The sequence below is a fragment of the Raphanus sativus genome, chromosome 7 (genome assembly GCF_000801105.2).
Source record: "Raphanus sativus cultivar WK10039 chromosome 7, ASM80110v3, whole genome shotgun sequence".
Taxonomy (NCBI): domain Eukaryota; kingdom Viridiplantae; phylum Streptophyta; class Magnoliopsida; order Brassicales; family Brassicaceae; genus Raphanus; species Raphanus sativus.
The window spans coordinates 22,191,353-22,263,441 of NC_079517.1; the positions used below are offsets into that span (position 1 = coordinate 22,191,353).

General features: G+C 36.9%; 6 protein-coding genes across 7 annotated transcripts in view; 3 read left to right on the top strand and 3 right to left on the bottom strand.

The window, feature by feature from the left end:
- The first annotated feature begins 14,978 nt into the window (after positions 1-14,978).
- LOC108850577 (uncharacterized) lies at positions 14,979-17,950 on the top strand. The gene is made up of 5 exons (XM_056991443.1): positions 14,979-15,507; positions 15,563-16,008; positions 16,074-16,154; positions 16,235-16,687; positions 17,876-17,950. The coding sequence occupies exons 1-5, from the start codon at positions 14,979-14,981 to the stop codon at positions 17,948-17,950; spliced, it is 1,584 nt and encodes a 527-aa protein (XP_056847423.1).
- A 1,341-nt stretch (positions 17,951-19,291) lies between these two features.
- On the bottom strand, positions 19,292-20,226 carry LOC108850578 (uncharacterized). Its single transcript, XM_018624088.1, has 2 exons — positions 19,437-20,226; positions 19,292-19,326 (listed from the first exon to the last, which is right to left on the bottom strand). Exons 1-2 carry the CDS (start codon positions 20,224-20,226, stop codon positions 19,292-19,294), a joined length of 825 nt encoding a protein of 274 aa, XP_018479590.1.
- A 17,843-nt stretch (positions 20,227-38,069) lies between these two features.
- Positions 38,070-40,331, top strand: LOC108849530 (uncharacterized). The gene is made up of 5 exons (XM_018623089.2): positions 38,070-38,679; positions 38,982-39,018; positions 39,130-39,366; positions 39,452-39,499; positions 39,754-40,331. The coding sequence occupies exons 1-5, from the start codon at positions 38,369-38,371 to the stop codon at positions 40,150-40,152; spliced, it is 1,032 nt and encodes a 343-aa protein (XP_018478591.1). The 5' UTR covers positions 38,070-38,368; the 3' UTR covers positions 40,153-40,331.
- A 5,433-nt stretch (positions 40,332-45,764) lies between these two features.
- LOC108850579 (uncharacterized) lies at positions 45,765-47,357 on the top strand. Its single transcript, XM_018624089.1, has one exon. It carries the CDS (start codon positions 45,765-45,767, stop codon positions 47,355-47,357), a length of 1,593 nt encoding a protein of 530 aa, XP_018479591.1.
- An 11,646-nt stretch (positions 47,358-59,003) lies between these two features.
- On the bottom strand, positions 59,004-61,150 carry LOC108834994 (LEAF RUST 10 DISEASE-RESISTANCE LOCUS RECEPTOR-LIKE PROTEIN KINASE-like 2.3). The gene is made up of 3 exons (XM_056990682.1): positions 60,436-61,150; positions 60,303-60,347; positions 59,004-60,224 (listed from the first exon to the last, which is right to left on the bottom strand). The coding sequence occupies exons 1-3, from the start codon at positions 61,127-61,129 to the stop codon at positions 59,134-59,136; spliced, it is 1,830 nt and encodes a 609-aa protein (XP_056846662.1). The 5' UTR covers positions 61,130-61,150; the 3' UTR covers positions 59,004-59,133.
- Positions 61,151-71,472: 10,322 nt separating this feature from the next.
- Positions 71,473-72,089, bottom strand: part of LOC108831991 (PR5-like receptor kinase) — a 2,237-nt gene continuing 1,620 nt past the window's right edge. For both annotated transcript variants that reach the window (XM_018605485.2, XM_018605484.2), the window contains exon 5: positions 71,473-72,089. This exon is cut by the window's right edge and continues 750 nt beyond it. In XM_018605485.2, coding sequence (XP_018460987.1) covers positions 71,665-72,089 — 425 coding nt within the window. In that variant the 3' untranslated portion in view covers positions 71,473-71,664.

Consider the following 72,089-nt stretch of genomic DNA (forward strand, 5'->3'; position numbering starts at 1 on the left):
ATCTGATCCACGCGTCTTTAAAAGTCTCACTAGGCTTTTGCGCGAAAGTGGCGATTTTGCTTCTTAAGTCTTCAGCGCGTGCCTCATCAAAGAAATTACGCAGGAAGGCGTTTTTGATGTCGGCCCAGGATGTCAGTGATCATGTAGGTAGCTGCTTGAGCCAGTGCGAAGCTTCTCCAATCAGTGAGTACTTGAAGAGCTTGCAGAGTAGGTAGTCCTCGGAGACTCCATCCATACGAATAGCAGCGATAAGATCCTCGAACCTCTCCAGATGGTCCATAGGATGCTCGTGTGATTGCCCAGAATAAGGTATCTGAGACACGAGAGAGTAGTACTGAGGCTTGAGCTCGAAGTTCGGCTTCTGAATCTCTGGAAGTCGAATAGCTGATATGTTGGTGTAGTACTCGTCTGGACGGTTATAGTCTGCCAACGATCGTGTTTTGAGCTTCTCCTGTAGCCTCAGCTTCAGGTTCAGGGATAATGTTTCCCTGTGCATCTAGTTTCTGACCTGTTGCATTACGCAGATGACCATCTTGGTCATACAGGTTTCCATTCTCGCCCTGCGTGAGAATGACAATCGCGACCATGCTTCGCGGAGTAGTGTCGATCGATATACGGTTAGAAGTATCGAACAATGCGGATCGGCGAATGGTATCGGTCGACGGTGCTGTCTGAGTGTCGGTCGACTGTTGGACGTGAGTGTCAGTCGACGGTAATGCGGTTCTGTCGATCGATGCGGAGCGTAGGTCTTTGCGGATTGAGTGTTCCAAGTGTGCAGGATCCTCTGAGAATAATAGTTGATTTCCCCTATTGCTTCTGGTACTGCTGGGCATGTACCTGAAAAGACAAGAAAAATTTAAATAAGAAAGGGTGGGGGGTAAAAGAAAAACCTAAGATTAATAAGATTAAATCTAATGGCGATCAAAGCTCCCCGGCAACGGCGCCAAATTTGATAGTGCTCAAATTACCCAGTAGAGCTTACTCTCTCAAATAAGAGGTACAGCTGTAGTACTTAGGGATCGAATCACGAGGAGCTAGGGACCCAATTAAATAAAATCTACTAATCAATCCTAGGCAAGGTTGGTTTATATGATAGAAATGAAAATAACAATTCCTAAAATGAGCAAGACAGTTACTCTAACTAACAATATGAAGGGTTGTTTAAATGGGATAAAGAGTGCTAGACATAGGGTTTCTATTCAGGAATGGAGATTATAATCTCTATAAATGATTTAACAAGTTGCTTGCATGATACTATAGATCTCAGCCGCTTAACATATGTGAATGAATCACTGGTTAAAATATCTAGATCTCTGGCCACACCTTTCGCATGATGACACAGAAAAAGAGTCGGTCGATATCCTTTTGAGATATCGAGCGATACACCTTTCGCGGCGCCGATCGATTTACCAGTCGGGTTATCGATCGACGGCTTCTAGATCTGCCTAGGCGCGAACCGAATATGACCACAAGGTCTCAAGGAGGAACTGTCATTCTTCTCAACGGGAAACATGCATCGCTCGAATGGATAATTCAAGATAATCTAAGATCCTAGTGATCTATGTTCTACTTAGCTAATCTAAAACAAGCATAGGGTACAATCCATTTGATGAGTATCACAACTTAGCAATTATAGTTTGGGGCTAATCCCACAAACCTATTTAAACCCTAGATCTAACAAGTAGACTACTCAGACATAGCTAGACAATTCATAACAATAGATAGATAAAAGAATTGCATAGATAGAATAAAGTAGAAATACAAAAGGAGATGAGAAATCTCTCCAATCTCTCTCAAACAAATAAAACTCTAGTCTCTCTCTCACACTCTCTGCTTTGGTTGTAATAAGCTTCAAGCTTCAAACGGTTTCAAAAACTTGCCGTAAAAAATACTTAGCAAGAGTATTTAAGCATTTCCATTAGGTTAAAAACTCGTCAGGGGCAATCTCGTAATTTGGTGAAGTCTTGGTGAAGTAGTCGGCTAAACCATTTCGTCCTCGATATCGATCGACAACACTGAATGTGTATCGATCAATTATAATCTTCTAGTACTCGGATCTTCTCGGCTACATCGATCGACAACTCAGGATGAGTATCGATCGATTATAATCGCAATGTTGACTTCCGACTTAGTCTTGAATGGTCAACTCGGGTGTATCATCTCTTGTACTCCAAAATACTCCAAAAACATCACTTTCTCACAAAATGCTCCTGAACCTGAAAACATACCTAACAGGCTAGAAAACGGATTAAATATATAGTAAAATACTAGTATACCATGGTTAAAAACGGGTAAAATCCATGGTATATCACTATATAGCATATTTATAGTTTCAGGAGGAATTGGAAGAAATATGATGATTTTGGAGCATTTTGGAGCACTTTAGAGATTACACCCGAGAGGACCGTATCGACCACCAGAGGTTGACAAGGAGAGACAAGCGTCGATCGATACACATCCTGTTTTATCGATCGATACTTAACCGCAGAAGCCTGGATTTGGTCACAGCCGACTTGAAGCCCAAGACACCATCTATTTACCAAACTGCCCCTGGCGAATTTTAACCCAATTCAATAGTATTTATGTCTCACCAATATGTTTTAGCACATACACGGTTTTTACAAGAGTTTTCTAAAAGTCTTTAGAAATAGTTTCTTTGTTTTTGGTGAGAGAGAGAGAGAGTTATCATTGACAGATATCTTGAACATCATTGTTTTCTATTCTATGAAGCTTTTTATATTTACTATAATTTTGTTTTGCTTGGCTATGTCTGAGTAAACACCTCTATTAGATTTAGGATTTAAATAGTTTATGAGGGATTAGCCCCAAATATGAATACCTGAGCATTTGATATTCATCTTAGGAGATTATGCTTAATGCTTGTGACCTTGTGTAGGACTAGCTAACCTACACATGATAACAACGATAACATCCTTGGATATATCTTCTTTGAGTTGGAATTTGCTAGGCGCAAACGGCATCATGGTCTAGCAAATCTTTGATGATCTGTTATCAGCCACATGCCTAAAGCTTGCTAGTAGCACATCGATCGATAGACGGGGGGCACTGTCGATCGACATCGGCAAGAGCACATCGATCGACGCCCTAATCTATGATTCGCCAAAGGGAGTCTCATCGGTTATAGTAATAGATAGTCATAACGACATTTAGTCTATTGCATCGTTGGGTTCTTTAATATCATGCAAGCATCTCATATAGGCATTCACACCATTATAATCCTGAAAACCTGAATAGTAATCCTAAGTGTAGCTCTTTAATCATACTTGTTAACCCCAAATCAATCAATTGAGTAATTGTCCTTCTCAAACCACTCTTTAATTTACTTGTTATTTACTGCTTTGACATCTCCAACCTAGCTTAGTTATAATAAGATCTAGTGATTCCTCAGCTCCCTATGGATTCGATCCCTAAATACTACAATTTGATCTCTTTTGATGAGAGTAAATTTGCTATAGGATAATTTGAGCAAGCTATCAAATTTGGCGCCGTTGTCGGGGAGTTTTGATCGCCATTATATTTTATTTAAATCTAGGTTTTGTTACTTTAAAAACTTGTTGCTGATAAATTTTTCTTTCTTTTCTTTTCAGATGCATGCCTAGCATTACCAAAAGCAAGGAAAACAACAAGGAATTTTTGTCTACTGATCCAGCTGCTTTGGAACGTTTAGTCCGCAAATAGATTCGTTCCGCGTCGATCGATACACCAGCTTGTGCATTGAACGATTTTCATAACCAACAGTCTACCGAGTTTCAGACACCGCTGAACGATACCAGTTCACCAACATCGACCGATCTCATTCATCTGAAATAGATCGATACTTTTCCATCCACATCGACCGATACTTTTCAGTACCCGTCGACCCACATCTTTTATCCTACATCGACCGATACCGCTACTCGCCTATCGGTTGATATCGAGAACATGGTCGCGACATTGATACTCAGAGAAGACAACGAAGGGAACCTGCGTGATCAAGATGGTCACCTGCGTAATGCAGTAGGTCAAAAGATTAATGATCAGGGGGCTGCAATCCCTGATCTAGAAGCTGAAAACTGCTGTAGCTGCTTCTAAAGCTGCAGAAGAAGCCACCCAAAACAGATCATTGGCAGACTACAACGTTCTAGATCAATACTATACCAACATATCTGCAATCCGTCCTCCAAACATTCAGAGGGCTGATTTTGAGGTGAAGCCTATATACTACACACTTGTAGGACAGACACCCTATAGTGGAGCATCTCACGAGCATCATATGGACCATCTAGAGAGGTACGAGAATCTCATATCTGTTATCAAAGCCAATGGGGTACCAGCTGATTACCTACTTTGCAAGCTCTTCAAGTACTCTCTTACTGGAGAAGCTTTGCAATGGCTTAAGCAACTACCACCAGGATCTCTTACATCCTGGGATGATGTCAAGAATGCTTTCTTGATCAATTTCTTTGATGAGGCACGAGCAGAAGATTTGAGTAGCAAGGTTGCTACATTTATGCAGAAGCCTACATAGCCTTTCGGACGTTGTTGGGTTCGCTTCAAGACCTAACAGAGAGATTGTCCACACCACATATTCAACAAAGTGCAGCTTCTTAGCACTTTTTCAGAGGATTAGATCTGGTCTATCAGACAGCACTAGATACAGCTAGTGAAGGAAACTTCAACACCAGGAATCCAGAAGAGGCTGTGAGACTTATTGAGAACTTGGCAACTAGCAACAGTACCAAGAACACTGATTTTGAGAGAAGAAAAGCGGCTAATGCCCTAGAAAAGGAGCAGTTGGACGACATGCAAGCCAAGTTAGACAGTGTTAACAAGCTACTGAAGAAGCAAGTTAGCTTTGCTGAAGAAGTAAAAGCTGTAGAGACTGATGAAGAGAGATATGAAGAAGAAGATGTGAATTACATAGGAGGATTCCAGAGATATGGGAATCAAAATGGGAATAGGAACTTCTAAGGCAACAGTCAGAGGAGTAAGTTCAATCAGAATTCACAATACGAGAAACCCTTCAGCAACAACAAGAATCTCAACAATTCTTTCTACCAGAATCCACCACCACCTACTCAGGAGAGCAAGATTGGAGCAATGCTTGATTCAGTTCTAGAGGGCCAGCAGAAGCTCACTATGGATTTCAATGGGAAGATAGATGTTGTGTACAATTGTTTGAATGCAAAGTTTGACACCTTGAGCACTCATGTGAAGAAGTTGGAGACACAGGTGGTTCAGACATCAGAAGCTATTATGAGGAAAGAAGCCTTCATCAAAGGGAGAGAGGAAGATCTCATCAGATACCACATCAATGCTATTGTGGTAGATGATTTCTGGCAAGTGGATGAGAATGGGAATCCCCAAAGAGTAGATTTTGAAGCCGACGACTCAATGAATGTCGACAGTGATCGATCTACACCAAAAGATGATGATCGATCGTCATGGGAAGAGGATTATCGCTCGATGTTTGAGATACCGCATCGATCGATAGAGTCCACTAGGTCTACGGCTACAAGCAAACCAGTCCGGATTATGACACATGCAGAGTTTGTAGCGAAACATCCAAACCCACTCCACCCTTTCGCCGATCGATCCGAAGAAGAAGAAATCGATCACCCTACTGCTACCCCCATCGATCGACATCGTCAGTCCGACATCGATCAATGTGAACCTACTAAACCCCGAGTGCAGCTACCAAAGATCGATGTAGCCCTACTCAATGCACTCAGACCCCGACCCAAACCTAAAGAATACCTAACAGACGAGGTTGAGGATACATCAGAGCCTATGGAGATAGAAAAGGAAAGTGAAAAGAGGACCTTAAGAAAAAGGAAAGAGAAGGTTCTCAAGCACTTTAAAAGAGAGCCTCATGCAAAGGAGTTGGAAAACTTCAAGAAGAGAGTTCTAAAGGTCCCAGCAGAGAGACCCTTTGAAGAAGCATACTTTACACATAGGTTGTGGATGTTCTTCAGAGAAACAAGAGTAACAGAAGCTGACATTGAGAAGATGTTCAACCAAATCAGAGATGATTTGAAAAAAATGATCTTATTGAAGAATAAGAGTGATGCTGGAGAGTTCAGTGTCTCATGCCTAATTCAAGGCATTGAATTCTCCCATGCGCTATGTGATACAGGAGCATCAGCCAGCATCCTACCAAAGGTTATGGCAGACCACCTAGGTATGAAGATAAAACCTACCAAGGAATCTTTCTGCTTTGTAGATTGTTCCAGGAGGAGTTCATTGGGAATCATCACATACCTTGAGGTACAGATTGGCAATGTCCTAGTTCCAGTTGACTTCCATATCCTAGACATCAAATTAAATTGGATTTCTTCTTTAGTATTTGGAAGAGCATTCTTAGCCACTGTTGGAGCCGTTTCTGATTTGCAAACAAGCCAGATGTGTTTGACATTGATCGACCCGAAGATTCACTATGATCCAGTCAAAGTTGTCAAGCCACAGACGTCCTGCAACCAGCATCCAGATGAAGTTAAACTCGTAGCAACATGCTACTGTGAAGTCGAGTACGAGACAGAGTATTCAGAATCGATCGACACTCACACAGAGACATCGATCGATACTGTTAATCAACAATTGATCGACCTGTCAGTCATTACATCGATCGATTCAGGCGACAATTTTCACTCCACATCGATTGATAGTACACCATTATATGAAGTTGATCACTTTTTAGGTGACTATTCAGTTGGGAGTTGGGAACCAGATTACTACCAGCCTACATACGCAGTGGTGGCACATGAAGAGGAGTATGATGAGGATTACATAAGGAAAAGAGATATAGAATACTCGTTCCTCCGCAGAGAAGAAGAGTATAACGAGGACTACAACAAAAACATACCATATACTTACACCCATGACGTGTACCACCCTCCAGTGGATACAAGGGATGATGAGTATAATGAAGATTTTTGGGAAGAAAGAGAGATTGAGTACTCTTTCCTTTGCAGAGATGAAGTACCCACCCGATATGTTTCCCACCCATTCATCCCAGCAAGCCCGTATGAAGCAGCCTACCAGGAAGGCACCAGTCACAAACCGATCAACAAATCAAACAAAGGGAAATCGATCGATACCAGCTACTATGCATCGATCGATATGAAAGTTTCTAAGACGCGAGATGATTTGCCAGCACACTGCTATCCTAACTTTCCCCTAGAAGCTACTACACCTTCCCAACATGTGGAAGAACACGAGGAGAACCACAAGAAAGAATCAGCTATAGATCAACAAGGAGTTCTCACTAGAGATGGATCTCCATTACATGGAACCATGCTACAAGAATCGAGCGACGCAACACAGTCAGCGTCGATCGACACCAGTCCAAGGCGAGGACAACATGAAGAAAAATTGATCGACACGCCTACCAACGCATCGATCGATACGAGTTCAGTCGACATCTAGAAATTTGGGAATTTCAAAAATGGAAATTTCAAATTTGGAAAATTGGTTGATGACGGTTACTATAAAGGAAGCCACGAGGTAGAAGCAATTTCACAAACCCTAGAAGCAGACAAGATGCATCAGCCACATTCCAACCCTAAGACATATGGAGAAGCATTCAGTTACAGTCTTCCCCATCAGCTACACCACACAAAATCGATCGACGAGCAATCCTCTGCATCGATCGATACTCAACCCTTACAATCCAATTTTCTTAATACAATCAAGTTAGATCGTGAATATCTAACACCTAATGAATTTGGTATTTTCAGGGAACCAGAAGGCAATGCAAGAGCTATGGATGGCCGCATCCTAAAAGTATCCAAAGAAGACATCGCAGACATTCTTGACATGGCCAACGGACCGAACAACCTATTCAACAAGCAAATCGATGATCCAATATATCAGAAGATGATAGCTGATGCAGATTATGCAATAGATTGCAGGAGAAAACCGGACTTCAAATACATCTATCAACTGGAAGACGCAGAATCGATCGATGGAGACTCCTCTGTATCGATCGATGAGGTTCCTCTCGAGTTCAAAGAAGAGAAAGAAAGTATGGCATATACAGAGACATGTATGGACGTCCATGAAACCTTTAAGGAAAGGTTATTCCAATATCCTCCTTCCACATCAGAGACATCTTTCAAAGAGCTTCACTATGTGAGCCATCTTTCCTATGCCTACCAGAGCATCGAGAGAGGTTCACTAAAGCCACACCTCCAGATCCAGATCTTTACAGAAGAGCAGAGTTGGATGAGAAGCTGAATGAGATCTACACCATTCAGTATGATTCAATGAATGATTTCAAGTGCAAACTTGATAGTGTTTACCATCCGCTCAATGAAAAGATAACCTGGCTAACCAAGATCCTGAAACTGCTTTCAAACAATGTTATCACCATACTGAAGCAGAGGATATGAGGAGTTTCAGAAAACCAACCATGGAGACCTTCGACATCAAACGAGTTTCCTCACCATGCATTGGCCAACGACAGGCGCTTTACCAGATTGGAAGACCAGTTATGCTCTTTTATAGAAAAACTTGGTGATCTCTATCTTCCATTGAGAGACGATATGGACGCACTAGCTACAAATATGGATGCTTTGCACCAAGATATGGAAAAGATTCAGAAGCAACTCGATTTTCACCCGAAGACATCTCCATCGATCGATACCTCTACACCTATATCGATCGATTATCAGCAAGCACCAGCCGAGAACCAACAACCACCGATCGACAGCATCACTGCCACACCGATCGACGACAGCAATCCAGCACTCTACAATGCTTTGAAAGAAGAGCTACTCCATACCATCAAGATAGAAAACCAATGGGAATTATCATCCCTAACAGAGAAACTTGATGTGTTCTACTGCAGCCTCAACAGCAACATCGATTGGGTAACCAAGAGAGGAGAATTAATGCAACAAGAGTTGGATTTGCTACGCAACAAGCAACATAAGCAGTCACAATCGATCGACATCGATGATGATACATCGATCGAGTTGGACACAAGCCAAAACGATGGATGGAATACAGAATTCCATTACAAGCCAAAGTATGGAGCTAGAGCTCATGATACCTACCAGACACAAAAGAGAAGCTGGACAGATACATCAGAGGATGTGGGAACCGAAATTCGCACCGTCAATATTTCGTATATTTTAGGAAAGTAGGAAACCCTAATTTCCCAGAAGGTCCCGGATTTCTGAGAAACCACACGTCAAGCAATCAGATGATCGTGTTTTGTTGAGAACTTTGTTTAATCTGCGGAACTTTTCGCAAGATATTTTATTTTTACGATTTCATTTCGAAAAAATAAAATAAAATAAATTTCCCCGAAGCTTCGTATGAGGCTCGGTCTCTATAGCGACCAAGCTTCGTATGATCCTGCGATTATCAAGTTCCTATTCTCGTGTTTCGACGATTCTTTTGTTATCTTCGATGATCGTGTTTTGTTGAGAACTTTGTTTAATCTGCGGAACTTTTCGCAAGATATTTTATTTTTACGATTTCATTTCGAATAAATAAAATACAATAATTTTTTTTTATCGAATGTTTCGATACTAACTTCGTTACGATGGTTTTTGACCCCAACAGTTAGCCCCCCAGTACGTTAGTATCGTCGAAAGATTCAAACGTATGTTTAGGTGAATCGGACAAGATAGTCGTTTCTTTTGACGAAGTTTGTATTCGTAAACTCGTAAAGGTATACGAATTTTTTTTTGTTTGAACAGTATGCAGCCACAATCTTATAAGTATTGAGTTTTTCTCCTTCATTTCTTTCACACCTCCCTTCTTTTCTTTCTCTCAAACTCTCTCTTAAGATGTCTTCCTCTCAAGATGGCAAGATGAACTCAGATGCTGAAATGGTTGAAGCTCCGCCAGCCCCAGTTGATGGATCTGCACCTGAGCCTACTTCTGTCGCTGGCTTCCATTCGTTCCGCGAGAGGATGGCTCGTCGCAAGGCCGAGAAGGAAATCTCCCAAACCACCGAAGAGAAATCATCCTCTCCTGCCGCGACAGACGCCCCAGCTTCCGGTTCGGGGGTTCCAATTTTTCCCGAGATCGAAGGGCGCTCCGTGATGCCGTCTCTAGAAGTTCCATCCCAGAATCCGGGATCGTCGTCCATTCCGATCATTGTTGGAGACAAGGAGGAGGCCATTGAGCTCGTTCCTGCAGCCAAGAAGGAGATTGTTCTCGGGTTGCGAGCAGCAAGTGCTGTCCCGGTCTCTCGGTCTCGGAAGAGGAAATGCGTGGCACCTGTCGAGGGAGGTCCTCCGCTGCCGGAGGGATTGCGTACTGCACCCGTTCTCCGCGGAAAGGTATGTTGTTCAGATTTTAGCTTATTCTTCCGTTTTGATTTTATGCTTGTTAACACGGCTTTTCTCCCCGTAGTTCATATCTCTGAGAGTCGTAGTAAGCGTGGATATTTCGTATTTTCAAACCGTGGGCTAATCGTAATCCCGCGATAAGGGCCTCGTACTCTGCCTCGTTATTCGAGGCGTGGAACTCTAATCTAAGTGATTGTTCGAGGATCTCTCCGGTTGGCGACGTCAAACGGATGCCGATGCCGGATCCTTGTTTTGACGACGATCCGTCAACGTGGAGGAGCCAGGTTGAGTTAGGCTCTTTGTTAGTTATGGCTTTGGTCGGCAACTCCACCAAGAAATCCGCGAGGACTTGAGACTTTGCACTCGTCCTGGGGCGATAGTCTATATCGTACTCGCTGAGTTCGACGGCCTATTTGGCTAACCTTCTCGACTGGCTCGGACTATGCAAGATAGTTCGGATGGGGAATGTCGTAAGGATGACGATGGTGTGGTATTGAAAATAAGGTCGAAGCTTCCGCACCGATGTTACGACTGCGTATGCTAATTTCTCCATCAGGGGATAACGGGTTTCAGCGTCCAGGAGCGTCTTGCTTACATAGAAGATGGGTTTCTGATCCCCGCGTTCTTCTCGTATCAGGATGCCGCTAACGGCCGTTGCCGATACTGCTATGTACAGGAATAGAGGTTCCCCTTCTACGGGTTTTGCGAGAACTGGAGGAGTTGCATTCGTCCGACCACTCGAATTTTTTGTTTCCTCGCAGGATGTCGTAGAATGGTAAGCATTTATCCGTTGATCCGGATATAAACCGATTGAGTGCTGCGACCCTCCCGGTCAACCTTTGTACTTCTCGCTTGGTTTTGGGAGAGGCCATCCCGATGAGTGCATTGATCTGTTTTGGGTTGGCTTCTATCCCGCGATAAGTTACCAAGTATCCGAGGAATTCTCCCGATGCTACGGCGAATCTGCATTTGGCCGGGTTAAGTTTCATGTTATGTGAATTCAGCCGGGAGAAGCACTCCTCAAGATGGTCGACGTGGTCGTTAGCGTGGAGGGATTTGACGAGCATATCGTCAATGTAAACCTCCATCGTTTTTCCGAGTTGATCGGCGAACATTCGATTGACGAGTCGTTGATATGTTGCGCCGGCGTTCTTGAGGCCGAAAGGCATTACTTTATAGCAATAAGTCCCGCGATCCGTAATGAACACTGTTTTCTCGCGGTCATCGGGATTCATCATAATCTGATTGTATCCTGAGAACGCGTCCATGAAGGACAAGAGTTCATTTCCCGCTGTCGCTTCGACCAGTCGGTCGATGTGCGGCAAAGGGAAACTGTCTTTCGGGCATGCTTTATTGAGATCGGTAAAATCGACGCATACTCGCCATTTTCCGTTCTTCTTTTTAACCACGACGGGATTTGCAAGCCAATCGGGATAACAGACTTCCGTTATAGATCCCATTTTAAGAAGTTTTTCGACTTCTTCGTTGACTGCGGTTGCTCGCTCGGGGCCTAGTTTTCAGCTTTTCTGTTTGATTGGTTTGAACGTTGGATCGGTGTTTAGTTCATGGCAGGTGATGTTAATGTCAATTCCTGGCATGTCCTCCGCAGTCCATGCGAATGTGTTAAGATTTTTCTTAAGACAGGCTACGAGTTTTGTCTTCAAGGGCTCGCGGAGATTGGCTCCGATTTCGACACACTGTTCTGGGAATGCTTCATCGAGACAAACCGTAACTACGGGTTCACAGGTTGGTTCGCGTTTTTCTTCTAGGGCATCAGCCCTTCGAGATTGCCAGAAGAGTTCAGCCAAATCCTGTGTGTTTTCGTCTGAAATCGTTTTCTTGGGAGCAGTGTCGAGATCGGACCTCTTGCGCTAGAGTTCTGCAGCGAGACATATCCGCGACACTCTGGGATTTCCCTAGATTGTTTCGATCCAGCGGGAGGTAGGAAACTTGAGGCACAGATGATATGTTGATGGAACTGCTCTCATTGAATTTATCCAGGGAGTGCCCATGATCGCGTTGTATGATGCCGGGAGGTCCACTACTAGGAATTCCGTCAGTTTTTCTACCGCTCCGGCTTTGACTGCGAAACTGATCGACCCCGAAGCGTGAGCTGGTCGTGAGTAAGATTTATCCGTACCCCCCTCCTTCTAGCGCCAAACTGTGGGAACCGAAATTCGCACCGTCAATATTTCGTATATTTTAGGAAAGTAGGAAAACCTTAATTTCCCAGAAGATACCGGATTTCTGAGAAACCACACGTCAAGCAATCAGAACACGATAACAACAGAGAAATAAAATATAAATCGTAAAAAGAGAGCAAGAAGAGTTTTATTCCAAATCTGCGTAAAAGCGTGACAACAACATGACAACGTGTTTCGGCTACGAGAGCTGTCGGCGAGATCCTAGTTCTAATACTCGAAGGTGGCTAAACCTAATTGAGTCGCAGCTCGAAAACAAAAACGGAAAGTTGCCTAAAATGCTCTAAGTGCTAGTTTGCTCTGGAAAAAGTGATGCCTCTATGCCTCTCACCTTGAACTCCTTATATACTCCCTCCAAGGTCGGTTTACGCTTCCCCCTTTTGCCCTTAAGCCGTCATAGTCGAAAAAATGGGAATATTCCATTTTTCTGATCTTCATGATTATCTGCGGAAAGTTTCCATTTTTTCCGCGGAAACTGATGCTTATCCACCAAGCATAAGCCGTCAAAAGGTTTATGGGTTTTTAAGAAATCGCAAGTGGGCCTTGAATCAAGTTTAGGACCTCTTTTGGGCCGTATTTTTGATTCGAGACTTTTTTACGATTTTTCCGATAAGGTTAAGTTTCCGCGGTTTTATCGTAAACCAAACGGACGATTCCATTTGATCGAGAGATCAAGAAACGGATAGTCGTGAGTCGCGGAGAATGGCTATACGGATAGTCGAGAATGCATAGTTTTATGTCGTATCGTCGTTTCGGAAGACTTTGGACGTTTCGGAAAATGATCGATGCACGGATACTCGATATAGCGACCGAGCTTGTGCATGAACTCGGTCGCTATAGCGACCGAGCTTGCGTATGAGCTCGGTCGCTATAGCGACCAAGCTTCGTATGATCCTGCGATTATCAAGTTCCTATTCTCGTGTTTCGACGATTCTTTTGTTATCTTCGATGATCGTGTTTTGTCGAGAACTTTGTTTAATCTGCGGAACTTTTCGCAAGATATTTTTTTTTACGATTTTATTTCGTAAAAATAAAATAAAATAATTTTTTTTTATCGAATGTTTCGATACTAACTTCGTAACGACGGTTTTTGACCCCAACAGAGGATCCGGCCACTCAAAGAAGAAAAACTACCTACACAAAAGAAGATGTTGACAAGATGATAGCTGAGATATATGAAGCCTTAAAATATTCAGAGGATGACTACTACAAGAGTTTTGATGACATCTACTTCCCCTTCGATAGCAGCATCGCTACTCCGCAATCACAAACAGAAAGGTCAGACAAGGAGATCAAGGCTATTCAGAGACAACTTGCAACTCGACCTTCACCATGCAAATCGACCGCCGTGCCATCACATGCATCGATTGGCGAGGGCACTACGAAATCGATCGACATTCACGCTACAGCACGATCGATACTGATACACCAACAGTCCGACAGGAAACCATCCCAGACGGTATGGGTGTGCTATCTTCACTACATGAAGAACTGTCAGAGTTATCATCATATGCTTACAGCAAGATTGGAAAGCATCAGTTCAACATTGAAGACTTTGAGAGGAGGCTACAATTGCTAAAAGATGATTTAGAAGATATGCAAAAGAGATGGACTACATCAGATGATGCCACAAGAAGCTTCACTGCAACTCAGTCCACAGAAGAATGAGATGTTTGCACACTAGCAAACAACTGCTCCCACCACAACTAAGTCATTCAACCTCCAAAGTCAAGCTAAATTACTATAACAAATCGCTGAGTGGGAGGCAACCTACTATTAGGTAATATTACTATTATTATTTACTACTACTACTACTACTACTACTACTTATTTTCGTTATTATTTTATGCATGTTTATAAAAAAAAGGATCCGAGTAGACGTCTGCCATCTCTATCGAATGACGCGACCAAGTCGACATCGATCGACTACACCTTATCCGCCACGATCGACACTCTTTCATCTACATCGATCGATATGGTATCAGTCAGGTATAACATTCTATTCTTGTAACTGCTTCCGCGACCTTCTCGACTTCAGCGACCTTCTTTTCCACATCGTTGACGTCGCTATGGGTTTAATCCTTTTACGGCCCAATATAGCCCATTTAGCCTATGTCAAAAATTGGGTCCAACATTTGTCCCCCAGTCTCTTTTCTTTCGATTGAGATGGAAAGAGACGGTTCGGTTTACTCGGTTCGGGAATTGGTTGGATCGTCTTCGCTTTTTAATGTTTTGATTTGTCCGTTATATTGCACCGCATAACCGTCGTGCGCGTGAATTTCTAGGACGAAGGGGAAGTGATTGTGGCGGTTATAGCGTAGCCTAGGCAATTATTGCGTTCCTCGGGAGCCGCAATATAGCCGTTTGAGGCTTTCCTTTAAATAGCGATGAAGCTTTGGTCTTTCTTTTTCACTTCCGATCATCTTTCTTTCTCTTGTTCTTGCGATTTTTCTTCTTTGCTTATCTTTGCGAGATGTCTTCCTTTTCATTTCCAAGTCCGACGATCAAGCAAGAGCACATAGAAAAGTTATACTCCTCGTTTGGAGTAGATCGCGCCGTGGTCTGTGAACTTTGTTCCGATCACGAGACTCCGGAGACCGTCAGAAACGGGTATGGCGGAGCATATCTCAACTTCTTCGAGTCCTGCGGGCTTTCTTTCCCGATTCCGAGACAGCTGCTAGAGATTCTCGCCGATCTTGGGATTTCTCTCACGCAGCTATGCCCGAACCTTCTTCGACACCTCCTAGCGATCCTCGTGAGGGCCAGAGAGGAGAAGATTTTGTTTGAGCTGGAGGAGTTGCACAGCCTATATCTCATAAAGCGCAACCAGAAGAATCCTGGGACGTTCTTGGCGTCTCCTCGTCCTGGCCTCCATGTGATTGGTGGGACACCCTATCGGGATGATCAGTGGCGAGATCAATTCTTTGCTTTCAAGGTCGACTCGTCCACAGTGAGAGATTTTGATTTCTCCCTGCTCCCTCGACGCTGGGCCGAAACTATCGGTAAGGTTTTGAACCTTTATTGGCGTGTTATTCGTATTTATTTTTTTTTGTTTAGCTCATCCGAGAGTTTCTCCGGTGTCCGATCAACTTCGAGGAATGGTGGCTGTTCTGAAACGCGGGGACACCGATTGGTCATCGTTTACTAGGGAGCAAATTCGTACTTTGAATTTGCTTCCCGTCGGTTTAGGTATAGCTCCTGCGATCTCGGGACCGGTCGGGTTGATCAAAGAGGCCGAGCCTTCTGATCATGAAGAGCCTACCTCTAAGGAGGAGGTTATTACTCGTCCTAACACGAGTCGTTCTGAGAGGTGCTCGTTCTGGAGATCACTCAGAACCCGGGCGTCTGCTTCGAGGAAAACGCCAGTGGATCCTACCCCGCTATCTTTGAGCTCCGATTCGGAGGAGGATGTGCCAGCTCGCGAGCACGGGTCTGCCAAGGCTTCGCGAAGTGCTTCACCGAGACCATCGCAACCTGCTTCCAAGACGTCGAAGAGACGGAGAGTAGGGAGGAGCGATCATTCCCCTTTACATGAGACCAGTTCTGGTCCTAAACATGATGGGACTAGCTCTCGAAGCTTTGGGGCGCCGCTCTTTTTCCCTCGGAGGAGGAAAATGCTTATACCAAGGTCGCCGAAGCGAATGCCAAGGTTTGATCTAAGCGAATTGTTATTTTATTATTAATTCCTGCTTTTATTGCATCGTTTTTTCTGATTATTCTTACTTCCAGGTCATGGAGGCTTGTAACGATCTCGTTCTGAAGATGGCGGAGCGTACATGGACCTCTCAGAGAAATGTGGAGATCGATCGGATCTCCCTTGACTTCAAGAGGATCTCTGCTGAACTCGAGATCGCCAAGCGGGAGAACAAGGAGGAGGTTGAGAAGATCAACTCCATGATGGCAGAGTGGGTAAAAGTTTGTGATGAGAAATCGGTTTTAGAAGTCGAGGTCGCTGCTCAACAGACCAAAATTGTGAGGCTTGAAGCTGAGAGGGACCGAGACGTTCGCTCTGCTCGTCGTGAGATGTCGCTTCAGTATGCGGAGATTCTGAGATCTTTAGAAGAGAAGTGGTCCAACAAGGAAAGGGAGATGGCGGCTAGAATTCAGCTTCAGGAGGTGGTTGCCAACATTGATATTCTGAACGAGATCAAAGAGGGCAGCTGCGACGTTGATAGGGAGTTGGTTTCTATGTGCAGAACTCTAAGTAAAAGAATTGTTAGATCCTTCCGAGAGGAACGGAAGTCTGCGGAGAAGATGAAAATAGAACAAGAGGCGGACAGACGTTCTAGGTCCTGCCTTGCTAGTCTAACCACCTAAGATCTAAGTTCTCTAAGTCTAGGATCTCGGATCTGCTCTCTCTCGCCCTCTCTTTTTTCTTTGCCTCTATGCCTTTCGCCTTGAGCTCCTTATATACTCCCTCCTAGGTCGGTTTACGCTTCCCTCTTTTGCCCTTAAACCGTCATAGTCCAAAAATGGAAATATTCCATTTTTCAGATCTTCATGATTATCTGCGGAAAGTTTCCATTTATCCGCGGAAACTGATGTTTATCCTCCAAGCATAAACCGTCACAAGATTTATGGGATTTTAAGAAATTGTAAGTGGGCTTCGAATCAAGTTTAGGACCCTTTGGGCCGTCTTTTGATTTGAGAGGTTTGTTCTGATTTCTCCGATAAAGTTAAGTTTCTGCGGTTTCATCGTAAACCGAACGGACGATCCCATTTGATTGAGAAATGAAGAAATGGTTTGCCGTGACTTGCGGAGGATTGTTATAAGGATAGTCGAGAGTGCATAGTCGTATCGTCGTTTCGGAAGACTTTGGACGTTTCGGAAAATTGTTGATGTTCGTATGCCCGGTCGCTATAACGACCGAGCTTTGTCTGCAGCCCGGTCGCTATAACGACCGAGCTTGTTCTCTAGCTCGGTCGCTATAGCGACCGAGATTGTTCCCGAGCTCGGTCGCTATAGCGACCGAGTTTGTGTCTGGGCTCGGTCGCTATAGCGACTGAGCTTGTGTCTGGGCTCGGTCGCTATAGCGACCGAGCTTGTGTCTGGGCTCGGTCGCTATAGCGACTGAGCTTGTTTCCGCGACCGAGCTTGTGTCTGAGCTCACTCCCTAAAGCGAGTGAGCTTGTGTCCGAGCTCACTCCCTATAGCGAACGAGCTTTTCCTGTAGCCCGCTTCATATAGCGACCGAGCTTGTTTCCGAGCTCACTCCTTATAGCGAGTAAGCTTGTATTGAGTGAGCTCACTCCCTATAGCGAGTGAGCTTGTATTGAGTGAGCTCACTCCCTATAGCGAGTGAGCTTGTATTGAGTGAGCTCACTCCCTATAGCGAGTGAGTTTGTATTGAGTGAGCTCACTCCCTATAGCGAGCGAGCTTTTCCTGTAGCCCGCTTCATATAGTGACCGAGCTTGTGTTCGAGCTCACTCCCTATAGCGAGTGAGCTTGTATTGAGTGAGCTCACTCCCTATAACGAGTGAGCTTGTATTGAGTGAGCTCACTCCCTATAGCGAGTGAGCTTGTATTGAGTGAGCTCACTCCCTATAGCGAGTGAGCTTGTATTGAGTGAGCTCACTCCCTATAGCGAGTGAGTTTGTATTGAGTGAGCTCACTCCCTATAGCGAGCGAGCTTTTCCTGTAGCCCGCTTCATATAGCGACCGAGCTTGTGTCCGAGCTCACTCCCTATAGCGAGTGAGCTTGTATTGAGTGAGCTCACTCCCTATAGCGAGTGAGCTTGTATTGAGTGAGCTCTCTCCCTATAGCGAGTGAGCTTGTATTGAGTGAGCTCACTCCCTATAGCGAGCGAGCTTTTCCTGTAACCCGCTTCCTATAGCGACCCAACATTTCCTGTAACTTGGTTCCTATAGCGACCGAGCTCGTGATGCGGACCGAAACCTTTGTTTTGAGAACCCATTGCTCGAGTATCCGTGCTTGTCATAACGACAAGATGCTTACGATGTTTGCTCGGATCGATGCTCGAACCATTAGAGCTTGTTTCGACGCTGCGGATAAATCTTTTCAATAATTTTATCGTAAAAATTAGTTTAAGTAATTTTTACGAAAATTATCTTTTTCAAGAAATATTTTCAAACGTTAATTTCGTCGTGACCGTTTTTGACCCCAACAGCATCCACAGATTGAGATTTTTCATGCAATAGATAGATATAACAATAACGTGAATAATCATCGATAAAGGTAATGAAATACTTTTCACCTCCGAAAGTTGGAACATCAAAAGTTCCGCAAATATCTGTATGTATGATTTCAAGAAGCTGTGTACTTCTTGTGGCTCCTTTCTTAGTGTGTTTAGTTTGCTTACCCTTAATGCAATCTATACACATTTTATTGTTGGTAAAATCAATATTTGGAATGATTCCGTCTTTTACCAACCTTTTCATTCTCTCATTGGAAATATGTCCCAACCTTTTATGCCACAAGAAATATAAATCATTTTTACATGTTTTATTCTTATGTTTTCCTTCAGTATGCAGGGTGAGATGTGTTTTAACAGGTTGATCAGCCAATATTAACTTATATAGACCATCAACTAATATTGCTGAACCAATACGATTAGAGTTCAGTAAGAAATTAAAACAACCATCTCTTTGAGTCGATTTAAAACCAGCTAAATCAAGTTTGCTTAATGAAACTAAATTACGGGAAATAGATGGAACATAAAGAGTTTGAAATAAATCCAAACAAAATCCACTATCCATAATAAGACGATAAGTGCCAATAGCTTCAACCGGCACCTTGTCTCGATTTCCCATAAGTAAGTAGTTTTCACTTGAGTTTATGTTCTGGATCATAAGGAATCCCTGCATGGAATTAGTTACATGTACATTAGCACCACTATCTATCCACCAAGTATTAGAAGAAACATTAGTAAAGTTTCATTCGAAAAAACTTACTGAACCTAAAAGGTTACCTTTCTTTTCGAACCATTCTTTTCTTTTAGGACAATCTTTCTGAAAGTGTCCAATCTTTCTGCAAAAATGGCATTTTTCATCTTTCTTTGCCTTTTTCTTCTCATTCACTTGATTGTCGTTCATTCTGGATGGTGCTCTTTTATGGCTCATTTGATGCTTTTTCCCAGCTTTAGGTCCAGCTCCTTGAATATAATGGGCAACCTTAATACCTTCGCGACCAAGCCTAGCCTCCTCTTGGACCAATTTATTAGCCAGTTCATTAGACGTCCATCTTTCATCTATGGCGTTATAATTAATTTGGAATGGTCCATACTGAGGAGGTAAAGAATTTAGGATAAACTGGACAAGAAATGAATCGTCCACACTCATTCCTAAATTCTTTAACATTGCCGCAAGGTTGGTCATTTCAATGCAATGTTCTTGCATAGACCTTGTGCCATCATACTTTATGGTTGTAAGATCTGCCATAAGTTTCCCTTCTAGGGATTTGTCTGCAGTCTTAAACCGTTCTTCTATAGCCGCTAGATAAGCTTTCGCTTTATCTGCAGGTGGAAGGGAAGATTTGATGTTGCTTGCTATTGTCATCCTTAAGAACATAATGCTCAGTCTGTTCGCTTTTTCCCAATTCTTATAGAATTCTTTCTTTTCTTCAGTACTTTCCTCTGTTAGTGGATTTGGCTCTTCCTCTCTTAATGCCAAATCCAAGTCTAGTACTCCTAATGTGAACTCAACCTTCTCTTTCCATTCTGCGAAGTTGGTTCCAGTAAGAATTGGAACAGACGAGACCATGGATGACAAACTAGCAGGAAAAGAAGCTGCGGTTTTTGAGATACACAAGATTTAATTTAGACTTCAAAACATTAATCAACACATATATACAATTCATGAAAACATATGATAAAAAATCATGGAGCTCATGTGGGTAGCCAGGGACGTCCCTGCCATAAGGCTGGTGAAGTTGGAGCTTTAGGCCACAAAATAATTTTACAATTTTAGGCCACATTTTTATTTTTGAATGATGATTATAGTTAGGTTAAAACATTATTCAGTAGGAGTATTGCATCTTCAAAGTTAAAACATGTTGGACTTGTAATATTTTCCCAACTATTCTTTTTCAATTTGACATGTGTGTTCCTCTTTTAGTTTGAATAACTAAATTTTTATTCATTTGTTTTCTAGTTTTTTCTCTTTGTTACCAAAGATAATAATAGTTCAAATAAACTAGTGATTTAAAATTATAAAAACAGATACTACCAATCTTATACTCATCTGAAGATTTTATATATATCTAAACTAATATATCATTTTATGTTTTAAAAAGAAAATATTAAATATATTTTGGACCAGAATATATTTAAAACTAAATATATTTTACCACATAAATTTGCTTTAGGCCACAAAATCTTTCGGGACGGCACTGTGGGTAGCAACCATATTTCATTAATAATCATAGAATTCGAAAACATTTATGAGTTATGTATCGAATTACTCAGACTAAATTATCTGTGGATATATTTAGTCTACACGATACAAATACTCTATAAGCTATTTGATCATACATTGAGTATTTAGTCTACCTGTGGTTAACTAATTACTACTCAAAATATCAAATACTTATTTGAACAATAATTTCATTTTGCAAATAATTTTAGAGTAAAGTCACTGTGGTGATATCTTTAACTCTAATTTTGCCCTTCATATGAAATATTGTTTTATAAAATTATGCACAAATTACTTAATTTTATTTCCATACGATTTATGTATAGAAAAATTTATGCATCGATTATTTCTCATTTTAGAGATCGAAATTAAATACATACATATAATGTATGATTCAAGATTTCCGAAAACTCTCATACAACCTTAAACATTAATTTAGATCAAAAATTTATTACCTAAGAATCGATCTACTTTCATTATCTAAAACATAAATCTATTAAACTTTCCGGATTAGTCTAGATGTTTATAACCATGCTCTGATACCACATGTTAAACATAATTTTAACATGAACCCTAAGATCTTTTAACATCTAAAATAATCACCTAATAGTATTATAAGAAAGGTTATAGGAATACCTCCATTCATTGTTGTGGAAATCTTTCTTGAATGGCTTTGAAGTGGAAGATGAGTTCTTGATTTTCACAAGAACTTTGAACTTTCTCTCTCAAGATCTTTGTGCCTTCTCTCCCCTAAACCTTATTTATGTGTTGTAGAGATTTTTCTTGATATGTCTTTGTGATGGTTCAAAGACCACTATTTATAGGTGGGGAGAGGGACCAAAAGCTTGCTTACCAAGTCTTGATAACTTTATTAGCAAGTTTCTTCTTTAATCTCAACCATCCATCAAGGTTGAGTAATGACAAGTGTTTAGTCTTCTAGAACCATTCATATATACAATGAACTTGTTCTCCCTTGATGCATTGAACTTACTTCAAATGCTTTCCTACAATGACACATGTTTCATGAGTCATCTAATGAGAAAACTTCTAGAAGAAATCACTTGTCCATTAGTTAATCATCATCATTAGAAGCTTAACTCTTCTTTTAAACCATTTTTATTGGTTACCAAATTTCTTTAGAGTTTAACAATCTCAATAATAATATGTTAACCATAAGACCACATAATGGTATAGAAATGTTTTCCTTCCTTATGAAAATATTTCTAACAATATTTATATTAAACTCTGACTGTTTTACACTGAGGACAGTGTAATTTAAGTATGGAGGATTACTAATTATTATCTATTATTTTGAGTTTTATAAAGATGTTTTAAAAAAAAAGTTTTATTGAGTCAAGAAGGGGACAATGATCTTATTGATATTTTTACTTATCATTAACCACTTTCTAGACCAGTTTTAGATTTACTGATTACAAAAGTGCTAGAGATACTAAAGTGGATCAACATGTCTACTATGTTTGCACTTACTGAGATTGTTTGAAGGAACCAAAGCTGACCTCCGACCTAATATTGACATTACCTGCTTGTCTTGGGGCTTGGTATACATGGGATTGGATTCTTCAAACAAGTCTGGGAGGTAAAGCCTTGTATATTTACATATTTCTCTCTCAATTTCAAAATCTTAGGATATATTAATGTATATATATATATAAAACGAAAAAAGAAAAAGAAAAGAGAAAGATATTTATTTAGATTTTATTATTAGGAAAAGAATTCGAACATGACTTAGTGGCAACAACCATTAAGGCTTAATTCACAAGAATTTTATAGGTAAAGGATTTGAACAGGACTTGGTGGCTACAACCATTAACGCTTGCTTCATATAAATCTTAGGATATAGGTCAAAAAGAAGTGACATGATTTGGTGGCTAAAACCATTAAAGCTTGATTCATGGAAGCATGTCCAATCTTGGTCAATAAATCTACTGAGAGAGAAATTAGAAGAGAGAAAGAATGGGAACTATTGTTTACCTGTAGGTCCAGATTCTTGTTTGAACATCCTTGCATCATGTGATCGATACTCTCAAGGTAAAGCCTACACTTTTATTTTATGCAAGAATTGAGGTTAGTAGAGGGAATCTTAGACATGATTGGTTAAGTTTGCTGAGTAGGAGAACTTGGTTTCTAGACTACGATATTGTATAGTGCACTTTTGTATTTAGGATATCTATAATTTGGATTGCACTACTAGAGAGATATGATTAAGATTGATAGACATATTGAGTCTGCTGTTTTCAAACCTTTTCCAATACTACCAGTTGTTTTTGCTTGAGGACAAACAAAAGGTCAAGTCTGGGGGAGTTGATATACCATGAATTTTACCCACTTTTAGTCATGGTATATTAGTATTTTAGGATATATCCTATCCATTCTTGGGTCTATATTGCATATTTATAGGTTTATGAGCTAATGGAAGAAAGATGATGATTTTGGAGCATTTTGGAGTTAGAGTTCATACCCGAGAAGGACCATATCGACCACCCGAGGTTGACAAGGAGAGACGCGCGTCGATCGATGCACACTTAGTGCTACCGATCGACACTTAACCACATAAGCCCGGATTTGGTCACAACCAACTTGAAGCCCAAGACACTATCTATTGACCAAAATATCCCTGACAAGAGTTTCTTAGTTTCTTTGTGTCTTACTTAGCCCAAGACATGGCTAAGTAAGACACAAGAGTTTCTTAGTTTCTTTGTTTTTGGTGAGAGAGAGAGTTATCAAATTGAGAGTAATCTTGAACACCATTTATTTATCTATATCTATTTATGAAGCTTTCTATGATTTTGGCTTGTGTCTAACTTAGCCATGTCTGAGTAAATACCTTTGTTAGATTTAGGGTTCAAATAGGTATGAGGGATTAGCCCAAAATACAATTACCTGAGCATGTGGTATTCATCTTAGAAGATCATGCTTAATGCTTGTGTAGGAGTAGCTAACCTACACATGAATACAAAGATATGAGTCCTTGGAACTATCTTCTCTGAGCCAGTAATTTACTTGGAACAAGCGACAGCTGACTGGGTAATTACTTGGTGAAATGTATTCAACCACACACTTAAAGCTTACTAGTGCGCATCGATCGATACTCTTATAGAGTAATCGATCGATATACGCGGGGCACATGTCGATCGGCATCGGCGACAGCACACCGATCGACGCTCTAACATATGTTCACAACGGAAGTGTTTCATCGGTTCTAGTGATTAGATGGTCACAACGACAGTTGGGCTATTGCTTAGTTGGGTTCTTTAATATCATGCAAGCATCTCATATAGGCAGGCATACCTCTATAATCATAATAACCTGAATAGCGACCTTAGATCTAACTTTCTTAAATCATACTTGTTAACCTAAATCAATCATCTTGAGTAAATGTCCTGCTCAAACCAGTTTCCTCTTTATTTTTATTTACTGCATTAAAAATCTCCAACCTAGCTTAGTTAAGATAAAATCTATTGATTTCTCAGCTCCCTGTGGATTCAATCTCTAAATATTAAAATTGACCTCTTTTAATGAGAGTAATATTGCTATAGGGTAATTTGAGCAAGTATCACGAGTCAGAACCAAATAAGGATACACCTGATATATCATGTTTTTATAGGTTTTTAGATTCATATTTTAGATTATTAATGATCATTTTAGGTTGCATTTAGGTCTTTATATTGCATTTGCATACATAATTGCATTTGACAGGGTTGAAATGGCACAATCAAAAGTTCAGGGTTGATTTGATGGGCGTTTCTACATATTCTGAAGTTTGGGGCTAAATTGTAAAAAGGCAGAAGTTGAGGACCAATTATGCAAAAACGAGGAAACCAGCCATTAGAGTTGTTTGATCTTCTTCTCGCCGGATCTGTTGACGACGGCGAGGCTTGCTTCGGCCACGACGGAGGAGCAGGACGGAGATGCACGAGCTCGGCCTTGATTTGGAGATGATCCGGTGACGAAGCATGAAGAAGACCCGAGGGAGAAGCTGGACTTGGAGGTTGATGACAAAATAGAGAAGGCGGCCACAAGCCGAGACCGAGAGGAGGCCGTGATGGAAGAGCTTCGCCGTGGCTGAGGAATTGCGGTTGAGAGGCTAGAGTTGCGATCGAAGAAGCTAGTTTCATGGAAGAGACTTAGGCCCGAGTTTGATTTTGCGAGGAAGAGGAGTCGGAGCTCAAGCTCGTAGAGGTTCACAGCGGCTTGCCAAAACGGGTCCATGAAGTCGCTGTGGTCAGAACACGGGTGATGGGAGACCCGGTTTAATCTGGTTTGACCCGGTTTATTTTGATTGAACCAGCTCGAGATTTGTCACTCTTATATATAGTTTTAGACCTAAAAACATTAATGTATCTCATTTTCTCTCAAGACTTTGCTTCATCTTGTAAAAGCTTGAATCTTTTAATCATTTTAAGGAAGTTCTTCATCTTAAATCTTGTTTCTCCTTCTCATAAACATAATTAGCCTTGAATCTCACATAGATTTAAGGTTTCTCATGGAGATTAGAGAGTAGACACACTTTGAATTCATGGGCTAGGGTGATTAGGGTGATTAAGTGAAGATCTAGGATGCTTAGTGTTAGATCTCTTGTTTCCTTGCTTGTCTATTATCCTTAATGCTAGATTAAAGTTGGCCTCTTTGATCTAGAGCTCTAGACATTTCCCACCCACAAGGTGTTTGATGAAATGTCTGAACCAAGTAGAGCTTGCTCTAAACTTGCCTTACACAAAGACCATTGTGTTAAGGGAGTTTAGATAGTTAATAGACTCATCCCTAATGATTGCTTAGATCTTTTAGGCTCAAAGACCTTTGGTGTCTAGTTGATTAAAGCAAATGAACAATCTTCTTGACCATAGAGCTTGTTTATTTTAGTGTTCTAGACTTAAGGAAGTGTTTGATTGTTAGCTTGCCACTCTAGCTTGGATCTTAGTCACCCAAAGTCAAGTCCCTAGTCCCATGGATTCTACCTTAGCATTTGATTGAAAGTTTAGTTCTTACACTAATTTCTTGATAGGATTTGAGATCACCTTTGTTTATATTCTAGGATCTTAGCTTGTTACCATCATCCATCTTCATATTTGCTTAGATTAAGATAGTTTGTGTATTCTTGGTGCTATAGATCACTAGTTCTCTGTGGTTCGACAACCTTTATATACTATCATTTGACTTGGGAGCATTGAAAACTTCCAATATCAACACCAAAGGGAGCAACAGCGACAAAGTCTTCTGTAATCGCCTACCGTGAGCAGGTTTTCTGCAGAAAATTAGACACCATACAGTCCATGGTAGAAAGACTCCTATTTTGTGTCAAAATATTGGCTTTATATAACAGTAGAAAGATCTCCATCCAAAGTTCTACTCCCAAAAAGTTCCATAATCACCATATTTCTCCAAAGCGTACTTAAACCTGTAAATACTTTAAATAAACTCCAAATCATAGTAAATCTATACTATTAAAGTATGATCATATTTTAAAAGTTTAGGATTATGCCCTTGGATTTTTATTATATTTTACAAGACTATTTTCATTTATTAATTTTAATAAACAATTTTACAAAAACATGATAAATATAAGTTTCTTTATAAATAGTATGTATTGCATTAAATTAACTAATATTTAGCTAATTTAAAAGATTGCAATCTTTCACTACAAGAAAACATGTCTTTAACGAGGACCATTTTCCTCGTTATTTCCTCGTAAAAGGGACTTTACGAGGAATTAACGAGGAAAAGGGTTTCGTCGTTTATCGTCCGTCGTAACAGACATTTCGTCGCCAATTCCACGTAAAGTAGCGAGTCTTTATTTTCCTCGTAAAGACGAAGTAAAGGTTTCGTCGTAAGTTCCTCGCCGCCTTTCCTCGTAAACCACTCGCTCCGTTTCCTCGTGCAAACCACGCGAAACTCGCGTCGTTACTTGCACGTAAGATCCTTGAAAATTAATCCTCGTAATTTTCATGTAACATCCTTGATAAAATTTCCTCGTATATACCTCGTTAACATTTTCTCGTAAAATCCTCGTACATGTTTCCTCGTTAAAACCTCGTAAAGTTTTCCTCATAAAAGCCTCGTAAAGATTTCCTCGTCAATTCCTCGGAAAGCTTTCGACGTAAATCAGTCGTATATTGCCAATTTTCGAATTAATATATTTTATTTGATAAATTGAATAATTATTAATTTAATCAAATAAAAGTATTTAAATATTTAAATTTTGAAATAAAATTCAGAAGCAACAAAATATTTTATATATAATTAAGTTTTGGATTTTATAATACATAAACCGAAAAAAAAAACTAAGGCTCGTTCATCGCCTCGTAAAATTCCTCGCTCCTCCTCGTTATGTGTGCCCGATGACTCGCCTGGAATGGGATTTTGTTGTTTCATGTTCCTCAACAAAGTTTCCCATTCCGGATTTGTGGTCGCTATAAAGTCGATGAAGGCCTCGAGTCCAGTCACACGGCTTTGGGTCGCGCCCAGCTCAGAACGCAACTGAGTGACTTCTTCGGTCCGTCTCTGAGCATAAGACGATGTCGCTCTCGGGACATCATTGACGGAACCGATCCCCAACGAACGTCCTTTTTTCTTAGGGACAACCTTAAAAACAAAAAAAAATACTTGTTAGTTAAATTTAAAAAGTAAATTTAATGAATTAATAATTAAAAAGATATAATGTTAAAAAATTTACCTCCTCGTAAATCTTATCCACTTCAGTTGTGGATAAGGTAACGGGTAATCCGTCGGCGGACTGCTGGGTCAGCTGATTCTGGCGCTCCTCAACCCGAGCAATTACGTCGTTGTAGATTTGCTCGGACTTGCCATCTAAAAACTGGCCCGCCTTGTTCTTGTGGGTCCGCTCGTAAAGTTCCGGAAGAGTCGGGAGACGTCCCAACTCTTTGGCCTAAAAACATTTAAGAAAATTGTTAGAAATATATTTAATTATATTAAAAATAATAATTAAAAAATTATTATTTAACTACGTACCATTTTCAAACGGACACCGGCATGGGGTTTTTGGCCCGTAGAGTGTAGCATCGGGCCGTTACCGTGCTCGTCTACCGTGTTACGGGCGGCAGCACAAATATTTGCGATCCTAATGGAGTTAGGATCCTTCCAGTAACGGATCAGGCCGTCCCAAACATCTGTGGTAAGCTCAGAGGGTTTGCCACGGGTGTACCCCTTGATGGTCCAGTCAGCCTTCCAGTTGCATACCGTGTCCGCCAAGCGAACTTGCGCCTTCGCGTAAAACGCCTTCCTCACTCTCTCACTGACCCCGATAGACGAATGATACTTTTGCTGCAAAAAAAAATTTAATAATTTGTTATTTAAAAAAAAATATATAAAATAATTAATTAATAGAATTACTTACAGCGTAAATCTTGAACCACGTCTTTCTGATGTAGATCGGCGTCAACTTCCAGTTTGGATGCGCCATGGAGAAGTAACCTTTAATCGTCTCGGTTACATCTGTCGCAAGGCAATTGTCAACCCCAAACCTGGAAAAAAAAAATTTAAATTATTTAATGAAGTTACAAATTAAAATAATTAATTAAAAAATAATGCACTTACCACATAGTCCCGTCGGGTCTGTCGGGATCTATGATTGGTAAACCAGCTCTGCCTGGCATACCGAAAATATCCTCGACAGTGTACTGCGAGAAGGGAACTGTAGGTGGCACCATGAGATCGGAATGAACAGCGGCGGGGATCTCAGGAGGAGGCACCGGAGGAGGCACCGGAGGAGCCATCGGAGGAGCCGTCGGATGAGCCATCGGAGGAGGCATCGAAGGGAAGAAATGCTGAGTCTCGGGAACAGACTCCTGATCTGAAGAACCGGAACCACCGGCACCTGAAGAAGAACCTGGCGGGTCTAACTGACTACCAGGCTCACCGAACATCTCTCTGTAGTGAGCACTAAGCAAGTGCTTGCGAACCTGCAAAAATAATTTTTTTTTAGTTTATTAAAAATTAAAAATCAATCATCAATAATTAAAGATCAATCATCAATAATTAAAAAATCTATCTAACGAACATAAAATCCGTAAACCTATCTAAATTCCCTAAACTAACCACCTAAACTAACGACCTATCTAAATTCCCTAAACTAATTATGGGGGCGAGGAAATTACCATTTTCGAAGGAGAGAGGAATGGGAGAAGAGTTGGAGACGAAATTGGGAGGAAATGGAGAGGAAGTTGGGACGAGTGGAGAGTGTGAGGTTTGTGTGGTTGTATATATAACTTACGGAGGTCTCGCAATTTCCTCGTAGATTTACGAGGAATTAAAGAGGCCTGTCTTTCTGTTCCTCGTAAAAACCTCGTAACCTTACGAGGAAATTGTGAGGCCCGTCCCAAATCAAACGAGAAAATAGCGAGGCCCGTGTTTATATTCCTCGTAAAAGCCTCGTAACCTTACGAGAAAATAGCGAGGCCCGTGTTTTTATTCCTCGTAAAAACCTCGTAACCTTACGAGAAAATAGCGAGGCCCGTGTTTTTATTCCTCGTAAAAGCCTCGTAGATTACGAGGTTTTAACGAGGTAAATTTGTAAACCTCTAAAATCGAAACCCCAAACCCTAAACCCCATCTTTCTTATATTCTACTTCATATATTCAAAACATATCTTCCTTTTAACCTCAATATCTTCTTAACATTTCAAACCTCAAAATTTAAAACCACAATTCTTTAACTTCTAATATCAATCTCTTCTTTCTAATATAAACTTAAACAAAATCAAATTATTTATTTAAATTTTTTATTTTGCAACAAAAATATAATTTTTTGAAGATTTGAAAATATAATCTTTTGAAAATTATAAAATTATTAATGGGGTTTGGAGTTTAGGATTTAGAAAAAAATAGATAAGAAAGATGGGGTTTGGGGTTTAGGGTTTAGGGGTTTAGACAATAAATATCGTTAAAACCTCGTAAACTCACGAGGAAATAACGAGGAAAGAAAAAAAAAAACTAAAAGCCTCGGTAATTCCACGTAAGCTCACGAGGTCTTTACGACGATTTCGTCTTACGTGGAATTAACGAGGAACGCATTTTTTTTCCGTTATTTTGTCGTAAACTACGAGGAATTAACGAGGTTTGCTTTCTAAACGCCTAAAATCAAAAACCCCAATCCACAAACACCATCTTTCATATCTTATACTCTTCATATTCCAATCCCCAAACCTCAATCTTTATTTTTCATTCAAAACCTCAAACCTCAATATTTTTTTTTCTTTATAAACATTCCCAAATTCTTATAATATCAATACATTAAATAGTTTTCATGATTAAAATAATCGAATTACATGCATTAAGTCTTAAAATCAATCATATTAAAACAGAAATACATCAATCGGATACATTTTCGTCATCACTAGAAACATCAGCATTTTCAATAAACTCGTCTTCAACAGTTTCGTCTGTGCCATCGTCGGTAAGATCTTCATACTCATGATTATGCGGATCAATGAGAAGAATGTCATCAATTTGTTGTTCAGGTTCCTCGACTTCATTTATCTGTTCTTCTTGCAATGGTGGTTCTTCTCCACTAATGATTCGTCCTCGAGGTGTAACTTTGATCACGGATAACCAATTTATTCCCGATTCTCTCATCCGAGGGTATGGAAGGTAGCTAACTTGATCTGCTTGTGAAGCTAAGATGAAAGGCTCGAATTTGTTGTACCTGAAAAAAAAAACATAGAAGTAAGCTTATTCTGCTCATGTATGGCAAATAAAGAATTTGTTGTACCTTCGTCCACCATTGACATCAACTACACCGAATTTGTTAAACCGAACACCTCTGTTGACGGCGGGGTCGAACCACTCACATTTGAAGAGGACGCATTTCAGCTTCAATATCCCTGGAAATTCCACTTCAATAATCTCTGTCAAGATACCGTAGAAATCGGTTTCCCCTTTCACACATATTCCATAGTTACTGGTCGCCCGCTGTCTACCATACTCATATGTGTGAAAAGTATAGCCTCGTGTGAAATACATCTGTGAGGTGGTGACCTTTACATGTGGAGATTGAATTACTTCGTGTAACCACTTAGGATAATCTGCATCGTCGTCACAATCAACCTGCAAAAACAAAGTGAACGTTAAAATACAGATCATTTATGGATAATGAGTTTGAGTTAATACATGATTCTTCAACCACTTTATAAAGTGTTGATCTTTCCTTTTGTCTACGTCAGTTGTGGATATACCTGTGAATGTTTCTTCGACTTGTGAAACAAATAGGCTGTAAAATCACATTTATATTAATTAATATTTGGCAATTATATATATGTGTTAATTTATATACCATTTATGTTACCTTTCAAAATAACGAATCAGTGGATCCTCACAATTGAGTAGAATATAGGTGTGTGCACTATGAGCGTCTTCTTCACTCGACCACCAGACCTCTTTTGATTTCCCACCCAGTCGCCCAATCTGGCTAAAGATGTCTGGAACACCAGCAACTGCGTATGTTGGCGCGACACCACCATCATCATATCTCCTTGGAGCTCTTTTCCGGGTACGTACTTTTGACGCAAAGTAGTACGATGTGAAGTGAGAAGTTTCTTCCGTCAAACTTCCAGCAATTATAGAACCTTCAACCTTTGCAAGGTTCTTTGCTTTTCCCTTCAAATATTTCATGGCTCGCTCATACTGATACATCCATCCGTAATGTACAGGTCCACGAAGCAATGCCTCATATGGGAGGTGGACAGCTAGATGCTCCATGACGTCAAAAAACCCAGGAGGAAATATCTTCTCCAAGTTGCACAATAAGATGGGAATGTTCTCTTGAAGCTGTTCCACGACTTCTACTTTAAGAGTGCGGGTGCTCAGATCCCTGAAAAATGCTCCAATGCCTTGTATATTCCAAAAACAATTATACACATTATTAGTCATATATTATTTCAAACTAAATCATTATATATAAAAATACTGCAATAAATAATATATATAGTACCTGCAAGTGCTTCATGTACGTTTGTAGGAAGTAGCTCCGCAAAAGCAAAGGGAAGTAGTCGTTGCATAAAGACATGACAGTCATGACTCTTCATCCCGGAGAACTTTTGACCCTTTTCAACGCATCTAGACAGATTTGAAACATACCCATCGGGAAATTTCACTTCTGATGCTACCCAGTTGAACAACACCGACTTTTTTCTGAAGACAATCTGAATATCGGAACAGGAACTTGCCCATTGCTGTTTATATGTAACTCACTTCTTGAGCAAATATCCGGCAAGTCTAACCTCGATTTTATGTTGTCTTTTGTCTTCCCCGGGACATTCAATATTGTATTCATGATGTTCTCAAAGAAATTCTTCTCTATATGCATCACATCGAGGTTTTGGAGCAGAAGAAGATCCTTCCAATATGGCAACTCCCAAAATATACTCTTCTTGTGCCAGTTGTGATGAACACCGTAAGAATCAGGCATATTAGGGGGGACATGCCAATTACCACCACAAGTAACTGTTTCCAAAGCTCCATAGTAATCGATTTGCTTTTCAGTTTCTTCTCCAGTTAAATATGGAGGAGGAGTGTCTCTCACAACCCTTTTGTGCCTAAACAATGTCTTGTTTCTTCGGTACGGATGGGCAATGGGAAGAAATCGACGATGACAATCGAACCAACTTGTCTTCCTCCCATTCTTCAGTTGAAACGCATCTGTCGCTCCATTACAATATGGACAAGCTAATCTCCCATGTGTAGTCCATCCCGACAACATCCCATAGGCAGGAAAGTCACTTATGGTCCACAAAAGCATCGCTCGCATCGTGAAATTCGTCTTCATTGAGCAGTCATACGTCCTCTCCCCTGTTGACCACAAATCCTTCAACTCTTTTATCAGTGGTTGCAGGAAAACATCCAACGACCTTTTAGGATGTTTCGGACCAGGTATTAATATGGTCAAGAATAGCAACTCCCGTTGCATGCACATCTCCGGTGGCAGGTTGTATGGCGTAAGAAAGACTGGCCACAATGAATATTGTCTCCCTGACATTCCGAATGGACTAAATCCATCTGTGCATAATCCGAGATACACATTCCGGATATTGCTCGCGAATTCCGGATGTACTTTGTTAAAATGTTTCCAGGCTCTTGCATCTGATGGATGTGTCATCTCACCATCCGTCTGAGTATGCTCGGCATGCCATCTCATCTTTCCAGCAGTCTGCTCTGATTGGTACAATCTTTTCAATTTGTCTGTAATTGGTAGGTACCACATCCTTTGGTACGGTACCCTATTACGTCCCCGTCCTTGCGGCTTGAATCGTGGCTTCTTGCAGAATCGACATTCTTCTAACTTCTCATCATTTCCCCAGTAGATCATCCAGTTGTCGATGCAAACATCTATCATCTCCGAAGGCAACCCAAGACTATAAACCAGTTTCTGAATCTCATAATAAGAATCAGCAGACACATTGTCTTCCGGCAAATACTCTTTAAACAAGTCTGCCCATTCATTCATGCAACTTTCAGGTAGATTGTGATCAGTTTTAATATTCATCATTCTAGCAGCCAACGACAATTTAGAGAGACCTTCTCTACAACCACTGTAAAGTGGTTGATTCGCCGCATTTAACATTTCATAAAAAAAATTTGCATCTATGTTAGGTTCTTCATCTTCATCATGAGCTACGAATGCATCAGTTACCATATCATGAACCCTATCAAAATCTACCATCTGCTCCTCCTGATGGTAACTATGTTCATTATGCAAATGATGAGCAACCGGTTCTTCCTGAAAATTGCTATTACTACTACTAGCTTCATTCTGATCATAATTATTATAACCTTCTCCATGTTGAAACCAGATATAGTAATTTGGCGTGAAACCTCTATTTATTAAATGCTTCCAAACATTTTCACGATTTGCCAATTTCGAATTGTTGCATTTCCGACATGGACAGAACATCTTACCGCTTTCTAGGGCGAGCGGTGTGGAATCTGCTTGATGCATAAATGTCTCCAGTCCCGCAATGTATTCTTTCGTCACTCTCCCGTTAGCATCTCTATGCATATACATCCACCTCCGCAACTCGTAGACATTCCCGGAGCCTGACATTTTTTTCCTTTCACGTTTTTCTTTTTTTTTGTTCTTGTTGGTGTGTTTAAAATGATGTTGAAACTCCATATTTATAGAAAATTTTCGAATCTGGTAGTTGAAGTTTTGCGATGAATTTACGAGGAATAGGTAGGTAGCAAAAAAAACGTGCTTTAAAATTCCTCGTTAAGTTCAGTAAAACATTTCCTCGTAAAGAAGACGCCAATTTACGTCGGTTTAACAAGAAATGTATATTTCCTAATTTCCTCGTAAATATAATGCAAGTTTTACGTTGTGTTTACGAGGAAAGATGATTTCTTTGTTAAAACCACGTAAGGTTACGTGGGTTTTACAACGAAATATTTTCTTCGTTACCTTACGAGGAAATAACGACCTTCTCTTCTTTCTTTGTAGTTTCCTCGTAAAGTCGTCGTAATATTACGAGGATTATATTTCCTCGTTAATTTTCCTCGCTAAAATGCTGTTTTCTTGTAGTGTTTCAATCATTTAATACTTAACAAAAACAATTTTATAAATAGCATATATATATATACAATCATATCTAATTTTAAATTTATTGAATATTCTCAAATCTAGGTTAGAAATTATTGTTAATAATTATTTGATTTCGTTTGATCTATATAGAGGGCTGTTCACTTTCACAATATAAATTTCCACGTGTATCAATTTTTTTACTAATTTTTCTTTTATGGATTTTAACTAAATTTACATTATTTTGAACACACTAAGCATGACAACCGTAGATACTAAGATTTTCATTCATGAAATACATTGATTTAATTTTTCATTTTTCTCAAAATAATAAATCAGAACATTGTTTTCAATTTTTAGAAATGAATTAAACATTTTTGAGAAAAAAAAAATACAAATATATTTTTGTAAAATTTAAATGATTTTAGTCACTCAAATAAACTCAAACCGGTCTAAATAGATGACCAATACAATTACATAAATTTGAATGGATAAAATTATCAAGAACTTAAAAGTAAATGAGTTCAAAAGGTCGAAACGTAAATGTATTCGCTAAAAATGAGATAAATTTAAATAAGGTAGATCTTACTATTTTAAAATCCTTAACAAAGCATTTTATGGATTCTTATTAGATTTTTACAATGTATAATATTTTGCGCTTTGAAATTGCGGATAAAAATCTAGTATATCTTAAAACTTAAAACGACCTACAACCCTTAACCGAAGTAAAAAAAAAATCAAAACCAACTTTAAATGGGTTTACACGTATTCTTATCCTACTTTTAATGGGTTTAGTAAGAAACTCCTAAAGATCCAAATCTTGGTAAATCAAAATATTTAACCAAGTGGTATGTCTTTTTCGCTGTCCATGGGTCGAATCCTCTTCTTCTTGAACAAACTTGATTAAAAGTCCAAGAGCTTCTTTTAAAGCCTTAGCCTTTGATCTCGTGATTGGTTCAGCTGCACAAACAAGTGAACATTATTTTAGATCTTCAGTATTTCTTTGGGCCGTAGAAGCCTTATCTCAACCACCAAATGAATAAGCATGTTCCGAAGACGCTCTAACTCGTTAATTTTCTTTTTTCAGGTTCATTTTGTCGAGAGCAAAGTTCTCCTAGAAGTTCTTTTCCAGCTCCGGACAGAGCCAGCTCAGAGCATAGAGCAAGGGGGCGTAGGCCCCGGGGCCCAAACGTTTTTTTCCTAAAATAGTGTTAAAATGGGGTCTAGATTTTTTAAAAAATTATGTATCAGGACCCAAAAATTTTAAATTACCTATAAATATATGTAAAAATAATATCAAAAAATATTTTGCCCAAGAGCCCATGGATTCTTTGAGCCGACCCTGGCTCCGGAATGTCTTCATCTATCTCCAACTCTCTTCTCGTCATTTCATCAGCAAAGTTCTGTCTATCCCAGTGCTTAACTCGTCTGTATCCCGGACACCCTTCTTTGTTCGATCCACTCTCAAGTGGTTCACCCAACTAGTAGCTGCAGTTCGTCTAGATCAAGCCTCAAAACACTTTCTTGGTCAACTTGCTAATTTGATTCAATGATAGCCGCATCATGTGAGGATTTATCTATTGTTTGCCGGTTCTTGATCTCTTAGATTCTTACAATCAAAGGTTTTGTAACCGTGAAATGTAGGATATCCCTATATATTAATTCCGGAGCATTATAACATTTTTTGTAGTCACGTATTATCACGAGAATTATTCTCAGAATTGTTAGAAAATAGGTTGATCCATGTAAATATATATACTATATTTTTATAAAATAACTATTAAATGAATTAGTAGTGTACAAAATAATATTTTCTATTCTTTTTAAATAAAAATACGGAATTACCTAATATTATTAACATATATATCAAAATTAATGATTATGAATAAGAAATGTTTGATAACAATTTTTTAATTCTCTATAATTTTCATTTAATTTCATATGTTAAAATAAATTAAACAATCACATTAATTAATAAAAATACTTAGATTTTTCTGTATATGTTATATTTCTAATTTTTTTAAACAACTATAAATTACTAAAAATGGTAAAAGATCACATTGAAAATTTTGTGATCAATAGTAACATTTTTTTAGTTCAGCCTAAAAGAATATACAAAATACATAAGATGTTTTTAAATTCTCCAAACTACTTAGAAATATATAAAATAGTAAAAGTTATAAATTTAAAATAGCTAAACGTTACTCAAAATACCAAAAATACTGAAAATGTCTATTCATTTTCTATCCAAAGATTTAATCTAAACCAATTTTTATGTTAAGTTTTAAGTCTTTTGGTATACATTATTCAAATTTATATGTTACATATTATTTTTATTTTTAGATTTTGAGAAATTTAAAGTATATGGATTTTTTTTTTAATTAAATGGGTTATCCGGACCTAAACACAAACAGAACATGCAATGATTTGAACCAAACCTGTAAAAATCTGAACCTAACCTAACCGAACCAAATAGTACCCGCATATCATTCCTAATCAAATGTAAAAAAGTTATTAATAACAAAATATGTATTATTTAAAATATTTAGATACAATATATTTTAAAAAAAAACTTACTCTATGTAAGGTGCGGATCATCATCTATTAATATAATAAAGTGTTTTTTGTCAACTTTTGGTTTTATTAAAACCATGCCCAATGGGCCATACAAGAAGTTCAAGAATTTTAGATTATACAATCAACCCACAGTAAGTCCAAAAATAAAGATAATGATTAACATAAACCTAACACGTGTATACTACGTGTATGCTTCTTGGACGCACCGCTTCTTTGGACATAGAAAGAGAAATGTCGCCGGTACTTTGCCGATCAACCGCGTTAATCATCTCTGATTCCACTCGAACTGCTTGTTTGCTCCGATCTCCTTCAATCGCCATCTATTCAACAAGGATTTCATCTGCAAATATTAGGGTGAAACTTCATGGAAGAAGCTTTAGTAAGATTGAGACAGAACGTTGTCAGAACGCTTGTCGTACGACAGCTCCAGCTCTTCTATTTCTGCTTCAAATTTACTAGCATCTTCTGACTCTCTATCTTGATCATCATGGAAACTAAACTTTCTTTATTTGCGAAAATTTATTCTTATTCTGAATCAAGAGTTGAGTATGCCAATAAGAAGAAAATCAATCCTCAAAAACAGATGTAATACGAGTGAAGAATAGAAGGAGGAGAGTTAAGAACACAACAAAAGAGATCGGACCAAGCCGAAATTCCGCAATTTGATCGGACAAAGCCGAAATATTTTATTCCGCTAACCGGAAGACTAGTATCGCCAAGCGAAGAAAACTATCGATCTATAGATCAAAAGGATATGAGTAATATGATACAAGGAAACAAAACAAAAGAGCCTGGGTGGTGACCGGTGGCGAACTGTTCACCGCCACAGTACACTTTTGTAATCTAGAGAGAAGATGGAGGTTTTAAGAGAGAGAATTGTTTTGCTTACTTCGTTTTCACAAATTAGTAATATAATAAGAGTTTCATATAATAAAGTGTTAAAAATTAGTTTCGACAAGGTAGACTAGTGTAAAAAATATTTTTTTTTTGTGACCTTCGTAAAAAAAATAATAGTCAAAATGAAATGACAAAAAAAAAAACAAAAACAAAACTGTGCCTCTCACAACAGCCATTTAGAGAGAAGCACGATTATTTATTTTCCTCCCTATTTCTAAAATACTTCGTGACGCTTGGTCTCTTCCTACACGCGCGGCTTGTTTTTATCACGCGCCACCGCAAAAATCTAGTCCTTCCATTTCAACTTTGTCCCTCTTATCTTTTTCTTCTTTTCTCGCTCACTTTTACTTTCCTTCTTCTGTCTTTTTCAACTTTTTTTATTTTCCTTAAGATCTCGGAAACCTAAAGAAAGAGAGGAATCTAGGGTTTATGAGTAAGAAGAGGTGGTTCTGATGATAAAATCGTCTTCCTCGCAATGGGAGGAGTAACTTCATCAATCGCCGCCAAATTCGCTTTCTTCCCGCCAACCCCACCTTCTTACGGTTTGATTACCGACGACAGCTCCTCCTCCGTTGACCGATTGTACATTACCGATGTTCCTCGCCGCGATGACGTTGACGTCCTGAAGCTACGCACTCGCCGTGGCAACGAGATCGTTGCTATTTACGTCAAACACCCTAAAGCTAATTGTACGCTTCTCTATTCCCATGGGAACGCCGCTGATTTGGGTCAGATGTTTGAGCTTTTCGTCGAGCTTAGCAGCCGCCTCCGTGTTAATCTCATGGGGTACCACTCTCTCTCTCTCTCTATTACAAGACTTCATTGCCATATTTGTCATTTGTGAAATTGATTTAAAGCTTTTGGTTTCTTTGGATTTGGTTATTTAATGTTAACAGTGTAATAATGACAAATCTATGTGTTGTTGTTGACCTGAATGGATTTAATTTCACAATATTCATAAATGTATATTTTGGTTTCCTTGCATCATTTCTTGAAGTAGCATAAGCTTTTTCGCTTTTACTTGCCTTCTCGCAGTGTTCTTAGGTGATAGTTCTTTTAATCCGTCCTTTGGTTTTGTCCTCTGCCAGGTATGATTACTCTGGCTATGGTCAATCTACTGGAAAGGTAGTTTCCATAATCTATTTTTTTTTTTTCATTTCGAAATAACAAATATCAAATTTATAGATTCCAGATATTGTGTTTCTAATGGATTTCAAATTTTGGTACTTGAATCAGGCAAGCGAATGTAACACATATGCTGATATAGATGCATCGTATAACTGCCTGAAAGAACATTACGGTGTAAAAGATGATCAACTGATATTATATGGTCAGTCTGTTGGTAGTGGACCCACGATTGATTTAGCTTCGCGCACGCCTAATTTAAGAGGAGTTGTTTTGCATAGCCCTATTCTCTCTGGGATGAGAGTTCTGTACCCGGTTAAACGAACATATTGGTTTGACATTTACAAGGTAAGTTAGTAGACAGACATTTAGCCATCTTTGTCTCTGGTTTCTATGTATTAAATGCTTATACATGAACAATTCCTCGTTTCAGAATATCGACAAGATCGGTTCTGTTTCCTGTCCTATCTTAGTCATCCATGTGAGTAATGCTCATTTCTAAATATTGTATTTTTTCCCTTTTTTCTCTCTTTCATTACTGTCATCCATTGCCTCCACAGTTTCTTGCGATGAACTAAAACTTGTAGGTTTATAGGACCATTTTGACAAGAAAATGTTTGGTGAAAATGATCTGTCTTTTCTTATAACATCACTTTTTATCTAATTTTCTCCCGGTAACGTCAACTAGTTGAAGAAATCATTGAGATGTTAAACTCTTGTTGTTTGGTATTTTAGGGAACTGCAGATGAAGTAGTTGATTGGTCTCATGGGAAACAACTCTGGGAACTTTCCAAAGAAAAGTATGAACCTCTATGGGTCTCTGGAGGAGGACACTGCAATCTTGAACTCTATCCAGAGTTCATCAAACATCTGAAGAAGTTTGTAATATATATTTCTAAACCCAAGGGACCAAGAGACGGTTCAAACAAAACGAATGCAACAGACGCAACCAAGGACCAGAGCAAGCCTTCAGAGAATGGACGTGCTGACACGTTTCAACTGGGCTGCTGCCTTCCGGAAGTTTCCAGAAACAGTGTTGACAGTCAGCTTGAGAAATCTAAGAAGACTAATAAACCTGAGAAGTCTCGGATGAGTGTTGATAGGTTTAGAAGGAAAAAAGGTCTGGTCTGGTGACATAAAACTGGTCTAAGCAACGATCAAAAACAGGTTATTTGTTGTACCACTTGTTTCTGTAATACTATCTATTTTTGTTTCTGCATAAGTTGTGATGATGTGTGTGTGTGTATTTTATCTCTCTTTTGTTGTATGTATTCTGACGGACATATCAAACTCAAAAGTCCTAGATTTTGTTACTTGGAGTGTTAAAAAATGCTGTGGTGACTGAGTAGTTTGACAGCTTAAACTGAAACAAATTGCAGCAATCAATGTCTTTGTGTATCTGGTGATTGATGTTTCTATGTTATATTTTTAGTTTTAACATGTATATATGTATTATAATCTTTTTACAAAATAATAAAAAGTCATCTTTTATATATCATAGATCCGAAACCAAAAGGGAATGGTAGACGCTCCGTCTTCTCTCTTCTTCTTGAGAGAGAAAGTGAGTGTTGTGGTGGTTCCCCGACGGTGATTTTCTCAGTTTTTGGTTCCGGGTGACGGGTCTTCTTTCAATCCGTCGGCGCCGGCTTATGTTTTCCGGAGGCGGAGGTTCGTTCAACTCTGTACTGTCGGCTTTATCTTTAGCGCTGTCGTCTTCTTCTCTTTGAAGACGAAGCTGTCTGGTTTGTTTGGAGCTCAGGGTTCCCGATTGCAAATGGTTCCGATGGTTGGATTTGAGGTGGTGGTACGTTTCGGCTCCGGATGAGATCTCAAGGCAGGCTTGATGAAGCTGTCCGGAGGGGCAAGTATTGGTGACGACGATGGGCGCGGTGGTTTGTCGACGGCGAGTCTCGGCGAAACAAGTTTCGTTTCGTTTTCTCCGGTGAAAATCCCGGCCGTTGGTTCGTGAAGGGATGGATAGATGACGCGTGTCTCATGCGATCGGTGGATCGGAGCGCATGGTCGGTTTGGAGAGCCCAGTGGACACGTGGTGTTGTGAGTGACGCGTGGTAGCGGTTGTGGACTTTACACCGTTTTTTAGTCCCATTTTGTTGGGCTAATGGTTAAGTTGTAATCGGGCCTTGATGGTCCTTTGTTGGGTGTTTTTGGGCTTGGTCCGCTTTTTGGACCTTATTCTTTTAATAAAATACTAGATTTTGACCCGCTCTTTTAAAGCGCGGGTTTATTTTCCTTTATTTTTTTTTAAATTGACAAATATTTAATAAATGTCATATTTTCATATATTTGTTTTTTTATAAAAAATTTAAGCTTTTTATCTTTCTTTATCGTGTTTCATTTTAAATGAATATAGACCTAATCACAATATCCGGACCCGAAGAACCAACCCAAAACCGACCCAAAAATCAGGGTCCCGAACCCGATCAGACCCGGGGTAAATATCCGAATGAATTCTAAATTGCTATATCCGAAGAACCGATCCGAACCCGATCCGAATCGAGAATCAAATGAGTACCCGAAGATACCCGAAATGTGAATATATATCTAAAAATATATGTTATAATTATATTTATAATTATTTTAATATTTTAAATTAATATCATAAGTTAACTATAGTAGTCATTTTTAGTACTTTTGAGTATTTGGATAAAATATGATAGTTTGGATAAAAGTTTATCCAAAAAAACTGTATAGAATGGATATTTTTGGTTACTTTTGAGTAATTTGGATACAAAAAATTGAATCGAATCGGATACGTTGGTTACTCTGAGTATAAATAACCGAACCCGTTTTAAATATTTTGGTTATTTGGTTATTTTCAGGTTCTTATGCATGAGAACCGAACCCACCCGGATCCGGAAAGATCCGATTCGAACCCAATCCGAAAAAATAAAATTGAATGTGATTTGTTAATTGGCCCAAATGGCCCAAAAGAGATGATGTGGGCAATGGGCTGGATTTAAAAAAATGACCCAATATAGTTTTGTTATTAATATTACTTGATTACCCTTAATGAAATATGCAATGTTATTAAAGAAAGGGGTATTTTTAGTAAAAAAACCAATAGGATCCTGCTTTAATAGTATAGATACTAATAGACGGAAAAAAAAAAGTTCCGAAACCAAAAAACTTGGGTATTTGGGTCGGTATTCAGGGTCTGATTCAAATCACTCTTTGGACTTCGGAAGAAGGTACTAGATTTTAAATCGTAAAAGCGCAGAATATTATATATCGTAAAAATTTAATAAAAAATTATCAAATGTTTTATTAAAACTGATAAAATGGTAGATTCACCTTATTTAAGTCTGTCTCATTTTTGGCGAACACATTTATGTGTCGACTTTTTGAATTTATTTACTTTTAAGTTTTCAATAAGTTTATCCATTTAAATTCATATAATTGTATTGGTCATCTATTTAGACCGATTTGGATTTATTTTGAGTGACTAAAATCATTTAGTTTTTACAAAAATATATTTGTATTTTTTTCTTAAAAATGTTTAATTCATTTCTAAAATTTGAAAACAACGTTTAGATTTATTATTTTGAGAAAAATAAAAAATAAAATCAATGTAATTCATGTGTAGAAATCTTAGTATCTACGGTTGTCATACTTAGTGTGTTCAAAATAATGTAAATTTAGTTAAAAACAATAAAAAATAGTAAAAAAATTGATACACGTGAAAATTTGCATTGTGAAAGTGAATCACCCTCTACATAGATCAAACAAAAGCAAATAATTATACAAAATAATTTCTAACCTAGGTTTGAGAATATTAAATAAATTTAAAATTAGATATGATTGTATATTTTTTTTTGGCATAGATATGATTGTATTATATATATATATATATATATATATATATATGTGTGTGTGTGTGTGTATGTATGTTATTTGTAAAATAATTTTTGTTAAGTATTAAATAATTGAAAGATTAAAATCTTTTTAATTAGCTAAATATTAGGTAATTTAATGTAATACCTACGATTTATAAATAAACTCATATGTATCATGTTTTTGTAAATTCATTTATTAAAACTAATTATATTTATGAGTGAAAAAAGACATTAGATGTAATTAAAAGGTTATTTCAAGTTTTAATTCATATTGGTACTTCAACTTTAATAATATAGATAGGAAAACACGTTTAGCTATTTTAGTATTTATATTGTTATTATTTTTAGGAAATACCTTGGAGTCTGAATTATATAGGGATTTTAAAAGTTAAAATATACTGACTATTTTTAATATTGTTTTTTTAATGATGAGACTCGGTGACCATAATTTGGAAAATCTTTTTAACTATATTTATATTTTCCAAAATCTTTTTAAATGATAATGATTGTTGTCAAAATTAATAATTCTAGGATTAGCTAAAATTTTAAAGAATAATCGACATGCCATATATATAGTTTTCCATATGTTGTAATTAAAATGTGGTATTATCTTGTAAATATGATAAAAACCCGAGGGCAGAATCCTAAATTTTTAAAATAGGATCCTCCTTTAATATTATGGATTTAAAAAAATTGGTTCAGATTTAAGTCGGTTTTTCCGGTTTCGGTCGGTCTTGAACTACAATTAATATCTATGTAAAATATTTGTAATTTTCAGGTATGTAAACAGTCCGACTGTTTGGATATTTAGAATCCAAACAAACTAAAGTACTTGAATCTCATCAAAATTTAGTTGAAATCCGTTATAATTATCTATAATTCTGTAAAATAAGAAAGACAAACTATTAGTAACTGAAATTAAATATTTTAAACTCTAAATTTGATATTTAAAGTTTCTTATTATTTGAAACTATTACAAAATTAATGATGAAGATTGTAAAAAAAGAGATATTACAAATAAATCATAAATTAAAATGTAAGCCATAAACACACATGTAGTCATACTCTTAGATAAATATTCATGTATTTAGATCAGGTATGAGTCGGTTTTTATCACATATATTCTGGTCGCTTTTTTACGGTTTCAGATTTATTTGCATTGGTTCTTTTAGGTTCTGGTTCTTTTAGGTAGAGGAATTTTAGATCCAACAAGATATTTGTAAATTTTTTGTTCGGTTTCGGAACAGATATTTTTGGGTCGATTCCGATTCAGATTTTTGGGACTGGGTAAAATGCATATAGGCCTAATACAATTGCCAAAAATCTCAACTTACATATAAATCGAAATAATATTCAATTTCTATTTAAGCCATTTTAGTTTTAACTTTTAAAATTTCTTCCCTTTAATTTTTGTTTTATGTTGTGTTGAGAAAGTCATTTTAAATACGTAAAAATCAACACTTGAATCAATGTAACGGTTGACAATTCTTGTATCTGAAACGCATGGTCAACAAAAATCAACGTTTAAGATGAACAAATTTTAAAGGGGAAAATCTCATAAAAAACCCTCAAAGTGTCACATACTAGCACTTTAAATCTTGAAGGTCTTTCACTAGCACTTTTAACCTTCAAAGTGACATTTGTATCATAAAAAACTTCCAAAACAAAAAGTTGACCGGTTCAGCAGGTAATTTTTCAAAAATAATTATTTAATTAATAAAAGAAACAAAATAAATAAATAAAAAATCCAAAAAATAAATTAAAATCGAATCTTTTAATAAAATTTACAAAATAAAAAAATAAAAAAAAATCAAATTAAAATTTTAGAAAATTAAATAATTTTAACAAAATAAAAATAACTAAACTTTTAATAATAAATAAAATTAAAGTTAAATAGAGGAGAACTAAATAAAAAGTTCAATTTAAAAAAAATAGAAAATTCAAAATAGTTGTTTTAATTAAAATATTTTTTCAAACAATATATCATATCATCGTGGGCAATAACAATTTCAAAATCGTAAAATTTAATAAAAACTCATAAATTAAATAAAAATCAGAAAATTAGAAAAAAATCAGAAATTTAATTAATATTTAGAAAATTAAAATTCAAACATAAATGAGATCAAATTAAAAACAGAAAAATAAAAACTTCGTATATTTCAAAAAAAAATTGAAAATTCAAAAGTTTGAATTTTTTTTTTTGTCATTTTCAATGATGATTTTAGAAACTATCATTGGAGATATAACAATTATCGTCATTGTCAATGGTTATGTGAGAAAACATCATCTTCACTTGAATTTTGAATTTTGAATTTTCTATTTTCCATTTTTTCAAAAATTTGTGAAGTTTTTATTTAGTTCTTTTCTATTTAAATTTAATCTTCTTTATTTTTAACTTTCTTTTTTATTAATATTTTAGAAAATTATTTAATTTTAAAATATTTATTAAATTTTCTAAAATTTTAATTTGATTTTTTTATTTATTTTATTTTTCTAAATTTTATTAAAATTTTCGATTTTTATTTATTTTTGGATTTTTTATTTTTTTATTTTATTAATTAAATAATTATTTTTGAAAAATTACCTGCTCAACCGGTCAATTTTTTGATACAAATGTCACTTTGAAAGTTAAAAGTGTTAGTGAAAAAACTTCAAGGTTTAAAGTGCTAGTAAGTGACACTTCGAAGGTTTTTTATGCGATTTTCCCAATTTTAAAGTTTGAGATTAAGATAGCTCACATAGAAGTTTATGTTTTCGTTTCATTTTGAAAATATATGAGTTTTAGTGGCGTTATCTCTTTTAGACAAAAAAAAAGGAAAAAATGCCAAAAGATAACAAAAAAACTAAGTTGTTGTCTCTTTGGTATAAAACCATTATTGTCGACGAAAAAATATGACGGCTAGGGTTTTGGGAGGCGATTTTAGGGTTGTGGGGGAGGAAGCGCGAGATGCGACCATGGAGGACATTGGAGGGAAGGAGAGACCGCCGGGTTATCCACCGGATGCTCCGGGGTCATGGGTAAGCAAGGTTGTTGGGTGTAACGAGGGAGGGATGCCAGTACCGGAGGAAGTGGTTGATGAGGAGTTTGTGAAGTCGAGGCTGAGGTTGGAGTTTCCGAATGGTGAGGATGGAGAACCAGAGATTACGATAGGAGAGGAGGTGTTGACGGCTATGAATAACTTGTGGAAGAGTTGCATGATTGTTAGGGTTTTGGGAAGAAACATACCTATCCTAAGTCTAACTCGAAGACTGGAGGAATTATGGAAACCTAAAGGATCGATGCACGTTATGGATCTACCTAGGCACTTCTTTATGGTACGTTTTGAGAAGGAGGAGGAGTATATGGCTGCACTATCGGGTGGCCCATGGAGGGCGTTTGGAAGCTATCTTATGGTACAAGCATGGACTCCGGAGTTTGATCCACTGAAGGATGAGATAGATACGATGCCGGTGTGGGTTCGTATCTCCCATATTCCTGTGAACTTTTACCACAAGACGATATTGATGGGGATTGCTAGGGGGCTAGGAAGACCGATCAGAGTTGATATGACAACGTTGAAGCTGGAAAGAGCTAGATTCGCTAGAGTTTGTGTGGAGGTGAATCTTAATAAACCATTAAAGGGGTCAGTGCTGATTAATGGCGAGAGATACTTCGTTTCATACGAAGGAATTTCTTCTATATGTTCGAAGTGTGGAATGTATGGACACCTAGTACATACATGTCCAAAAAATGATGTAGAGGGGACTATGGTTGTCGTGCCTGCTCAAGAGATCACGAACCATGTGAGTACTGAAGCTAGAGGAAAGGAAACAGGGTTCACGCAAGTGAGACATGCGAGGAAGAAAACTGACCAACAGAGAAGATCAGAGGATCTTATGCGAAGTAACGAGGGGAGAGCTGTGGCGGGAAATATACATAAGGAAGTACAGAGTAATAGTGTGGTGGAGAAAATCAAAGTCTCCAATAGGTTTGGTAGCTTAACTGAAAGTGGGGAGATGGTAGAGCTACAAGATGATACTGAGAAAGAGGACGAGAATAAAGAAAATGAGAATACCGTTGATCCAAATGTTGGAAGTGGAAGCAATGGGCTTGGGAAGGTGATGGCGTTTGCTGCAACTAGGGTCAAAGGAGATCAGACATCAACTCGTATGGGCCTTAAGGAAAAGAAGACTAATCTGAAAAGCCCAAATTTCACAAGGCCGAAACCAAAATCTGTTGGGCCTACGCGTGGCCTAACATATGGCCCAGCGAAAGGCGAGGTTAACTTATCGCTAAGTGGGAAGAGATTGAGAGTGGAGAGGGAGAGTATCGGAAGGCGAGGAGGGGTCTTCACCGGAGAGGGAGGAGGAGATGGAAGCGAGAAAGATCCAGTGCACGGTAGTGAAGGGAGCCTCATACCGGTGCAAATGGAGGTGATAGAGAACCTGAGGAAAGATGGAGCGGAGCTTGGGGAGGAAGAAAGCTCGAAGGGTGTGGAGGCATAACGATTTGCCCCGGTGATTCTGTTAGTTGATAGTCAATTTCTGATGAAGTGCATTCTTTGGAATTGCCGGGGGGCAAATAAACCTCAGTTTCGCCGATCGATTCGATACCTGATGAAGAGATTCAAAACCGACATTCTAGCCGTGTTTGAAACGCATGCTGGTGGAGCAGCAGCGGGTAGAATTTGCCAGGGGCTGGGTTTTGAAAACTCGTTCCGAGTAGATGCGTGTGGTCAAAGTGGTGGTCTGTGGCTACTATGGAGATCGGAAATAGGAGAGCTGGAGGTCGTAAAGTCTTCAGAGCAGTTCATCTATGCTAAAGTAGGAAGTGGAACAGAAGTGATCAACTTGATTGTAGTGTATGCTGCTCCATCTCCAGGCCGTCGGAGTGGATTATGGGAAGAGTTGAAGGAAGTAATCAGTAATGCCGATGGTCCGGTGATCATTGGTGGTGATTTTAATACAATTGTCAGATTGGATGAGAGAAGTGGAGGAAATGGAAGACTGTCTGAAGATTCTTTAACCTTTGGTAATTCGATAAATGATATGTCACTCGTAGATATGGGATTCAGTGGGAATCAGTTTACTTGGAAGAGAGGGAGATCAGCGAGTACTTTTGTGGCTAAGCGGTTAGACAGAGTACTATGTTGCGCCCACTCGCGACTCAAATGGCAGGAGGCAAGAGTAACACATCTGCCTTTTTTGGCCTCGGACTCTTTATTTACAGCTTACACCAGAGGTTCCAGGGAACGCCTGCCGACGCCCGTTTCGTTTCGAAGCGGCATGGTTACAGCACAGCGAGTTCCAAGATTTATTGGCAGCTTCTTGGGACCGAGATATTGATACCAGAGAAGCTCTCGCGAGGCTGGGAGTAAAACTCAAAAAGTGGAATAAAGAAGTTTTTGGGAATGTTCAACAAAGAAAAGAGAATCTAGCTATGGAGATTAAATCGATACAGGAGAGAATCGAGACAGATCTTAGTGATGAGTTGTTGGAGAGAGAGGGTGAGCTTCTCAAAGAGTTTGAAGTAGTGCTGGAACAAGAGGAAGTAATTTGGTTTCAGAAATCGCGGGAGAAATGGGTTGTTTACGGTGATAGAAATACTAAGTTCTTTCACATGTCTACAATCATCAGGAGGAGAAGGAATCGAGTGGATATGCTGAAAAACGATGCGAATCAATGGATATCGAATGCAAAGGAGCTGGAGGCAATTGCAGTAAATTACTTCAAGACTTTATACTCCTTGGAGAATGTGGAGACCGATACACAGAACTTGCCACTGAGAGGTTTTGTGAGCTTGACAAACCAGGACTACGTTGCTTTAAACAGACCTTTCACTGCAGAGGAGGTGGAGATAGCTGTTAGGAAGATGGGTAGTTTTAAAGCGCCAGGACCTGATGGCTTTCAACCAGTGTTTTATCAACGATGCTGGGAGACTGTGGGTCCGTCAGTGATCAGGTTTATAAAGCTATTCTTTGAGACAGGGAAGCTGCCGGAGAACACTAATGATGCTCTTGTAGTGTTAATACCGAAAGTGATGAAACCGGAAAGTATTACACAGTTTCGTCCTATCAGCCTCTGCAATGTGTTGTTCAAAACAATAACGAAAGCTATGGTTGGGAGACTGAAGGGTATTATGAGTAAGCTGATTGGTCCTGCTCAGGCAAGTTTTATCCCAGGCAGATTGAGTGCAGATAATATTGTGGTAGTGCAAGAGGCAGTGCACTCAATGAGAAGGAAGAAGGGAGTAAAAGGTTGGATGCTACTAAAGCTTGACTTGGAGAAAGCTTATGACAGGTTGAGATGGGACTTTTTGGAGGATACACTAAGAGCAGCAGGTTTGTCTGATAGTTGGGTTGCAAGGATTATGCAATGTGTTTCTGGCCATTCGATGAGCATATTGTGAATTGGTGAAAGAACAGAGAATTTTAAGCCATCAAGAGGGCTTAGACAGGGTGATCCCCTATCTCCGTACTTGTTTGTGTTGTGCATGGAGCGGCTCTGTCATATGATAGATAAAGCTGTAATAGATAAACAATGGAAACCCATCAAATTGTCTAGAGGTGGACCACATCTGTCTCATATCTGCTTTGCAGATGATTTGATTCTCTTCGCTGAGGCTTCAGTGGCGCAGATTCGAGTAATAAGAGGAGTATTAGAGAAGTTCTGAAGAGCTTCTGGTCAAAAGGTAAGTCTCCCAAAGTCCAAGATTTTCTTCTCTGGGAACGTCACTAGAGAGAAAGAGGTTTTGATAAGCAGGGAGAGTGGTATAACAGCAACAAGGGAACTGGGGAAATACCTAGGGATGCCGATACTGCAGAAAAGAATCAACAAGGATACATTTGGAGAGGTCCTAGAGAAGGTGGCATCACGCTTATCAGGCTGGAAGAAGCAAACTCTGAGTTTAGCGGGTAGGATAACTATGACAAAAGCGGTCTTATCGTCGATACCAGTACACTCCATGAGTACGATACATATGCCGATGAGTACACTTGACAAGTTGGATAGCCTATCAAGAAGCTTTGTGTGGGGCAGTGGGTAACACTTAGTTTCTTGGGATAAAATCTGCAGACCGAAAGCTGATGGTGGACTTGGGATTCGTGTGGCGAGAGACATGAACAAAGCTTTGCTAGTTAAAGTAGGATGGAGACTACTAAACGATAAGGAAGGACTATGGGCTCGGATCTTAAGAAGTAAGTATGTAGTGGGCGATAGTCATGATCGTTCTTGGATGGTTGCGAAAAGTAATGCTTCATCTACATGGAGGAGTGTGATAATGGGAATCAGGGAAGTGATCGCGATAGGGCACACCTGGGTGATTGGCAATGGGAGAGAGATTAGATTCTGGACAGATAAGTGGCTCTCACAACAACCTCTTATGGAAGAGGCTTTGGCAGATCTTCCAGAGGGATACGAAAGTATAACGGCGAGGGAGTTGTGGCTAGATGGTGGAGGGTGGGATCTCACACGGATTTCCCCATTCATACCTGAGGAGAAACGACTCGACTTCTTGCTGTGGTTGTGGATACTGTAACGGGAGGGAAAGACCGATTAGCGTGGGGAGAATCTCCAAATGGTCAGTTTACAGTTAAAACTGCATATAAGCTGATAACCAGAGATGATGTTCCAAGACAGCAGATGGGCAATCTTTTTAAAAGAGTATGGAGTGTGGTAGCTCCAGAGAGAGTCAAAGTGTTTCTTTGGCTTGTTGGGAATCAGGCAATCATGAACAATGCGGAAAGATATAGACGACACCTAAGTGGAACTGATGTGTGCCAAGTATGTAAAGGAGGGGTTGAGACGATTCTACATGTGCTGAGGGATTTCCCTGCAATGGAGGGAATATGGAATAGTTTCGTAACGAGCACGAAGAGACCGGCCTTTTTCTCGATGCCATTGCTTGAATGGCTATACCGGAACCTATGCGACAATGACGTACAAAGTGGGATCCCTTGGGCCACAATGTTTGCATTGTCTGTATGGTGGGGATGGAAGTGGAGATGTGGGAACGTGTTTGGCGAGACCCGACTTTGGAAGGATAGAGTTCAGTTTCTACGGAACTTGGCCAAAGAAGTGACGTGTGCGCAGAAACCGATAGGAGAGAATAAGGTTAGTGGCCAAAGAGTGGAGATAATGATTGGCTGGACGCCTCCTCGAGTGGGGTGGATGAAACTGAACACTGATGGAGCATCATAGGGCAATCCGGGACTGGCGTCAGCTGGAGGGGTGCTGCGAGATGGTGATGGAGAGTGGTGTGGTGGCTTTGCTCTTAATATAGGGAGGTGTTCTGCCCCTCTGGTGGAGCTTTGGGTAGTCTATTATGGCCTTGTGATTGCTTGGGAAAGAGGCATAAGGAGACTGGAGGTGGAGGTTGATTCTAAAATGGTGACGGGCTTTCTTACGACAGGGATCGAGGATACTCATTCGCTGTCTTTCCTGGTGCGTCTGTGCCATGGCTTCTTGACGAGGGACTGGTTAGTCCGATTTGTTCACGTGTATAGGGAAGCTAACCGCTTAGCTGATGGGTTAGCTAACCTTGCTTTTTCTCTCCCGCTTGGGTTTCATAGATTTGATGTTGTTCCGTTAGAACTTGGTAGTTTGATACGCAAAGGTGTTGATGGTTTTTTACGGCCACGACAAGTTCGAATGTAGTTTGATGTTTGCAGTTTAATAAAAAATGGGAGTTTTCTCCCATCTTCCTACCCAAAAAAAAACCATTATTGTCTATTCTTTTTCTTTTTAACCTTTGCATTTCTGAAACTAATGAAATAAATAATTTTGTGAATTAAAAAAATTATTAAAAATATAAATAATTAATAAAACACCCATCTACACAAACTAGTAATTTTTTTTGTTCAAAAACTTGATAAATAATTTTTTTTAAATATGTTCTACTAAAAGTATAATGCGTCTTCTACGAAAAATGGTATAGTAGAAAACGATTTCGAAAATAAACACATTCATCTACTTCTTTTAGAACGCTCGTTCTATTATTTACTAAATTTCTAAATAAAGGGAATGCGCATTCTACTAATCGTAAAGGTATCCACTTTCCTTCCGAATGCATATTCTACTTTTATAAAGTATTCTAAATTTTGGAGAATGTGTTTTCTTCAATGTACTTTTACGTCTACTCAAAATGGAAAGTGTATTCAGGATTTTTATCATTCTTCTAAACTTTTAGAAGGCGCCTTCTACATATAAGAATACCTAATTTTTTTTTGCGAAAATTAATAAAATTTCAGTTAATAAAATATTCTAAAAATCTCCTAAAAATATTCTAACTTCCTAAAACGTGTTATGGTCGATTTTACTAGTGAAAATGATTTTGCATTTTTTTTCTTCATCAATCTATGATATCTCCATAGTTTGTCTTGTGATTTTCAAAAGCTCTTGTTCTATTCTTTAAGTTTAATAAAACTAAAAAATTTACAAATCTTTTCAGTTTTTTTTTGTAAAACAAAAGACTTTGTAAACGTTTTTTATAAAGTTTATTTAAAGTTTTTACTAAAAAATTTTGTATAGTTTTATTTTTATTTTCATAAAGTTTACAAAGTTTGCTTTTATTAAACTTTATTGAAAAAATTAAAATGTTTTATTTTTATTAAAACTTTGATAAAATAAAAAAGTTTACAAACATTTTAAACTTTTTATAAAAATAAAACTTTGTAAAATATTTTGTATAAATTTTGTTTAATTTTTTTATTAAAAACTTTTTGTAAAGTTTCATTTTTATTTTTATAAAGTATACAAATTTTATTTTATTAAAGTTTTATCAAAAACACTTTAGACTTTTTTACTTTTTTTTATAAAAATAAAAATTTGTAAAACGTTTTTTAATAAATTTTATTTAATTTTTTTATTGAAACAATTTTGTAAATTATTTTTACTTTATAAAGTTTACGGATTTTATTTTTATTAAAAACTTTTTAAAAAGTTTTATTTTTGTTTTCCCTTTTTAAAATGTTTTTGGTTAATTTTATAAAAATTCTATTAGTTCAATGTATTTAATTAAATTAATCAAGGGTTATTTTGGGGATTATGATTAAAATCATACTAAAAGGACAAGTAAATGATGGTTTTATATTATAGGGACAACCATGATAAATTTTTGTTCAGTTTTGGCAATTTTCTCAAAAAAATATAAATGTGAGTTTTTATGAGCTTTTAGTGAAGGATCTTCTTTTTTTACTTGGTTAACTTTTCAAGAAAATCGCTAAATTAAGTTAATTATATTTCTATTTTTTTAGTTAAGGTTCTTTCCTTCATTTTATGTATAACTAGTGGTTTGTCCGCGCTTCGCGCGGAAATTTAGTTTCAAACAATATTTGTATATAATTTATTTTCATGATTTGATTATTGTTTATAAAATATTATTTATTTGATCCTTTTATTTTATTTTATCATTTTCGATTGAATTTTTTATGATATTCAGTTTTATTTTAGTTGAAGGTAACTAAATTTCATTATTAACAAAGTTTTAGTGAAGATATTTTCATTTAATGGCATTTTTTTTATCGGTTTGTTTTAATCTAGACCACAATTGAGATAATTTTATTTATATTTGTATTCATTTGTACTTTTCCGATCATTTATATCGTATCTTGTGTTTAATATATATATATATATATATATATATATATATATATATATATATATATATATATATATATATATATATTAGTATCTGATTTATGCATGAAGAGTTTTTAGAACTGAAGAAATATGGGTTTTTATTTTACAAATTATTTAAATACAATTATTTTAAATTTTTGTTTATATTGTGTCTTACTTGTCCTTTCTGTCTACAGTTGGACTGGGTATAATATCTATATCCGACCCTATTGGATCCTGCCTAAATATCTTAATGGGGCCATTTAACATAAACCCAAAAACTTTAGGTATTTATAGATAAAAATAGATGCTATGGATAAAAATACTCAAATCACATTATGTATATGGTTACTTTCAGACGAAAATAACCAATTTAAACTATATAAATTGAGTACTTTTACGGTTTATGTTATTTATATAAATTTCAGTAATTTGGATATAAATACACGAATCGAATTGAGTAGTTTAGTTATTTTGGATAATATTCGAACCTATCCGAATCCAAGTCAAGACCGTTTTTGTAATATCCGAATGAGAGCATTTTTAAAATCCAAAAACCTACCCGAAAGAATACCCGAATGCCCAGGCCTAGTTTTTAGTGTCATCATTGGTTTGTAAGGTTGGTTAGACAATGGTTGAACCCTTATGAATGTTACCATCAATAATACAGAAGACCCGAACTATCAACGGGAGATTATATTGCTTAACACAATCGGTTTGGGACAAACGTTTGTATTAATAAGAAATGGATGAGGTCATGGGAGTTACCTTCTCGTCAAGAATGAGGTTGGAGCTGTTGCATTACAGAGTTTAATCTTTCAGAAATCTGGCCGGTGGAGATGTTCATTGAGTCATTTATAGTTCGAGTTTCAAACCGGTATATGCGCCGATGATGAAACTGAATAAATGAAACGGAGTGGAGAAGAGATGGAGTGTAGTTTAATGATTAGATTAATGGTGGAGTTAAAGAGAAAGGAAAACGTTACAATTTTTTAATGGAAACCATGAAAATCTGAATGTTTACGGTGCCGAACAGTTGCTTGAGCATGAGATAATCTTAAGAAATTTTGGGCCGAGACTTTTGTATAATCATGGACCTAAATAGAAAAAAAATCAACAAAGAGAACAAAAATCAAACATATAAAAGAGTGATGGAACAGCGACACGTGGCGACTTTTGGAGAAATGAGTGCTGAGGTGGCGCATTGTGGAGAGTTTCAAGTCAACTTTATTATTATAGATAGATAACAAAGATAATTTACATATGTTTTTCAAACCATTAGCTAAACGACCTAAGAAACCGTTTGCAGCTGTGGTAACTAAGACCAAAGTTTTAACTGTATAGCCAAAGCTGTGGTAACCAAGACCAGAGTTCCTGACCATGTGTTATGCTTCTCCATGCATATGAGGGTCGCTGCCCAACTTTAGAACTTAAGAAATCTGAATTGGCATAAAAATGGCTTTAAAAAATGAGGGAAAACGGATTGTGGTTTATCTATTAGCCTCCTAGCCTGTTTAGCCAAAAACGCTTGGTTGAATCGTAAAATATATTTAAATGCAAGGCTCCATGTTGTTTGGACAAACCCAATTTTTTACAATTTATCAAATGAATCTCCCTCTTGTGTTCTAGTGTATTCCACCAGATATCTGCAGCCATCGATTTTGTCAAATTCTCGTAAGCTTTTAGTGAGTCTGAAGCATGACATTGCATAAACTTGCATCACCATTGTCACAGCTTTGAGAAATTTTTCTTTTCTACCATGCGATAAAAAATGAGCAAAATATCCAGACAACCTATCTTTTAGCCTATTGTAGATATAATAAACCAACATTTCGGTTTTTGACCAACTAAAACATTCGTGAAGGCCTATATAAGTTCCAAATCCATCTTCTTTTGTTATTCCACTGATCACCTTTTCCTTGTTAGGATTCCAAGATATTCATCAACATAATTTCTTGTTCTTATGTAGCTTTGCAGACCAAAATACTATCGTTAATAAACAATGTATTATGGATCCTTAGTGAAAGAACTGAATCCCATGTAGTTTACTCGCCTGGTCCACCTCGGATAGTTTGTGAATCAATAATTTTTTGCATAATATGAAAAGGAACGACGAAAATAGGTTTTTTGGCATAGTCCATGTTCCGGTTTGATCTTCCCGAAAGGTAGGTCGCTAATAAGAATTGAGAAGGTTACAAAAGTCACACAAAACATAACTTTCTCAATCAAACTTACATCAAAGGCAAGTGCAAGCAGCAAAGCTTTCAAGTACCCACACTCAATTTGTCACACACCTTCGACAAGTCAGTCTTGATTTCCATGTACTCACTTGAAAATTTATCATTTGTACGAAGGCAGTGAATGATCTTGTGAGCAAAAAAAGATATTATACGTGATACTCTTTCATAAAAGAAGACTGAGTTTGAGACATTATGTCTGAAATAAATGGCTTGATTCTCCACACAATACATTATATGTTATTGGAGTCTGTTTTAAAGTATTTTCAGGTCCAAGTATGTTTTAGGCAACTTTGGGATTCTGGAGCTATTTGAGATGCAGATCTGTGCAGACACGTCATAAGTGTAACAACGGATGGAGGTCTTCTCATGGTGAGATTGAGTTCATATTTTGAAACAAGATAAAGCTTTGAGTTCAGTTTCCAATGTCACTGGTTGGAGGTTAATCAGGATCCTAGATCAAAAGGTATATATGTTTTAGTGTCATGAGAGAAAGCTGTCGAGAATGAAGAAGTGTTGAACGACACTCAAAGAGTGATGATCGATACTCCCCCAAATTCAGGCTCGACTACTTTAATGAAGATCCAAGAATTGCAGTTTTGGCATCAAAGTTTTCCTTATTTACATAAGATCATGTTTTAAACCCTATATAATGATTTTAAGCCATTGTTGACGGCTGCACTTTTCTTTTAAGTTTTGTTTTAGGTTTGGAGAGAAAAAAAGAACTCCTTAAGATTTTTCTTGGAACTCCCTTGTATTTATCTATTATTTATTCAGACTATGATTTGTGTTATTGCTCTCATGTCTTAGTAATTATCTTGTTAGATTTAGGGATTTCATCAGCTTAATATCAAAATGATAATCGATTAGGATTGCTAGGGTTATTCATAGATTTCTATACCAGAGTGGCTTGTAATACTAGTATCTAGAGTAATTGGACTAGCACGAGAGTGTGACTGATTATTTGAAACTATAATCATTGGACATATGAGAGGCACCAGAGTGCAATTGATTAACGGGACCCGAACCTTGAGTAAATTAGATACCTAGACGCATACGAGTGTTGGTCTACGATTTAGTTAAAGATTATTGTCTACTGCTTATTTGATTCATTGAGTTCGCAGCGAAATTTGGAACTTGATTAGAGTTAGACATATAAATATTTTATTGCATGCGAGAGCTAAATAACTTACTATAGAATTCAAGTTATAGGATTGAACCACATATAACCCTTAGCAATAGTGATTTGTGTATTTGAGTTCATTGTTTTATAAATCCATAAATCTAGATATTTTGCTTATCGTTAACAAACCAATGTATTTACCGTTTTGTTTATTGCTTTCTACGATTCTGCCTAGCTTAATCTGAAGATAATATATATTTTGTTAAATATCGAGTATATGTGGATACAATCCTCAAGTACTACAATTGATCTCTTATTTGAGAGAGTTGCACTTGAGGTAATTTGATCATATCAAATTTGGGGTTGTTGCCGGAAACTCTGATCACCATTAGACTAGACTAGATGTAGAATTCCGTCTTGGTTTTTATTTTTTGTTAACTTACTTTTATTTTCTTGTGTTTCAAGTACATGCATATGAGTACCAAGGGAACAAGGAGTAGAAACGTTATGATAGGGAATAGTTTAATAGAATAACATAAACGCTATGTTTGCCTTTTCGAATCTATAAACCCTAAAAAAGTTTTTAAACTTTAAACTCTAAATATAACTTTAAACTTTAATATTTTAACACCAAATCTTAAATTCAACTTCAAATCTTAAATAAGAACTCAAAATTAATCTGAAATCTTAAATCATTAGTCCAAATCTTTAACCCTCAAACCCTATACTCAAACCTTTATTCTAAATTCCAAACATTAAATCTTCTAAGTAAAAAAATCAAATTTAAGGCATCAAGTATTGAATTATAAATCATAAAAATATTAAATTTATTTACATATATACTCTACACACAAACATTTTGTGATTTTTTATATAAAAATGAAATATAGTCACCTTTTAATGTTATATATTATTAACTTTAAAATCCAAAATTATAATTTAATATTTCTATAAATAAAATTACTTAAAATCAAATTATAATATTTAAATAACAATTAAATAAAAATAATTTTTGATTAGTTAGCTTTGACCATTGATTCTTTTGATCCAATGGTTATAAATTATTCTTTTGTCAATCTTCCTCCTTGTTTATAATTTCCCAAATCCCTATGCACAAGGATAACCTTTTCATCTATTGGTTGAAATTTAATCCGATGGCCCATTGATTCAGGATGATAATGGAGTCTTGCAAGACTCTGAGGGTCGTATGTGTAATGCAGCAAGTCATAAGATATATGCACAGTGGGCTTTAATCATTAAGACATTTTCTGCTTTTGAGAATGATAAAGTTTCCGAGAGAGAACAATAGCAAAATGGATCATGCATAGTAAGTTCTATGCTAACAGGTCTGCGATTCGGCCTCCAGCAATCCAGGGAGTTGACATACATATAAGACCCGCATACTTCTCTTATGTGGGTAAGTTTTATTTTCATGGTATTCCTCATGAAAATCCCATGGACATATTGAAACACTCGAATATTTTGTGTCTAGCATCAAGGAGCATGAAGGAAGCGAAAAACTAGATCATCTGCAAGTTGTTCAAATATTATCTTCCGTGGAAGGCGGTTGATTAGCTGAAGAGCCTACCACCAGGCACTCTCACTACTTTGAATGATGCCGAGATTGCATTTTTAATTGAATTCTTTGATAATGCAAAGCTAAAGAGATAAGAAATAATATTTGGATATTCTCTCGGGGATCTACTAAACTGTTTTGAAGCTCTTGGGACAGGTTTAGGAAATACCAAAAGAATTGTCCATATCATGGTTTCATAGAGGTTTAGCTGTTTCAAAGTTTAGGATTTGCTGAGAGCTAAACCTCTATGAAACCATGATATGGACAATTCTTTTGGTATTTCCTAAACCTGTCCTAAGAGTTTCTAAAAGTAAATACCAAAAGAATTGCTAATAAAAAATTAGGATTTAGGGTTTTGGAATTTAGTGTTTAGTGTTTGAGGTTTGAGGTTTGATGTTTAGAGTTTTGCAACATCAATTTTTTGACAATTAATACTATTTTTATTTATTTTCTACTTTTTTCATGAACAAATTTTTGATTGGAGAGCTTTTTATTGATTATCATCTTAGTGGTTTTTACCACAGATAAACCACTAAGATTCACCCTATGGGATGAGTCTAAAAATAACTAAGCTTAAAAAGTAACAGGTAAAATTTATCAACAACAAGAAAACATGTCAAGTCATTATTTATTTCTTACATTTTTCTTTGTCAAAAGTTTTAACAATAAAAAATGTATGCGACATTTGGAGACCACAACAAAACAACTTTAAATCTAGAAAATAAACATTTATAGGCTCTCAGCATTCATAGAATCATATTTCTCAGTAAAAATTGAGGAACTTTCACCTAATGGCTGAGAAGACTCTGCAACATTTTGCATATGCAAGAGATGCTTAGGAGGGGCTTTAAGAGTATCCAAGCTACCTTCCATCATCTCTACGACTTTGTTCATTGATGGACGATCTGATGGACGTAACTGAACACACCAAAGACCGATCAAGATCATCTTTTTGGCAAGATCATCTTCTTCTTGTGTTATTTCATCGCCAAGAAACCTTGTGCTATTTCCAATTTCAAGATCTTCATAGATGCTATCCGGAAAGTAAACCGAGCTGTTGTTAGCATCAGCATTTTCGACTCTTTGGTTCCTTGCTCCCACCATCTCAAGAACCAACATTCCATAGCTATACACATCAGACTTGTGAGACACGCTTCCATACATTCTTGAAAACAACTCTGGAGCAATGTATCCTACAGTTCCTCTCGTGTCAAGCAATGACAAGATGCTTTCCTGCTTCTCACAAAGCTTAGCGAGACCAAAGTCGGCAACCTTGGGTCTGAGATTTTCATCTAACAGTACATTCTGAGGTTTAATATCGAAATGCACAATTCTTGTTTTACAGCTGTAGTGCAAGTACTCAATTCCCTTGGCAACCCCTAGTGCTATTCCATATAACGTACTCACATCAAGATTCGATAACTGATCTAAAGAGCCATTCTCTAGAAACTCATATATAATCGCTCTTTTGGAACCTTCATAGCAGAAACCAAGCATAGAAACAATGTTAACGTGAGAAGTTTGGCTCATGCTTGCAACTTCGTTGATGAAATCTTCACAGTCGCTCTTTGAATCATTCAAGACTTTTACTGCAACTTTGCTACCATCACTCAACTTCCCCTTGTACACAGTTCCAAAGCCTCCTCTCCCAACTACTTCTGTAAATGATTTTGTGATCTTCTTGATTTGTCCATAACTGTACCGTCTCAGGCTTACAAGTGCCTCGAGGTTATGATCTCTCCCAGCATTGATTGCTCTTCTCTCGTTTAAAACAAAAGCAAGAAGAACCGCAACATATATGGTTAATATTGTCCCTACAACTGAAACGTTACAAAATATAGTTTAGTCTCAATACCATAAAATTCAATACATTGAATAATTGCAAAATAAGTTCAAACCTGAACCGAATGTGATCACAATGGATCGATTCATGCGGTACGTTCCTGCAAAAGTGAATGGCCTAATGAACAAGACTGCATATAAAAAAAAGGAATATGATGGGTACAAACATCTGAGAGTTAGCGATTATACCACCAGTTGCATACATTGTATCACTGCAAATTAAGCCACAGTGTCCACCAGGGATAATACAGTCTTGGCAAAACTTTTCACCAATCGTCATCTTCACCTCAAACCCTTTTTTAAGAACACTCTCCAAATGGGTCAAACTCAAAGCTTGTTCATCTGGAACGTAGCTTGTAGGAACTGTGACTTTGAAACTCTTCTCACAAAGCTTACGGTACTGTGGGATTTGATACAGCGAGCCAAGACCTTTCTCTGGATATGGACATGTGAAGTTCCCAAGTAAATGGCGGCGATAGTCACAATAGTAGTAGACGGTGAGGCTTTTGTAAGAAGGTAAATTCTGGAAGAGTTCAGAAGGCAAAGGTATGGAGGAGAACGAAGCAGAGCAGAAAGAACGTGAGAAATCTTGTCTGAAAAGTCGAATGATGTTGGACGTGTTGTCTATATGGAGGAGACTGTAGTTGTAGCCTGAGATGAAAAGAGTGGTTGTGTTTGAGCGTTTGTTGCAGTAGAGTTTCAGAGAAGGATGACCGCATCTTTCTTGGCGATTCTCTCCCCAGAAAGGGAATCCAACAGATATGTTGCCACAGTGGATGAGAGTATCACAAAACCCACGTGGTGCTCGCTGGCTTGTAACACAAGAAAGAGACAAGAGTAATAAGATTAGACATAGTACAGATGGTGGAGATCCCATGCTCATGGATAATAGAGAATGTTTTTTTTTTTTGCTGTGGTTAGAAACGAAATGACAGAACGTGACTAAGGAAGAAGGATACAGAGAGACTTAAAAGAAGCGAATTAGTTGACTATTCTAAAGACTTTTGAAATCAATGACATGCGTGGTTTATAATAAATCAATCTTCTGATGAAAAGAATAATTTATGCTTCGTCTTTTTCTCCAAGCTTTTTTTGTGTCTTGTTGCCTTACTCCTGTCTGGATCAAGTTGAGATATTTCTGATTTTTCAGAACTCAGTTGGTGGATAAAAACAAACATCGTCCATTACTTATCAAGCACAAACATTGTATCTGATGATCCTCTCACGAGCCATCAATTGCATTCTACACAACATTCCTACAACTCTTTAAGCCATCAATATCATAAACCAAGAACATACATAACTCCATTTCCTACTGAAGTTCTATCCCCGTAGTCTTAACCTAAATTACCCAATTCGCTTGCTCATGTTTCCCTCTTGAATTGAATGTAAAGTAGTATTCAAACGCAAAACGTCAGTTACTAAAAAAGTGCTTTGTTAGGAGTGAAACCCAATCACCCCTTTGATACTTTAGAACACAAGTTTGCTTTGGTGCCAATTAAGGCCCCTTTTCAAAGCTAAGAGAATTTGTAAAAGAACAAACTAAATAGAGCAAAACAAGTTACCACAATTTTCTCTTCTTCTCATTCACTAAATCAAACGTTTCTTAAATGCACAAACATATAACTTCCAACTAAACAAACTTATTAACAAGTGGGAGACTTCCCAATAATGTAGGAGGCACACTAAGCCATACTCTAATCCATCTTTGACCAAATTGACACCGGTTAACTCTGGTTATGATCTTATCATGCTTCGACTTTTTTTGAGGTTTAGGAGAGAGAGAAAAAACAGAGTAATGAAAACAGATTGAACGTGTTGCAGAGCATAACAACTCCTCGAGGTTACCACACTCAGGACCGGCGGCAAGCCACCCAAGCAACGGATTAGGGCATCCAAATTAGTGGGGCATATTTTTTTTTAAAAAAAAATTAGTTGTAAGTAAATAAATCTTGTAAGTTTTCTTATTAAAATATAATTTACTAGGCATTTTTTGTTAGAATAAAATTTGTTAAAGCTCTAGTTTTAATTTCTCTTGAATTCATATTTGAATTCCAAAATTATGAATTTGTTTTTGGATTTTTGTTTAATTTTTTTTTAAAAAATTATGATATTTTGAGGGCATTATGTTTGAATCTGAAAGTTTCTTTAAGGAATGTTACAGTTTCATATATAATTAATTATGATTTGTTTAAAGAACTAAAAATTTTTCGATAATCAATGTCTGAAAAAAATTTGAAACACATTATTTTTGTCGCATATTATTGGCTATATCGGTGTAGTCGCCACAGGTAAAAGAAGTTTTTCCGAAATTGATGCTAATAAAGATTTATTTGCGATCTTCCATGTTACAAAAACATTAAATGAATTAATTACATTATCAATTAAAATGGTTATGGTTGAAAGAAATGACTATATGATTTTTTTTAACAACTTACTATATGATTCTAAATAATGATTTTGTAGAAAATAATGTAAGTAAAATTATACTTCTAACAATAGGTGTATAATATCACTATTTTTATAAACAGATTGTAGGTTTTGATTTTTTTAATGAATATTTACGTTATTTTTTACTGTTCTGCGATTTTGATAAAATATGTACAAAGGCATAGTTTTAAATTTTGATTAGGGCAGTGCCAAAGGTTGGTCCGGCACTGACCACACTAACACTCTTCTCTCTCAGGTGTCCAGAAAGGATAACTAAGATATATGGTGCTGATTCAACTAACAAGTGACAATACAATATGAATTACAAAGGGCATCTATATGATTGCTGCTAAAGGTATCTATCCAGCGGTAGATCCTTTGATATAGGGCAAATATCTTATCAGAGACAGAGAAAGTTTGATCATAGTGCTTCTTAGTATTTTCTCTTCAACTAACTAAGCTAAGAAGAACCATATGTTTGACAAGTTACTGGTTTCTTGTCTTTAAAAGCAAATTAATCAAAATAAAAGTCACGAGTGTCAAAATATATTTGATTACATAAAAGACTTCTTCAGTGGAATTGATAAGGACAACAGAAATTTCTGCACAAACTTCACAACACCAGAAATAAAAACGGCTATTACACGGCTATGAATAGTCTGAAGATTTTAAAGTTGAGGTCTATTCTTGGCACAAACTCCCCATCCATCAGGCTCCGCTTTATACTCGGCCTCAATTACTCTTAACTATAATTTTACTGTATGTCAAGTATCTAAAACCTATAGAAATTACTTAGAATAATTCAAATCATCCTAGTAATTACTCAAATCTTCTTATCTTATTATATAAAGAAGAGTTTTCTCTTCTCTAGTGTTGCCACGTCAGTGCCACATCAATAAGTCAAAGCTTCTCGGTGCAATTTTGTTTGTTTAAACTATAGGCTGTATCTATTTATATAAAGAAGGGTTGGTTCTCTCCTGCTGACACATCAGCATCCATGTCACAAATTCGAGTGATGAGGAGCTGACACGTGTCCATGCATCTAAAACACATCGTTTCATTAAAACTTCAGTTAGATGGGCTTCGATCTGTTCCCTGTTTGGGCTCTCCTTAGACTCATCTTCTCTTCGAGGGTTTCTTGAGTCGCTTCATCTCGACGGCGGCAGTTTCTGCAAATATCGAGAACGCCGAAGTTTTCCTTCGTTGCTTGAGCTTCTACCTACACAAGTAGTGGAGCTTCTCCACTTAACTGATTCGTTGTCTTCATATTTTCAAGCACTGGGTAACGAATGGTTGAGATATCTCTCCACCACCACTTTGCTCTTAAGTGACATGACTATTCAACAACGTTTCGAACCAACCATTTCCTAATCTCTGCATCGTAGTACCGCAAAGAACCTCACCGGATTGTGCCCACATTCAGATATGTTTCAAAGTTGTAAGTGAATAAACAAACAAAGAAAAAAACAGATCTAAGAGACAAGAAAAGTTACTTACCTATTGAAAGTATGTGGCTTTGGTAATGAATCCGAGTAGTGATGCGAGTTGGAACAAGTTTGTGAGGTTCCGACACTAAACTGTTTTAAGCAGACAGAGCAAATGTAGAGACCACATACCATTGCAAACACCAGAACTATCATCCTTACGAACAGAGGTGATCTCTTTGGTTGTTTTATTACAATCGCTGAACCGTCCTGTTTACATCAAACATTAAAACCTGAGAATATGAGTAAACCCTTAGTGCTTTAAAAACCATAACTTTAAATCTTATGAAGAAAAAAGAGAAGATTTTGAAGGCTGATTCCGATGATACAACTAACATGTAGAGAAACACAGAAGCTTAAATCACGAAAGATTAGATGAGAGTGGTAGAAAGAGAGTACCTTCAGGTATAAACAGATGGACTCCGCCATTGATGCTTCTGGAAGTTTATGAAACAGAGTGAATGCCTTCAGTGAAAAAGTCTTCTGAAACAGAGTAACCATGGAAATGAAGAAGAAGAGGAGCTTAGATAGAAGGAGGATCTATTGGTTACTATATAGAAGATGATCTATAGGGGGTGAAGAAGAAGATGCGATCAGGTGGGGAAAGAAGAAGGTGAGGTGGTGAAACGAAGATGGAATGGGGTAGTGAAAGGAAGAAGAAGATTAGGTTTCGTCGGCTAGAGTGAAACAGTCAAGGTATTTTTTTTTCCTTTCGGTTCAATTAACCATTCATTTTATGTAGCAATACAAATTAAAATCCATTAGTAGCCCGATAACTAAAGTTCATTAATCAAAAATATGAGTATTGGACCACAAAAGCTAAATATGCATTCGCATACCAATTAAACTGAAAAAAATATTTACCAGACACCTAAAAACATGACAATTTCATATACAAAAGTCAATAATTTTAAATACATTGTATTTATAAAATAATAAATATTTATATTTAATTCAACATCTAGCTAATTGTTAATAGAAACACAAGCAATCTATCTATAACAATATAATTTTTTATCTCTATTTAAATCATATCTCACGTTGACACGTAAACATTTATTATTTAATATTATTTTGTTTTTATCAGAATATAATGATTTTTGGTTTTATCGATTTAATAAATAAAATAAAATGGACTGTGGAATCATTTCTAATTTTTTTTTAAATTCAGTTCCTTATGGCTATACTACACTAGCAAATGCCGTAACAGAAGTTAAAACTACGATAATATCAATATACACAATACACACACTAATGATTAGCTCATATTGTCATATATGTATAACGCCATAAAAAATGTCTTGCTACATGTAATCTGGAGGCTCATCACATTCAATAAATACAAAAATTATTTTACACAGCAACATTTAAAGATGGAATAACACATATCTAGAGAGCAGCCAAATGTTCGTATACAATGCTATTTACAATACAACAATACAATATAACTTATAAGTTATAATATAATGTTATGTAAAAAAGAGTTCGGGTTGACCAGCCACTTACATAATTTTAGATAGAAACTAAACAAAATTAGAGTTAACAGTTGTTAGAGTTGTATCTAAGCATCACGTCATGGAATTAAAATAACAATTTTAATGTTATTTGACAAATCATAAAAGTATATGAGAAATGATTATATGTAACTGGTGAATCTTTGAAAGGTATTATTCATGTTAATATTACAATTAAATGATAGTTTTTTTTTACAATTAAGCAAAATCAGTATGATACATGTTATTATTACAAGTAAATTATAAAATTTATTTTCATAATTTAAACTAAATATGTTAGTGTATGGTTAGGGAGTACTGTTAAATATCGAAATTTGAATTTTAACAAATACCATCTCCGGATTACAACTTAGGCATTAAAATTAATAGTTTTAAAGTTTGGATTGCTACAATAAATCCATACCACCATTATATATAAAAACAATGTGATATCTCACAATCTTTGCAAAACAAATTAACAATGACACAGTCACAAACATCATATGAAAAATTGGTCCGAATCAGAGATGAACACAATCACGTAAATTTAAAAACACATTTAAAATATATTTGACAAAATATCAAATTCCGCCCGTAGGGCGGGCCGATCCTAGTTTTATTTAAAAGATGGGAAAGATATGGTTATGGTTTTTATGTGGGCTTTAGGCTTTACTATAAGAATTCATCCCGATAGTAAACATCTCTACGTGTCAATTTTGATTCTAGGGTTTACCACACTTTTGCATTCTGATTTTCGAGATTGGTCGGCGCTGTCGACATGATGAATTTTTTCGTAGAGATTCTTCACGTCGTTCATTCTACTTCCTCATTAAGAGAAACGTTCCCGGTATCAGATACATCGCCTTAAAGCTCTTCTTAACTCCATCCACCACGATTTATCATTCAAAGTGAGCTGATCTTATGTGAGGTGGTGTACCTGCGACTATAAGAAGTTTAGACATCTTCTTTTCAGAATCATCTTTGCAATCTGATTGACCTGCAAAGTAAACTTAAGCTCTGAGAAATGGCTAACTCCATATTCTTTCTTACCTTAGATTTTTATTTTAGATTTTGTGTTATATATTATTTTTATTTTTATATATTATTTTGTGTAAAATTAATATGTGTTATATATTATTTTAATTTTAGATTTTTAAAAATTAAAGGTATATAAATTTTATTTATTTTTAAATAATTTAAATGGATTATCCAAACCCGAACCAAACACAAAAAATCCAAACCGAATCTGAATTAAAATTATAAATATCGGAATAGACTGATATCTTTAACCCCGAAATTCATAACTCGAGTAGACTCGAATTGAATCTGAATGGGTATCCGAACGCCCATCCCTACTCATATTTAAAGAAATTAACAGGAAACATAATAGAAAACCACAACTAAATGGTATACATAATCAAAACGTATATTAAAGAATTGAAACGTAAAAACTATAAGATATAACAAGGAAAACAATAAGAATTTATTAAATACATAATATAACTTGAGTTTTATATAAAAATAGTCAATAATAATAATTTAGTAAAAATATATAATATAATGGAACGATACATATATCGAAAAAATAGCAAAAATTCATAAGAACAAAAGCGTAATTAATTTACTATATTGTTTTCATGTTTCATCAAACTTAGGAAAAAAAATGTGTGAATCTCATCAAAAAATACCTTTTTTAGGTCACCAAACTCGAGTGGAGAAATTAACATGAGAAAATGAGGAAATACCAAATAGGTAAAAATCATTAGAAAAACTAGAGTAATTCAATCATTTATGAAAGCGTATGAGTCTGTTTAAATTGATGACAAAAACAAAGCATACTAATGTTATAAATAACCTAAGACCATCTCCAAAGTATTTTATTATTTCTATCTCTAAAATTGAGAAACTCTATAATACATGTGTAAGACGCTCCAATATATTCCTCTAAAATAACAAGCTTTAAATATATAGTAACAAAATAGACGAATGTTATTTGTTCGTCTATAAATAGAAAAATAGCAATCTTTATTATAGAAAAAGTAGTAGAAATGAGTTGAAGCAATTTGATCTCTAATTGCTATTATAGAAAAAAATAACCAACAATAAATTGGAGGTGCTCTAAGAAGTCATATATCTTAGTAAAGATATCATTTGTCTACAAAGACAACTTCTAGAATAATGCTTTTACATCTTTTCACTTGCTTCCTACCATCTTTTGTGAATTCTTTTAACATTGAATACTAGCATATTTTTCTTCATAATTTTGGGACAAACATTGGTTAAGGAACTTTGTGTATCGTTTCTTGAAAATAATTATATGAACCCACAATTGACCAACCAATTATGGATTACTAATTATAAAAAAACATGCAACAAGAACACCACCTACATCTTATACATAATCACTACATACCCTAACATTTTTTTTTAAATCATAAAAGTTAATATACACTGCTCTTACAAAAGTTTACATTAGCTAAAATAACAAGATCCTTTAATAGAAACTTGTACTACATTGGTTGTTCTATTCCGGTCTGGTTTTCCAGACCACCTCAAGCTTGAGTAATAAATCAGCCGTTTGATATAAAAAAAAGTTTACATAAAAGCCACAAAAATAAAACATACAATTATATAGTTACATATATCACAAATAAATTTTATTCCACGCATAGCGCAGACTGGCCCAAATAACTCAAATAAATTTGTAACTACTAGATTGAATTGAGGAATGACTGAATTTACTAAAAAGCCAACCTTTTAAACAGTATAACCACAATTTTACAATTTAATAATAAAATAAATTTTCATTGAAAGGAAATTAAAAAAAAAAAACAAATTCTTAGAAAATCTTAAGCGACAAAACCTCATTGCTTTCTTCTCTTTCATAAAGCGACAAAATAAACGACATGTAGTAATCCTTCATAATTGTAATGTCATGATAAATCAACGTTTAAAAAGCGCTAAACCAGCGACAAAACCAAGAATGAAAGAGGTCCGACAACTCCGACTCTGAGACCTCCTTCTCCGTTCTTCACTTCCGTCTCTTCCACTGTGTATGGACGTCATCTCTTTCCTCTTCCGTCATAACTCAACTTGACCGGAGAAGATTCTTCAAGGACTCTATATGTCATCACATCAGCCATCAATTATGTGTTGCTTGAATTTGTGAGGCCTAAATCTAAGGTAATCAAAGATTTTGTTATCATACATGGATTCATTTCCAGTTGAAATTTGAAAACCCTAAATCCCAAATTGAAAATCGATTTGTTTTTTATTTGTTTCTAATTAGCTCTTGTGATTGCCTGATTGTGAAAACCATAAATCTCCAATTTCCTTAATGCGGCGACAGTAAAATTGTGGTGACAGTAAAATTTATAAACTTCGTTAATGTGAAATTGAAGAACACTCATACTCTGTTATTTCACCATTACAGAACAAGGGCACTTTTGTATTGGTTTTTATATTGTATGAGATTATTATTGTTCCATATGTTAAGTTTGTTTCTATTACTTTCGTGATAGTAAATTCTCATCTTTTTGTTAAAATGTGGTGGAATGATATTTATTAAGTTTGTTGTCTTTGGTTTTTTTAAAGGAATGGCATCATCTTCGTGTAATAGGAAGTACCCTCCACGGTTTTACGAGATTGGTAAAACGCCTATTCAAAATAGGAGCATGAACCACAGTTGTTTTCTATCCAACATTCAAATGTTGGAAGAGGCTGTCGGACAAGACGTTTGGCCTGAGTTGAGAGAACCAGATGTTGGCGTGATTATCAATCTGAAAGAGTTGGATTACACTTGGTCTGCAAAATATGTTCATTATTTTCTGGCCAATCAACTAGCGATCGAGAGCAGTCATCAAATTGGTCTTTGCTAAAAGACCAGCCAATGAGGTTCTCTCTGTATGAGTTTGGAGATATTACGGGGCTAAACTGTGATCCCTTCGACACACATGAACAGTGGGATGTGGCTGATGAAGACTTTTGGGTGGAGATGAAGGTTACAATTTCTGTAGGACCCAAGTTGAATGAACTTCAAGCCCTTTTTCCAATTATCAGAAACTGGTCCAGAGAGAAGCGTGTAATGGTTGGCTTGTTGTGTTTACTCTCCATTGGGATATTTGGCATTTCAAGCAATAGTTGAATACCTCTACATTATGCGAAAAGGGTCATGGATCCAGCAGATTTCCAGAGCTATCCATGGGGTCATTAGGATTTACCAGCCTTGTGGATTCCATTAAAGTTCTGACATACGAAGGAAAGAAGAGTTACACACTTTTCATCTATGTTGCACCGGACGGATACGAGGACATATATGGGTACGGAAGAGAGGACGAGAAACGGAAAAACTAAAAATATAAAGATACGGGTACGTCATATATATTCATATAAATATATATGCATATACTCATAAATTGAAAATAAAATATATTACACTATAATTTTAAAATAAAACAATGTAATATAGTATTTTAACTAATAATAATAGGAAAAATATTTGTTTAATAATTGATTATTAATATATGTTTCATCTAGTTCAAAGTTCATAAACTAAAATAATTAGAAACAAGGTTATAAATTTTTGCTTCTTTTTCGTTTTAGTACTTTTTAAAGAAAAAGTAATGGATTATCTTAATATAAGATAATGTTGACTTAATTATGTTCATAAACACCCAATACATTAATTATTAGATCTTCTGTTGCTCTCATCATCCCCAAGAGCCTTTGCCGTTCTCAAGCTGTCCCTGTTGGACCTAAATGACGGCCCCATGCTTCATAGGTGTTCATGCATTGGTAGTTTGGATATACGAGTTTGTGCCAGGTTTAGGAGAGATATATAGGCATCGGATAGAGGAAGCTGAGGTTCTGCTTCTGTCATGGCATGATTCTCACCAGCGTATCAACTTCTCAAACTCGTTATATGATGCATCAATAGTTATTATAAAATATTAAAAATACACAAAATACTATAAATTATTATAAATATCTAAAACAATCAAATAATTCAAACACACAAAATATATGATGAGAAATTGCCAAAAATACCATTTTCATAGTACCACTTTTCATGTTTACACTAACCACTTTTACCACTACTTTTAATGAAGGGTCTAGATTTAAAGGTTTAGGATTTAGGGTTTAGATTTGATGTTTTAGGGTTTAAGGTATATAGTTTAGGGTTTAGAGTTTAAGATTTAGAGTTTAGAGTTAAGGATTTAGGGTTTATAGTTTAGACTTTAGGGTTTAGGGTTTAGGATATTGAATTTAGGGTATATAGTTTAGGGTTTAGGGTTTAGAGTTGAAGATTTTGGGTTTAGGGTTTAGAATTTGAGGTTTAGGAATTAGAATTTGGGATTAGAATTTTGAAAAACATATAAAAACAAAGATATAAGAGTCTTTACCATTTTAATAAATAAGGTATTTTTGAAAATGTGTCTTTAGTGGTGGTAAAAATGAATAATGGTACCTTGAAAGTGGTATTTTTGAAAATTCCCCATATATGATATACATACCAATTTTCCACCCAAATATCCAAATCAAACTATTTTATGTTAATTTTAGATATTTGGTCATACTTACTCAAATTTGTATGTTATATATTATTTTATTTTAGAATTTATAGATTTTAAAATATATTAAAATTTAAATTTACTTTAATATATTAAATTAATATTCAAATTGAACATGCAATAATCTAAATTAATATTCAAATTGAACATATGTAAAGAAACAACATTTTAGATACTCGTAGATAAACTTAGTTTTGCATAGTTTAAAATTCACGTTGCTCTCTTCCAAATTATATCGCACTGTATACCAAAAAAACAACAGAAAGTAGCTTCCGTTTTTTATCCACATTAACCAACGATGTTTGCGTGTCTGCATAAAAGCATAATCTCATAAGCATGTAATTAGCACAATCAAATCAGAATTTTTTTCAAAAATAACCAACAAAAATATCTCAAGATCTCGAAAGTTGTAACAGATTCAGTCTATATGTTGACTTTAGTTTAGGAGCTGGAACATTGAACTATGTCTTCTTCAGAAATGCGTAAAGTATCTTCACCAGTGACAGTGCCTCTTTCAAACTGACTTGGCCAGGAGAAGCTTGAAGTCTCATTACTATCTTCAACAATTTGTGGAACCGTTGTTGCAGGTAAACACAAGAGAGGTTTAGGTGGAACCTGGAGAGCCTCTAGATTCCCCTCTAACATTTCAATGACTTTGATCATTGCTGGACGATGAGATGGATTGGTCTGAATACACCACAGACCAACCAATACCATTTTCCTTGCAATTTTCTCTTCTTCTTCTGTTATACGATCACCAAAAATCGTCATCAAATCTTCCCTTTCAAAATCCTTATAAATCCAATCTGGAAAGTACATTGAACTACTGTTGGATCCAGAATGTACAACTTTTTCTATATTTCTTG

Excerpts from the sequence above, each read along its gene's own strand:
- LOC108850577 (XM_056991443.1), top strand. The coding sequence starts at position 14,979 with ATGTCTTCCTTTTCATTTCCAAGTCCGACGATCAAGCAAGAGCACATA. Across the intron at positions 15,508-15,562 it reads ACGCTGGGCCGAAACTATCG|CTCATCCGAGAGTTTCTCCG; the intron begins GTAAGGTTTTGA and ends TTTTTTGTTTAG. Across the intron at positions 16,688-17,875 it reads GCGACGTTGATAGGGAGTTG|CGAGCGAGCTTTTCCTGTAG; the intron begins GTTTCTATGTGC and ends CACTCCCTATAG.
- LOC108834994 (XM_056990682.1), bottom strand. The coding sequence starts at position 61,129 with ATGAGCATGGGATCTCCACCATCTGTACTATGTCTAATCTTATTACTC. Across the intron at positions 60,348-60,435 it reads TACAATGTATGCAACTGGTG|GAACGTACCGCATGAATCGA; the intron begins GTATAATCGCTA and ends TCACTTTTGCAG. Across the intron at positions 60,225-60,302 it reads TGTGATCACATTCGGTTCAG|TTGTAGGGACAATATTAACC; the intron begins GTTTGAACTTAT and ends GTAACGTTTCAG.
- LOC108850578 (XM_018624088.1), bottom strand. The coding sequence starts at position 20,226 with ATGGTCTCGTCTGTTCCAATTCTTACTGGAACCAACTTCGCAGAATGG. Across the intron at positions 19,327-19,436 it reads AGAATGGTTCGAAAAGAAAG|GGATTCCTTATGATCCAGAA; the intron begins GTAACCTTTTAG and ends AATTCCATGCAG.
- LOC108849530 (XM_018623089.2), top strand. The coding sequence starts at position 38,369 with ATGGGAGGAGTAACTTCATCAATCGCCGCCAAATTCGCTTTCTTCCCG. Across the intron at positions 39,019-39,129 it reads ATGGTCAATCTACTGGAAAG|GCAAGCGAATGTAACACATA; the intron begins GTAGTTTCCATA and ends TACTTGAATCAG. Across the intron at positions 39,367-39,451 it reads ATTGGTTTGACATTTACAAG|AATATCGACAAGATCGGTTC; the intron begins GTAAGTTAGTAG and ends TCCTCGTTTCAG.
- LOC108850579 (XM_018624089.1), top strand. The coding sequence starts at position 45,765 with ATGACGGCTAGGGTTTTGGGAGGCGATTTTAGGGTTGTGGGGGAGGAA.